Raw genomic sequence first — 55,333 nt, forward strand, 5'->3', positions numbered from 1 at the left:
ATATATATTATACCGCATAGGCCTTTCCATCACGCCTTTTAGTCCACTTTGTAAATCTGGAGAGCATTTGGGCAGGGACCACCTGCCTCTATGTGGGGCCCTTCATGGACACACTGAGTCCTCAAGATATTGGGAAGCAAGAGAACTTTTAAGGCGATGACTTCGGTCTTCTTTCCTTGTTATCCTACGTACATTTGTATTCGTTATTTATTTCATCTTTCTATTTGTATACTTTGCGTTGCCATTGGAAATTTTTAAAAAAAATATGTATATATCTCTCTCATAGAGAGAGAGATATATACATATTTTTTTAAAAAAAAATATATATATTTATAATTTAAGTGGTGTTGTTAAATCAATAAAGTGTTTTCAGTTCCGTTGGTAAATAATGTGCTAGCACTTGAATATTTTTAGTGNTCGTTATTTATTTCATCTTTCTATTTGTATCCTTTGCGTTGCCATTGGAAATTTTTAAAAAAATTATGTATATATCTCTCTCTCTCTCTATATATATATTTATAATTTAAGTGGTGTTGTTAAATCAATAAAGTGTTTTCAGTTCCGTTGGTAAATAATGTGCTAGCACTTGAATATTTTTAGTGGACCTCTGGAAGCCGTAATAGAGACTGCATAATAAGATGTTTTATGCTATGAAGTTACAAAGCTGTAATTTGGAACATGTGCTCTTTATGCGATAGGTAGAAATCTACAAAAAATTTCATTTCGATGTTTTTTTAAATATCGGGGTAATTAGCCTCATTGACTGTAATGCTAAATAATACGTTTTTACCAAGATAGATGTCTCAAATATGAACCACATGTTCTTATTGAAATAATATAAAAGCTGAATAAATATTTTATTATTATCGGGGTAATTAACTGCAATGATAAATGACTCATTTTAACCAAAATAGAAAGCTCGAACGAACCTGGTGATCTTTAAGTAATAAAATAAAAACTAAAAAGGAATTAATTTCGATATTTTGTATAATATTCAGAATATTGGTTGGTTGGTTCTAATGCCTCTTGCCACACGGGCAAGCCTGCTTGGTGAAACCGAACAAATTTAAGGCAGAGAGTGCGATTCTTGTTTTTCAGTAGCGCCATCTATGGCCCAGAATTCGACCTCTGCCACACCAAACATCACATTTTTTTAATATTTAAATTTCAAGATTTAAAACGCTAATGTTACTACCACTAAAAATATTTCTCAAGCGTTCACAAGTTGACAGCTATGTCAACTGAAAAAAATATGCCAGAAAAATTTGTTAATTTAAATCTCTTTTAATAGATTTTTGATTTTCATCAATCACCATAGTTTACATTTTTATTAGCATGTGGCATCTTGGATAAACTTTAACTCATGTTTTTATGCACTAATTTTTCCTCCTCATTCTTAACTGCAGTTGGGAAAATGAAATTTTTAGAAATGTTGTAAAACATTTATTCGTAGATTAAATTGATACTTATAGTGTTGACTTTAATTTTAAATTATTGTTAAACTCAGTTGTAAATCAAAGTTCTCAAATCCTATTATTAATATTATATGGTAAGCAATGAATTGATTCTAGAAGATAAATTTCCAGAATGACACAAGTGAGTTACCAGTCTTTTGAAAAAAGTTCATAGGAATAATGCTCCTTATCGATTAAAGGAGAGATCGTTCTTAGGTATAAAAAATTTTGTTAAGATTTTCTTTTATCTTTCCCTAGTATCACAATCAATATTTTTCTTTTTTTCTCTCATAGTATAGCTATTGTATGATATCCATCACTTATTTTATTTATGTATTCATTAAGAAAAGAAGAAAAAAAAGCAGGCGTTTATTGTGCAAATTACAATGCTCTTCTCTTGAATAAAATTGCGCAATTTCCATTGCTTCTAGTTTCTGTGGCATAAGAGACGGCACGTGCCGTTTTATCGTTTAAAGTAATCAAAGCTAATGATGATCATGGGTAAGTAAAGATACTCCCCCCCCCCGCTCCTAAACGGAGGCTTTTTAACTTCTGTTTTGTCACGTTTCTCTACCCGCACAGTTAATTTTATAAAATCATATTTTTTTATTGAAATTTGTTTATTGATAATTATACTGCTATTACAATCGTTTGCTTTATTTTTTCTTAATTATTCTTAGCTCCGAATGACATGCAAATTAATGCTAATAGTAGTTTATCATGAGTTATGTAAATTTGAAGCAGCAAAATTAAGCAAACATCGATACTTTAACTCGAGGTTCTTTCTACATCTAAAAAAAGAACCCTACCACTAAGAATTTAGAACACAAAACCGATAATTGTGAAATTATCATTTAACTCATAGAAATGTTGTTATGATTCAATTCTTTGATGTTATTTACTATTACGGTTCAACTACAAATTGTTGTAAAAATATTCTCATTGCAAAAATTATTTCAACTTATAATTTATCAAGCAAATGTGCTTGACCTATGTATAGCTACCATAATGTTGCTAATTTAAAAAATGCTTTTATTCACTGTTATCTAATATTTTCATGATGTATGGGTTAGGGGCCGGTGCGCGGCCCAGGAACCCAATTTTTGGCAAATAAAGAAAAGAAAAGATAAAACTCATGGAAATAATTAAACTTTAAAATTGTTCGGGTTACTTTGTACCAGCCCTGGTTGGCTCTCACTGATTCATCGGTCATAGTAGTGCTCTGGAATTGAGCACTTGGGCCGCATAGCGGCCCTTACCCCACCCCTCATGATTTTGTTTTAAAGTTTGTTTTAACACTACGAGGTCAGCTATCAGTGTGGTTGCATTAAAACGTTACCTAATATTTTTAAGTTAACACTCTGGGGCTCGAATCCCCGTGACATGAGAATGACAGATTTGCCTTCTCGGCTATAATATATGCATAAACTAATTCATTGAATCTGACATGCAGGAATGTTACAGGTTACTAAAAGTGTAAGAAAAATGAGTTGCATTGAAAATTATTTACATTTGAAACGAAATCCTACAAAACGAAAACTTTACTGATGTTAGATATCGCAAAGGCTTTTGACCGAGTTTGGCATCAGGGTCTCATCTTTAAGCTTATACAACTGAAATTCCCATCTGGTGTCATTAAAATTATACAGGCCTACTTACATAATAGAACCTTTCAGGTAAATTTTAAGAACATGAAATCAACAAACAGAAAAATAACAGCAGGAGTGCTTCAAGGAAGCATCCTTGGGCCTATACTATTCATATTATTTACCTACGTCTTTCCCATCGATAGACAAGACTTTAATAGCAGCACAGCACTTTTCGCAGATGATATAGGAATAGTCGTGAAGTCCAAAAATCCCAGCATTGCCCTACAGAAACTCCAAGAAAAGCTTACGGAAATAGAAACCTGGTGTCTAGACTGGAAGTTTAAAGTTAAGGGCCAAAAATCGAAACTACTAATCATCCAACATAAAAGAAAAGCTATCCTCCCAAAAAATCAAGTTGTTCTCTTCAACGAAACACTACCCATAGTCAAAAGCACAAAATATCTTGGTCTTGTTAGAAACAGCAAATTTAATTGGAAAGATCACGTCAAAGCAGTTATCAACAAAGCACAAGCATACTTGCCAACTTTTACGCATTTGGCGTAAAATTTTAATTNACTGTTCAAAAATTCCAGATGAATGGGATAGGGGCCGCTTCGCGGCCCAGGTGCCCAGTAAAATCTAAACACTAGGACTAGGACATAACGAAAACTTTACTGATGTTAGATATCGCAAAGGTTTTTGACCGAGTTTGGCATCAGGGTCAGCTTAAGTTTTTTCAAACACAACTTATTTTTTTGCTTAAAATTGAAATTTTAATTCCATTTTAATACCAGTGGGAAAAATGATAATGGAAGGGATTAAAAGTTGACAGGTATGCACAAGCAGCCTGTCACAGATTACAAATCCTTCTTCAGAACCCCAAAATGGAACTCAGAATTAAACGTTTACTCTTCAACTCGATGATCCGTCCCATCCTAACTTATGCTTCACCAGCTTGGAGCAACATCTCCACATCACTCCTTAAAAAATAAAAAATATGCCAGAATAAAATCCTTAGGAAAATAACAAAAGCAAGATGGTTTTTCCGCAATAAAAACATACATCGCGACCTCAACATAGATTTTTTAGATCACCATATTGCAAAGTTAAATTTCAGATTTTTCGAAAAGACCATAAATCGTGACACCGCAGGATTCAACGAAATTTTTACTTTTGAAAACTTAAGAGAAGACATACACCTCAGACCGATGGCAGCTCATTTTTGTAGTGACGTAATTTTAACTAAAATACAAAATATTTAATTTCATTTATTCCGATTACCAGAAAGAACCACCTTAAAGACCACAATACAAGACGAATGAGAAAAAGGCCGCTAACGGCCCCAGGCGCCCAGATATATTTCGATGATGATGATGAAGACATAACGAAAACTTTCTAGTATACATTTTCAATAGTAAACTTAAAAGAAATATTCAAGAAAAATGCTTTAATTTCAATCACATTTAATGGATTTTTTAGTCACCACTTTTTACAGTGTTAGTGACCTGTGGTTGGTTTGGAAATTTCTCAAAGAGATAAGATGACAACATGGCAAGGCATATAGTCTAGTATTTGAACAGTTCGAACAGTAACACAGAAATAAACATTAAAAAGATCGGTTTTCTTATATGTTTCATTCTTACAATGTATCTCTTAAACTTGGTAAGGTGTATTAAATGCGATTGTTTGAATTTTGAGCAGTTGTAAGTTTAGGATAACACATTGAAAGCACGCCACGTAAAAATAAGTTTTTGAAATTTGTGCAATCCACACAAAAGTTTAAAAAGTGCTAGCAAAACTACTTCGTTTCCGCGCTGTTTTTCACTGAAATAATCCATTTGTTGTTGTTGTTACTAATTCCCACCATCGATAAATCCGTTGACATTTAGGAAGTTCCAAACTAAAAGGGGAAAAGAATGAATGTCGTTCCAGTGTTTAGCCCTAAACAGTTCAAGATATGCTCAGGTGATGCCTGGTTTTGTTGACATTTAGGGCAAAGAGGAAAGATCTTTTGATTGGCAGAAAATGTGAGACTTCTCAGGTGTCCACTGGTCAGTCGGGATAAGCAAGTGTTAGTCTGCCTGTCACCAGGAAGAGATAGAGTCCTGGTCCATTTGTGATTGCCACAAACATAAGAAATTTTTAAGTATTGACCATTTTTTGGAAAAGTTGCCCGCATGCAATGGGCCAATATTTATAGGATATTCTGCCTCAACTATGTTATACTCTAGTTTATGAATATATTACTGTGGACTTATTTTTCATTTTGTTTTGCTTCAAATATTATTTAAACGTGTTATTTATAGATTTCTTTAAATTTCGAGGAACTAACTTTTTTATGTAATAATGAATACTAATTTTAATGAATGCGCATTAATGAAATCATTGTGCAATTACATTTATTGTACAAAAATTACATGATTTCATTATTGCGCATTTATATTATATTACAAACTGAGTTTCATAACAGATCCTCGTGTCACGTGGTCACGCTGCATTGATGATTTTGGGTTGAAGATAAAAAGGTTTGTAACCCTTTGTTTAGATATTGCATTATCATTAAATTGAAAAAGCGTGTAAAGCATTTGCAGTTTAAATGTGGTTAAGTTAAATGTTCTGATAATATTCAGATTCAAACGTTTGTTTCATAATTTGCCTATAAGAATCGTATTTTTATTTCAAAAACACTTACTAAATTTTCGCCATCATATTCAATGCAAAGTTGCGGTGCAATAATTAAACCAATTTAATTTTGCAAAAGATTTTTATTAAAAGAATTGCACTGCAGTCTTAGATGATCTTCTAATTTTAAATAGTCAAATAGTTTACAGAGAGAAGAACAGCAAGGAATAAAGTCACATAGCTTTCAAAAATTTTTTTTGAAGCACAGTGAGTAAATGAGGGCGTGCGCCGTCTTATCAGTAAAAGAAGAGAAAAGTTAACAGTGGATATCGATAAGAAAAGATATTAAAATTTTTTTCCTAAGATTACGAAGCAACAACGTCACGTTTCCCTACATGTGGAAATTTTTTTTTGAAATTATTAATTGGATTTAATTTGTTTATATTGTTAAAACTTGTTTAATAATTTCAGTTAATTGTTAATTCATAATTGTTGTATTAATTTCATAATAATGGGCTCACAATTTACAATCCAGCGGCTTTTAACAACTCATTCTATTTTTTGGAGATTTTTCTCTAGGTTGTAGTTAGTCGCAATTATAATGCAAGCTTTAAACTAAGAAAACTAAACTAACTTGAACTAAACTTGCGTTACTTAAACTGGAATAAAAAGTCGATAGTCAAGTTTTTTATTATTATTTAAAACAATGCCAAACAGGATAGCGGGCCCTTAACCCTTTCGCGCCGACTGTCACAAATACGTGCCTGCATTAAACCGTATCTACCAGGGTAAAAAGATAAAACTGGTAATCGAAGTATTTCTTTAGCAGTTTATTTGTGGGCGGAGTTATAACTGTTTGATTTATTTAATTCACCATTACTTAGTTCAAAATAAAACTATTTAGTTATACTTTGAATTAACATTGATTATATATATGATTAAACTGACAATAATTAAAGTAAAATAAGTCTGTCAAATTAGCAACGACTACATTTAAGTTACCGTTTTTCATTTAATTACAGCTTGATTCTGATTTTGTACGAATGCTTTTCTGAATGACGCGTCCCCAAGGAGTTAAACACGCCTGGCTTGGAAACCGGATGCATTTTCCTGGAGTGCTTTTGTCCAGACTCAAATACAAACATTTATATCATCAATACAGTGTGTGTCATAATACTCTCTCGGGTTTGGAAGACTCATAACAAAAAATATTACCATTAAATCAACAAATATTACTTTACATGATAAGGAAACAGCACTAGTTTTTTTTTTTCTTTCACTAATATTCAATAAGTAACCCTTAGGGGATGCTGTAGGCTTCAAGTGTAATGTTAAATTCTTACCACTCTCAATACAACGTGTCCCGATCAATGGTAATGAATGCGGTTTGATCCTTCGGCGTAATTCTGTTAAATCACGTTGCATAGGAGGTACGACCACGCAACCCTTGATCTAACCCAATAAAAATCACATAATTTTTCAAAAGCCTAAACCCCTAATGGAATTGGGACACGGTCTTTTACGAAATAAATTCCATTAGCAAAACATTTATGCCATCACTTTTTTCGTTTGTAGAGAGAAACCGTTGTTTTTTTATTCATATGGATTCAAGACTACCTTGAGATTGACCGTTCCAATTATCACTTTCACAAATTGAATTGAAACTTCTTTGACAAAGCGTTGAACTGCGATGCTGCAAACTTTTGACTCGATTTTTGACTTTGAGAACCTCATAGAGCAGGGGTGGCGAACCTTTATACACCAACTTGCCATTTTCTCTAATAAATTGCTTAATGAGGTCATAGACGTGCCATCAAATAATTTTGACTTCGTGATTATTGGGAAAATAATAATACTAAATACTATCAACTCAAAACTCTTTATTTACATTGAAAAAAAAATATATTTTGCAATGTCTCAGTTATCCACGTAATTCAACTTAAAGTAACATCAGTGTGACTTCTGTTGTTGCAGATTAGATGACCAATAACTTATATTAGGTAGTAAAATGTTAGTTTAAGCAGGACTGTTGATTTTTTTGCTAGTTATTTATTGTTAGCTTGGCTTTTACGGTTATTAATTGTTTTATTAATATTAATTTTTTTATTAATAATTGTTTATTATTTTGTTTGTTTTTTGAGAATTTTAATTTAATTGTTGCATATGCTTCAGAGCGTAATAACATTTGTGTAATAACAATTCATAGTGTAACAACAATAGTGATCGGTGGAGTGCCCAAAATATTGTGTCGCTTGCCATTGGTTCACCATCCCTGTCATAGAGGATGCCTCCTGAGGCCTGTTTCACACTTTTTTTGTAAGCGATGCAACAATGACCATATTATTTTTAACTCAATGGAGCGTATATAGTGAAAATAATTTTATTATATGGCAATAATGTGACGATATTCGATATGAAAATAGGGAAAAATAAATGTATATAATGCTTTGACTGAAATCAATTTGATTTGAGTGGCACTGAAAACAGACTAAGCTTTCTTTGATAGATAAATAAAGCGTTATATGTTGCATGATGATGTGATATTAGCATATATGGCAGTACTTTTATTTTCGTTACTTGTACCGCCGGTACAAGTAAAAAGTACGTACTTTTACTTGTACTTCGTTACTTTTTAAATTTAGTACTTTTACTTGTACTTTCGTTACTTTTTTAGGGAAAAAGTACAAGTATTTGTAACGGAAATGTCGAATGAAATCGTTACTTTTTTCTAAAACTCGGTAAGCTTTCTAAAAAAAAAAAAAAAATTAAATTAAAAAAAAAAATGCTTATGTTTTTTTAGTTTATAAAATTAATGTGCAATATATATGCATTCACAGCTAACTTCGTGTTTAAATACCTTCTGTTTCAACTTATACTGCACATTCAATTATTTTTTACTAGCTCAAAGATCACAAAGCTATCTGAAACCCCGTGTTTGCTTTGTTTATGTTTGTGCTTTTAAAACGCGTTTCTAAAGAGTAAAACAATTTTAAATCAATGGTAATTTAAATAAATAAAAATAATAAACTAAAAATTAAAATCAATAGATAAAATTTCTTTTTCGTGCAAATCCATAAAAAGTTTGATATTAAAATTATATTTGATTTTAAAATTATATTATACGATTATATTATAAAATTATATTATAATATTCTTCCGAATTTAAAAATAAATTAATATCCATAACTTTCAAAATTAAAAATAATTAAATAAATAACAACAATTTTGCAAAAACATTAAAGAACATAAGAATATTATTCAATAAAATTTTAGGTTACTTTGAATTTTCGATTTCCTAGAAATGTACTTTTAAATCGTTACTTTTTTTGTTTAGTACTTGTACTTTTACTTGTACTTTTTACTCGTTACTTTTTAAAATACAAGATATTTACTTTTTACTCGTTACTTTTTTTAAAAATACTTGTACTTTTACTCGTTACTTTTTAAAAGTAACGTTGCCATATATGGATATTAGATGTGATTTGATGTTTATGCGTTGTGATGTGTAGTTGAAACGTGCAAGTGTTCCCAGAAAGCATGTAACCTTAAAGCAACCTTGTGTCGGAATTTTCTTTTTATTGTCATGAAAATGTTTGTACTAAAAACCTTTTTTAATAAAACAAAAATATTGCGGTTTTAAGCCTTTCATCCAAAAAGGATTAAAAAATATTTTTTAAAGCTTTTTTTAAAAGTATTGTCTCTTAGGTAAAATGGTCACTTAGGTCCATAATGACGTTTTACATGACGTCACCATAGAGTTGAACCTACTATTTCAACTCTATGGTGACGTCACACTAGCGATAGGATTAAATTGCACTGTACATTAAAATTTCAAGACCAGGTGGATTTCAGCTCAGCATACAAGACTTTGCGAAAAGAAACCTTATAATTACCTAGATTTAAGACGATTTTCACCTTGGGACAAGCTTAATTAAAGGATTTTCTCATGCTTGAAAACCTTAAATCAACTACGATTTAAGGTTTTTATATAGAAGGTTTGTTTTTCAAGGTTTTGGATTAGGGTAATGTGCGTATAATAGAGCAGATTGTCGCAGATCTTTATTTTTGACTAGAAGGTTTACACGTAAACCACAAAACAAACTTTTTTAGGTTTACAATAAAAGCTTTTTGCTGAGTTAAAATAAACCTTATTTTGCTATCTGGGTTGTCTTGTAATATTGACAAACTTCGTACGGGAAGTTTAATTTTTGATTATTTTTGACTATTTCTATATCTATATATTATGTATTCTTATTTTTTTTATCTTTATTTATGTAATAGTTGCTATATTTATATATTTTCAATGTTCATCTCACATAAGGATAATTACTCGGGTAATGTGCCAATTATCAATTCCCACTTTAATTTTTAGGCAACAAAGACCAGAAGCTTTCCACATCAACGAACCTCACCTGATGATGAAGGAGTAAAGGGCCACTCCTGCCTCAGGCAGTTCGGCCAACCGATACCACTGCTGGTTCAACCCTTTCGACACGGCAGTCCGCTTCAATGAAGTGACGCCACTGAGCAGTGCATATCGGTAATCTGATGTTCAGATTTTCTTATTTAAATGTTGCATATTTAGAGATTTTCGAAGTTTTATAAATAAAGATGCACTCGACTTAAAAACATATTTTAAGAACATTCAAAATATGGTTTTAGTTGTTTTAATGGTTATGATTCAGTAGCACGTGCATGCCGATTAAATATAGCGATCGTACTCACAGGTCGTCGCGTAAATGCTGGCTAAATAGGGCGTTTGTAACGAAAGGGTTAAAAGGATGATTGCCAAATATATTAACATTTTTCTTTATTAATTCTAAATTAATTGGTTTTGAAATCAAAATATTAACTTTGCTTTCAACGTTTATTCCTTCACTGCATTAATTAAAATTTACCGCAACAATTGAGTATTATGTTATCCTTCTGTAAACTCAACAGCTTACTCTCTGCAAAAAACAATGTAAATAAAAGAAGCAACGGCTTCCTTCTCGGCAAATTAGCTTATATCTTTGATCATTGATACTTCGTTTCAACATTGTTACTGTGGAAGAGGATATTGTTTCCCAGAGAAATCATATCGTTTTCTAAAAATGATCAGTCCTTATCAGTATGATTACTCATTTTAATTGCTGAGAAGGGATCATTGACAAATTCCTAATTTTCATTTGTTCTGCAAATTGCTGAGTCTTTAAATGATGTAAGGAAGGACTGATTTCAGATTAATATTTCGAAGGGAGTTTTGTCAATTTTTGGTACTTTTTTCTTTAGGGGAAATTTTTTAATTAAATATTTAATTTTATAACCGCAGTTGAACAGTCGATTCAATTTTCAGGTTTACAACTACTAATGTTCAACTCCGTAGTCTTGTAATTTTGAATCCAATCCAGAAGAGCTCCTGGATCAAGTGTTGGGAGAAATTTGCCTTCGAGGAAAACTTTTTGATGGAACCAACCCGCATTTGCGTTACGTGGAGAGGAAAACCACGAGAACCTCCCACGGTCAGCCTGACCGCAAGGGGACCTGATATGTCTACCACTGAGGATATTTTACGTCAGCACTGTGGTCAGTGCAAGCCTGATGCGGAATTCGTATCGACCAGCCATCGCTACGATTCGAACCCGGTTTACTTTATTGGAAGGCGAAAGCTCTATCCCGTGAGCCATCACGGCTCTTTGAGGAACATTATCCAAAATAATATTTAGTAACTGCAGAGACCTGTTTGTCTGCCTGCAAGAACTCATTACTTCACGATTCCACATTGTGATTCATCTGCACGAACTAACCACTTCGCGGTTAAACTCTTGTTCGTGCTGCTTTCAGCTGTATTGTTTTGAACCCTCGCATAAGTAAGTATATTAAGGGCAATTTGGTCAATAATGAGTTCAAAACTCTTTTTCGAACTTACCTGCGGTTTCCAATTGGTCCGTTTGAAATTCAACTCCTCACGGTTCCACGTACAACAGTTTTACGGTATGAATTAGCATTAGGCAAATCACGTGTTGGTAATTGGTTTCAATCTATTTTAAAAATTGACACAAAATGTGTACGTCAGCATTTTTATTTTTGTTTAACAAAGTTTGTTTTGTGATTTTCCTCACCACTGAGCATAAATAGTTAAAATAATTGCTGAAATATACTAGCAATTATTTATACAATTAAAATAATCTCCATTTACAATTGTAAAATCAGTTACAATGTTTCTATCACTACAAAGAATTTTGATCAAAAAGTGTGAAAATAAACAATAATAATATATGAAACAATGCGCAATTTGAAGTTTTATAATTACCACAATTAATATTAAATTTTAATTAATAATAAAATTCAAATATTGAAGATAATTAATAAAAATCAGAATTATATTAATCAATTATTCAATAACAGCGTGTTACTGGTACATGCTGAGATTAAGAAAAATAAGCAGAAATAAATCCATGTGCATGTCTCACTCTAAACCAGCGGTGTCAAAATCAAACTTGGGCCAAATAAACAATGCTTAACTTTAGGTGGGCCGCAAAAGAAAATCAATGTTCATAGTAACAAATATTTTTATTTTGAATAGAACATTGTAATAAACATATATAAAGTTAAATTATTGTTTGATACTTGACATCTCTTCTTTGCTACTATCTTTTCTAATTCGGGAGAAATTTTATTGGTCGAGACTACTTTCAAAATTGACCCAACATGAGCGTTATTATTACGGTTTCGGACAGGAGATTTATTTCCATTCATAACGGAAAATAATTGCTCTCACTGATAAGTACTTCCAAACATGGAAATAACTTCATATGCGAGTTTTCGCGTATTTTCAAACCTTACCGGTAAATATTCGTAAAATTCAGGCACACCCACTTCAATGAATTTTGTCTTCAAATTTGAGTCGCACTGAATCTCAATCACTTCCATTTGCATATAACTGAGTATTGAGTCTATATTTATTGCGAAAATCGAAGAAAACAAACAAAATTTGTCTTCCAAAGAATTATAATCTTTAAACCTTGTTTCGAATTCTGTTCTAAGATCTGAATTTTTTTTTCTACGTATTTTTTATACGATGCAGTATCATTTAAACTAGATTTGTTCTTGTTGCGAATTGGGAAGTGCGTTAAATCTTCATTTTTCAGTTGCCTTTCCCAAAGAAATAGTTTACATTTGAATACATTAATTATGCCAAACATGTTCGTAGTTATCTGATCCTTGCCTTGTAATAATAAATTTAAATCGGATAAGTATTTGGTTACATCAACCATAAAAGATAAACCTTGCAACCATATTTGATCGGAGAACAAGCTTGTATCTTGATTTTTAGTTTGTAAAGACTTACATATTTCTTCTTTCGCATCCCAAAATTGTTTGAGAACCTTGGAGCAAGATAACCAACGTACCTCGCTATAGTAGGATAAACCTGAATATGTACTATCTAACTGATAGCTTAGTGTGAAACGGACTCCATTTCGGCCAATTAGAATTTTACATTTTCGCGCGTACAATTTAAAATGATCCGTATAGTTTGTAAATAAAGTATATTATAGTTTTATATAGTGGTTTCGTTTCTAATTCACATTTCCGTTTCATTTTTACTTTGTTTCGGATATATTGACTGGACCACAAAAATGTTCATCTCGGGCCGCGAGTTTGACATCCCTGCTCTAAACTGTTTCAATGCACTCACTGTAATGTTTGTACAATTAAAATAATCCGCATTTACAATTGTAAAATCAGTTACTCTGTTTCTATCATCATCACTGCAAAGAATTTTAATCAAAAAGTGTGAAAATAAACAGTAATGATTTTTGAAACAATGTGTAATTTAAAATTTTATAGCTACCACATTTAATATTAAATTTAGTTAATAAGTAAAAAATTCAATTTCTCTATTGAAGCAGTATACTTGAAGGTAATCAATGTTTTAATAACAGCGTGAACTGGTAAAAATATTACTAGTACATGCTGGGATGAAGAAATATGAGCTGTAACAATTCCACATTAATGTCTCACTGTAAACCGTCTATACGCCCCGCCCCTTTTGGGGAGGTTTTCCGTTAGCATTTTTTAAATGCTAAGTATAAATTAGAAATCTTTTATTGTTTTTTTATTTATGGTTTATAAATTTACATATTTACTGCTACTGAACTAAAGTCTTACACGTCTCTATCTAGAGATAATCGACCAAGTCTGCAAATTCTCTTAATTTCTTACACCAGTGTATTTAATTTGAATTAGTACTTGTATGTAGAAACTAAATGTTGAAATAATGAAATGTTGTACTTGTATGTAGAAATAAATAATGGTGAATGAAAAAGTAAAAGTATACCGTCCATAAATAAATTGGTGAAAATATAGCTTGACTGACGCAATTTGATTGCTGAAAATATGAAAAAAATTTAACTTTACAAAACACCTGGAATTATAAACTTCGTTGATATATATCTTTCAACTTTACGCATGGTATCGTAATGTTGATAAAGAACGATTTATTGATTAATTACTTCAGTAAAAATACGAAATACCGGTACGAAAGATAGATATTCAGCTAATATAAAGCATATAGTTTTTTACTAATGTACAATCAAATATTTATTAAAAGGGAAGACTTCACGAACTTAAATATTTTAAATTTTAACGAAAACGAACATTAATATTTTAAATGTATGAAATGTATATAATATTCATAATTCTTCTGTTTTTCAAATATCTTTCTAAATTTTTTTTTGTACACCAAAAATTTTCTTTTATAGAACAGAAAAAAAAACGATTTCAATTTCACTCGCAAAGCAGTAGAATAACGAAAGATTTGTATTATAACTTTTTTTTTATATCTGGACTTCCGGAAAATTTTAGCGATAGTGTTTGATTAGATTATTCTCAACGCACCTTAGGCATATTTTTTTTCATCATTTAAAGATATTATCTTTACTAAACAGGCGATTCTTAATAATTTTGCTTATTGTAAAGGAATGTACTTGGTGATTTCCCAATTTCCATGGAACAACACGAATTTAAAGTAGGACATTTATTAAATATATAATTTCGTCAGATAATTATTCATGAGCTATAAGTAACTCATTATGAATTAATAAAAATAAATTAAGTTTCCTTGCTTTTATATTTTAGCAAGTAAAAATATAATATTTCATGCGAAAATTTTTCTTTTGTGCTTGTATATTCCATAGGATCAAAAACATTACAATAATGTGTTTTTTATTATTTTTATATAAATCATAAAATTTTATTTTTCGCCTTTTCAATAAGATGCCCCTAGGAAGGGCCCGACTTAGCCTAATCGGGGCCTGGGGCTAAACTTCTTTTGGAGCCCCCCTCTGCTTCACTACTTGAGTAGCTAATTAAGAACCAAACTTTATGGAGATATATAAATTTTGCGATATTTAAAAATACAGGCTTTTCATTGGCCAAATTTGTAAATCGTAATTGCGAAAATTTAGCTGAATTCCACCCTAGAAAGCCATGCATTTACGAAATATAGATTTTTTGTGTTCATAAGATAGGTTAATGAAGAAGTTAACATAAAGCTTACAAATTTAAAACTGTACTGATAATGAGTTTAAAGAAGTTCAATAAAGAAAGAAACGTAAAATAAACTTTCTATTGGATTTGGAGGCCCCCTCTGATGCGTAAGCCCGGTGCAATTGCCTCGTATGTCCCTGCATTAGTCAGGCTCGGCCCCCAGGTGGTTCACTAATCGAAGAGACCCGCAGTGTTATGATCGTAACGAAAGAAATCACTGGCTGTGATCAGTAAGCGGGTGGGTGACCACTTTATTCTACCTACATATGAACCGAGAGAATCGCGGTATTGGTCCTCATTAAACTGTTCGTAAATTGCCCAACTATGGCCGCAGGTCTTCGGGCTACCAAAGTGGGGGACTCACCCACTCTTCAGCGGATCAAAATTGTGATGGCATGTCTTGGGATCGTCCTCAAGGATGTTTCCCAGATCTAGTGCGACGTAAGTAAAGTACCTACATACCTAAGCGGGTGGGTGACCACTTTATTCAACCTGCATATGAACCGAGAGAAGCGTGGTATTGGTCCTTATTAAACTGTTCGTAAATTGCTCAACTTCGGCAGCAGGTCTTCGGGCTACCAAAGAGGGGGACTCAAACGGCTCTGCAGCGGAACAAAATTGTGATGGCATGTCTTCGGAACATCCTCAAGGATGTTTACCAGATCTAGTGCGACGTAAATAAAGTACCTATGTACCTAATGGAGGATCCAGATTTGCTTGTCTGTCTTCCGAAAAATAAAAAAAACGTGATATTTATTTGCCTTTTCGCTATTAAAGTGACTTTCCGAACCTATGAACTTCTGTTAAAAATAAATCTCCCTTTCTTCTACTTTGCCCATTTGTGTGGTAAGTTCAGCCCTCGTCAGCCAAGACTTTAACAAGTTCGATTCTGCTCTGATTGAGTGCTTGAATTGATTGTACTTTTACTGACAGTTTTTCTCATTGACGGTTCGGAATTAACATAAATATAAAATCTCCGGTGGTGTCAAAGATCCGGTGGTGAGATCCTTGCTTTCACTCCGAACCAAATCGAACCCAATTATCACATAAATGAAGCGCTTTAAACTGGATTATTCAATACTTCAGTTCAGCTTGAACGGATGCAAAGATTAATATACCTTCTAATGTTCCAATAAGATTGCACGACATATTATGTAGTTAACTGTTGAACCAATATTTCAGGAACCGTAGAACGACGTTTGGAATCGAATCAAATCTTTTCTTTCACATGCTTCGAGTCCCGTAGTGGACTGATCATTAAGACGTGGTTTCCAGCAGATCACCGAAGTTAAGCATCACTGGCTGCGGTCAGTGTGCGGGTGGGTGACCACTTGGATCAGTCTGCGTAGGGTCCAAAGGTGTGCTGTATGGGTCCTCGTTAAACTGTTCTACCGTAAAGTGCTTGATTACGAGCTCAGGTCATCGGTATACCGAAGAGGGGTTGCCATCCCCCCAGCAGAGGCTCACAGTTGTGATGGCATGTCTTCGGATCATCCTCAGGGATGTTTCCCAGACGGTCACCAATAGCTTATAGTGCAGCTCTAGTGTGACGTAAATGAACTACGACAATAACAGCCTTTCGAACTTGTTATTTCACACTATTGGCACTTAGGCTACCGTGCCCTAATTTGCACACCCCAGAAAACAACAGATTGTGTAGTTGGATGGGTTACCAAACTCAAAATTTGCATACACAATATTACGAAAGAAATGCATGAAAATTGCATTAAAAATGCATTAACTTTCACGAATGTATACAATTTGCTTCAAAATTGATTTCTTTGCAAAATAGAATGTTAAATTACTCTTCCGTGTGCATAGTGAAGTTATATTAATATTAAAAATACAGAGGGATTTGAGCCAATAACTTTTTATAGTCCGAATTAACTTCGGGATATCCCTCGTTTTCTGGGTTGGTTTCATAACTACAAAGCCATGGAGTTAAACATCGATATATAAAGATTGGCTGTTCAACTATGGTTTTAAATTAAAATAACTTAGTAATCATGTTTCACGACCCACCCCAATTTAAAAGCAAAGAAATTAGATAACATTTTACTAAATGTACCTTAGAGGAGTAAAAGTAGGTCGCATAACTTCTTCCCTTCCACTTTCTATAGAGAAAGTAATTTTTCGATCCTTAACTTTTAACACAAGTGCACTTAGATAACGGTCCCCGAAATGCGTACCTGGGAATCAATTATTCAGTTTTTAAAGTGGACTTTGGATTTTGATTTCTTTTGTGAGGTAGAAAGGAAAAATGATTTTGTTACTACACGTGCTTCCTTTTGCCTGAGGTCACCTATAGTGACACTATCTCGAAGATTCGTGCGCACAAACAAGTCCTGCTCCGTTTCAAAGGTTGATAATGAAAACGACAATTAAAAACAAAACGAAAACATCTTCGATTAATCGATATATAAAAGCTGATAACCTGACGATCGAGGTATTGCATTCTTAATTGATTGAGGGAGTGAGTGGAACGTTTATTTCTGCAGAAATAGAACAATAACTTGTTTTAACTTCAATTTATAGGAATTCGTAAGAATCGTTTGCAGAGCAACCATGTTGTGTTTATATTTTTTTCAATTTGGCAAAATGGCAACAATGCCAGAAGAAAGAAATAGTATAAATTATAAATACGACCGGCGGCGTTCATCTATATTAGGTTAGTATTTTTGTTAATGATGGTTTAGTTCTTGACTGATGATTTTAAAATTTTTAATTTGTGGTTTTAAGTGCCGCTGTGTGTGGTGATAAAACTATTTTAATTTTATAAAGCATGAGTAAGTTCATTTGTCTTAAACATTTAAGTCATTGTGATATTTTAAATTTTTATGTATATATTTTTCAAATTCTGCTCAGTTATATTTTTGATCAATTTCGTATTTTATTGAAAGTAAAATGATAATTTTAGCGGTTACTTTTCATGGAGACGAATAATTACTTTGTTTTACTTTTATGTCTATTACTATTCATTCTATTAAAATAAATAATTTTGTGTGAAAATATTTTTTTTTATCATGCATTTATTTAAACTTGTTTTTTTTTAAATCAATGATTACTTTTTTAGTAAATGCTGTACAATCAGTTTTGATATTTAAAAAGAAGCTCTACCCAATTTAAGGATTAAGTTTTATTGTTAAAACCTGTAACATTTTAAAGGAAAAATCATATTTTTCAATGTTCGATTTTTTTTTTTAAATTACGTGTATTACGTTTGTGATATATTTTAATTGCACGTATTTCTCAGTATTGATGATTATTTTTTTTCTTCATTTCTTTTAAAGTTAATTTGACAAGTCATATCACCATGATTATATTGATCGCAAATAGCTGTTGATATTTTCCTATATTTTTGATGAGCCAAATCTTTGTATAACTTTTAATTTTCATCATTACTGATTTAACGTAGAAAGGATATTTGGAAATGCCAATTATTGGAGAGTTGCGTACTCATAAAAAATGTGTACTTAAGTATTAGAAAAATGCTAAGAATGTTAGATTGATAAAATAAAATCTGATTTCAGACTGTTTTTACTTTCTTGTTAAAATACAGAATTTGTCTAGATTTTCATTATCTTAGATTAACTTTAGTATCTAGATTTAAACCAGGAGATTCTCCGAATTCTCAAATGCAAAATATTTGTATTAGATGTTCGAAATGTTAAGTTTTCATTTAAATTAAAAGTATGCTATTTATTGATTCTGTCAAACTGCTCAGTACAAAGTAAATAATTAATTTTTCAAGAAAGTGTTTTCAATAAAAAACTTTAAAAAATTGATTTATTCTTAAACAGCATAATAATCAAAATTGCACGTGAATTTGAATATAGTGCAAGTATATTAAATCAATTGACGATATATGTGGATTTGCACTTTTTGGATTCGGATTTTACTAAACCTTTATGTGTGCATTGAAATTTTTTTTAAAGATTTTTATCCAATTCTAAATTTATCAATTAAGCTACCCCATATGATGACGATGATGAAAATTGTCTTCCGTGTGATATTATCATCTTAAAATTGTTGTATTTGAATGCAAGTAGCTTAGATGAAACTTAGGAATTGTGATGTCAAACTTATATGCAAAATTTTGATAAAAATTGAATTTAAAGATTGCTAAGGTTTAAAAATAAAAGTAAAGATATAAACACGAGAGTGTGTTTATATTTGAATTTGAGATAGTGGGATTTTTAAAAAATGTCGCCGACGCTGCTGATTTGAGTGTTCAACTTAGCGTTAAATTTTGCTTTGCTTCCTAAAAACTATACAATTTAGAAACTTGAATTTACTAAAGTATGTAGACACGTGAACAGGAATAACGATGGAATAAAAAATGCTACATTTGATAATTTATACGTGAAAACTGCTGATTTTTTTTAAATATATGCCACGCGAATGCAACTGCAGGGTGAAAGGGACGCATTTGTTTATGAGCTTAATATTTTCAAAATTCCAATTTGCTCGAAAGTAATTACAAAATTAAGTATTTTTTGGAATTTTTGTTTTTTTGCTTTAAATATTGACTTTCCATTGATGTAGAAAAGCCATTGCTTTTCTCATAAGATCTTTATTTTATTCGCTCATACTTGAGTAGATGTCATCAATCAAACGTTGCAAAAATAGAGATTACGTGTTTTCAGTTATAAATCTCAACATTTATGGTGAAATTTTTAAAAATTAGATTTAAAAACGAACCTAATAAAAAGGAGAACAGTTTCCTACTTGACTTGTTCTAGTCTTGTCTCATTTCTTATTGAAACAGATTTTTGCCTGTGTTAGGGTTTTTTTCAAGTTCAGATTGTTCTTCAAATCCAAGTAATTGTCCATTTCGTTAAGAATAACGTGATTTAACAAAATGTTCTTATATAAAGCTAATATAATTGCGTATTTTGAAACCAAAATGTTCCCTGTTTTTGTGCAAAATATTGACGTTTAAGAAGAAATAAAAAATTATGAATGAGTATCTATTACAAAGGGTTAGCGGACGAAACGAGGGGGTGGAGCCTCTTAGTCCGTTTAAAAATTTGAAATAATTCATGTTAAGAATATATTACAAGAGTGTTTTTCAAAGGCAATGGAAATAAAAGTTTAAGGAGTCGGGAATTAGAGCACTACTATCCAATGAGGTAACCCGGGTTCGAATCCCAGCAATGGCTGGTCGATACAGACCTCACCCGCCTTGCACCGACCACAGTGCTGACAAAAAATATCCTCAGTTGTAAGTGGATCATGGGTTAGTCCCCTTGCAGGCAGGCTGACAGTGAGAGGTTTCCTTTTCATATGTAACACAATTGCGGGTTAGTTTCATCAAAAAGTCCACCACGAAGCAAATTTCTCCACATTCTCGATCCAGGAGTTCCCTTGTCTTTTAGATTGGGTTCAAAATTACAAGGCTACACAATTGAACATTGGTAATCGTGAACACAAAAAAATTTAGACTGCTGTTCAACGACTGTGATGAAATGAAATTAAAAGTTTAGGAGTGGGGGTGGCTTTGAATATTTAAATTCATTCTAATATATTGTTACGCGATCGAAATTTGCTAACGGTTATTAAGAATCGCTATCTTCGTCGTTAACGTTGCTCAAACTTTAAATTCAGCTCTAAAATAATTAAGTCATTAAAATTCTCGTCTTCATGAAGTTCCGATGATTCAGCAAAAGCGATAACTCTCGGTCAATTTGCCTTTGGCGGTAAGGCAAAGTTTACCTTGAATTATACTCATAAACTGTTTCAAAATTGTTACATAAAAGGTAGTATCTTGTTATGCTTAAAGCGGTATTATATAAACTGAAATGATTAATTAAAGAAAATGTGAATGCTAGACGTAGGATAGCCTTAAACCTTTTGTTCAAAAATAGCGTTATAGGTTGAGGCAATCCGGATTCTCTTCGCAAGGTTGAGGTAACGTGGTTGTTTTGCGATTGCTTGAAGTTTCGTATTTTGAGAATTAGATTAAGGTTTAAAATGAAGTATAAAAATGTTTATCTTAAATTTCAAATTTTTTTCGGCCGATATTAAATAAAAATAATGAGAAATAATTAATTTCTCTAGCATTAGAATAAATAAAATTTTAAATGTGTGCAAAAATGTTTCGATTCAATTACGAAATACTGAAAATTCGAAGTTAGTGTTAAGGTGACCAAACTTCCGTAACCGTTGTGACCATATTGCTGTAAACACCCATATTTTGATAGTCAAAAAAATCAAAGTCCGCCGTAAAAAAAAATTTAGTCAGAGCCAGTACGCTGTGTTTAAGTAACTTAATAGTTAGAGCATTAATTAACATATTTAAAGTCCCCTCTCTAAAGCATTAAAATTACCACTTTGTTTCTGAAAATTTGATCATTAGCATTAAAAAAATTTTGATTACCTCTTGGAGCAATTTGTCAAAATATGAATAGCCAATTTTCGCCTCAATTTTAAGTTAAATGAACAACAATAATAATTGATAAGCTACATGGTTTACCACAAAATATAAACTTATTGATCTATCCTTTATAATCCTCCAATACATTGGCGCAAACACTGTTTAAACATCCTTGCCAAGGTGCTTAAGTTATGATTAATGCGGATTCTTTTTTATTTTGTTTCACTTCGCATTATATTTTATTACTTTCGTTTCATCGAGTAATTAACATTTATTTTTGATGCAATATAGTAGCTTTCAGCTTTTTTTGTGAATAAACTATAACATTCAATTAACTACTGGGATCAGTGGCGTATATAGGCTTGGGTGCATCCCCTGCAAGATTTAAGTGCGCCCTATATGAGATTTAACACTATTTTTTTTTTCAAATTATAATGTGAAACAAGAACACAATGAAGAGACATTCGGGTATTTATATCATTAATTTATATTTTATATATTTTAATTTACTATTTATTTATTAATATTTATATTAATATTTAATTATATTAATATTTATTTTGACATTAATTAATAAGGAATGTATAATTGAAGAGACTGAATTTAGAAAATGTTCTAAATTGGAACATTGTATATACTTACCGACTTATTACATTGAAATGTAATTAATCCTAAAAATATGAGGAAATAACTCGCTATCTTACAATAACTATATTCAAATTTTAGTTAAGAGTTATTTTTATTTGTAAAGTTAATTAAAAAATACCTAATGAAAAGAAAAATATTTTTATTGTAATTTATACATAGGGGTGCACAACCTATTTGAATGAAGGTCTGCATGCCATGTTGAAAGCAATTATGATGATTTTTATGTAAACTTTAATGCTTCAGACTAAATTCTTTTTCTCAGTTAACTTTGCTATATTTGCATTAAATTACACTATTTCAAATATTAAAATTTATTCAAAACTGATACTTATCAAAATTTTCTTTTTCATCAAAAATAGTTAGATCGAAAAAATATATATTAAGATTAGGAAAAAGTTGTGGCTTTTTATCACATCACGTAACATAAAACTGCATTTTAAAATAAATTAACTGAAGTGTTCTGGAATTGAAGTAAGAAATAAAAAAAATTGCAAATATTTTACTGAGCAACATAAATGCAAAATAAATATTTTAATTAAAGAAACTGTATTTCGGTTTAAAATGATTTAAAATAAGCCGTACACAAACGCATTATAGCTCAAAACAAGATTCAACAGTTGGGATTCAGTTCAGTGTAGTTTTAATTTTAGAAAATTTATATTTAGTGAATTATGAGAGATTTTATGAATGTTACATCTTAAAATCGTTTTTTAAATTAGTTTTTTTTTTAAAGCTACAAAATATTAGAAACGAAGTTCATTAACAGTAAGCAATTTAAAAACCCGCATTCAAGTATAACATTTTGTAATTTATTAAAAGTATCGATTTTTTTAAAAATTAACTATTGAAAATGAACATGGATTGAGGATGAAAATCGACACAAAGCTCGATAAAGGTGATTATTAAAATGCCTGATTTTGAAATCGCAATTTGTTATGGAGGACCAGATTAAAAATATCAGGATTTTTGAAACTCCGTGGAAAAGCGTAGTTATAATTGTTTAAAGAACAAAAAAAATCGTAATAAAATCTTAATTTATTAAAAGTATCGATTTTTAAAAAATAATTAACTATTGAAAATTAACATGGATTGAGGATGAAAATCGACACAAAGCACGATAAAGGTGATTATTAAAATGCCTGATTTTGAAATCGCAATTTGTTATGGAGGACCAGATTAAAAATATCAGGATTTTTGAAACTCCGTGGAAAGCGTAGTTATAATTGTTTAAAGAACAAAAAAAATCGTAATCGTAATTTATTAAAAGTATCGATTTTTTTAAAAATAATTAACTATTGAAAATTAACATGGATTGAGGATGAAAATCGACACTAAGCTCGATAAAGGTGATTATTAAAATGCCTGATTTTGAAATCGCAATTTGTTTTGGAGGACCAGATTAAAAATATCAAAATTTTTGAAACTCCGTAGAAAAGTGTAGTTATAATTGTTTAAAAAACAAAAAAAAACGTAATAAAATGAGACCAAAAAAAATTTCACATTGAAATGCATGATTTCAGTCATATATACATATGATAAATGTCGTATATATGTCGCATATTAAAAATAGTGAGATTATTAAAACCATGTGGAAATATGTATTCCCGAATAAACTATAGAAAAATAGCTTGGACTTACGATAAGATTGACTCAAAGACTATTAAAAAGTCACTAAGGATTAAGTGGACACAAAGAGCTTCAAAAGTGATTACTAAAATTCGAAATTCACGCCTCATTACTTTTTCGTATAAAAAATATAAAGATTTTTAAATTTATGGAAATTTGCAGTGATATGCACCTAAAAAAAAACTATCAAGTATATTTTTGGCTCTTCCAAAGCTTAAAAGCGTAGTTTGAAATTTAAGATTTTATTTTTCAAAAAAAAAATATTATAGTTTTATTACTATTATGCTCTGGGACCGGGATAGTCTGGCTGTTAGGGCGCTGGACTCGTGTTTATGAGAACGAGAGTCCAGCCTGCCAAAGAATCCCCGTGTATTAAATGGCGACTAGTGCACGTTAAATCTGTCGGGGCCACAAAGTCCTTCAAGTTCCCATAACAAATCAATAGCTCTGGTGGTACTGATCCAGGAGCTACCTTGTCTTCTGATTTTGGATTAAAATTACAAGGATGCTGAGTTGAACATTCAAATGTTCAAATTTGACGTAAATCTTCAAATTGAACTTCCTCTCTAATTTCTGTCATTTATTTCACAACTTAATGAAATTCCTGAGATTGATCCAATTCTTGTTATATGTGGTTCGTTTTTTTTCTTCTCCATAATCATGTTGTTTAGCAGTATAGCAACAAAAATAGTTCGTCTTAAACTTTTGCCAAAACGAAGAATAAAATTTAGCTACTAATAAATTGATTTTATTTTGCAAATTATCTGTCAAACACCTCTAGCGTTTGACCTACTTTCTCTCCAGTTGGAAAGGTTATCGCGCACCTTTCACTTGCGGTTAAAACTCTCATTTGCGTATACGATAACCTTGAAGTTTTTAAAAACAAATTATATTCTTATTTGTGTTTATTACATATTTTTGTAGCCAAGAAAGGTTAAAAACTGCTTGGTAAAAAGTTATTTGCTTAGATTACTTATTGAGTACTTTAAAATGTGCTGATCATTTTCTAATCTTGCGTTTTTTTGTACGAAATATGGAGAATAAACCTATACATCAAATTTAGGCAGATGTCAGTGTACAATATAATGCAAAGGGGTGTTTATGCCCCTAGAAAAAATATTATAAAGAACATAAATACAGTAGAGGGAAAATAACCTTGTTTTAATAATAAAAAATATAATTCAAATAATACAGATCTTTAAAAATGCAAATTAACTTTTTTAAATTTGTATTTTAAGTTAATATAAGTGTAAGAACATATGGGTCGATGTAAAAACTGCAAATAATATAGGCGTAAGTATATTATTCTGAGAAAGAAGTTAATTATTTTCAGTAAAATATACTTAATTTTCACATTAAAAATTATTGAAACATGATGGCTAATCAATCGGTTTAGTGTATTGTTGACCTAAAATTTAATTATTAAAAAGTTTGCTAGAAAATCATCATTTTCTGAGCCAATTTTTTTAAAAAAAAAAATAATAAGAACTGTTGAAAGCTAAAGACCTATAATAAATCTTAATTTATTACTTAAACGATAGCATCATAATTTTTTTTTGTCCATTGATTAGGTACTTTCTTTGGCCAGATGCCTGGTAAAATTTTTGAAATACTTAATATTTTCCTACAAATTTTATACTATCATTTATATTTTATCTATTATCGTATTTGTGGCCCTTAGAAATGAGAAATTTTGCGTTTAATGGCACGTTGAAATTTTCGAAATTTAAAATTTTAAACTTTTTAAAAAAATCGAATAAGTTGAACTGAATTCGGGTATTTTGCCCTCTTTTTTCCTCTACGCCGTTGCATTTATTATGAAACATGCTTCATACCTGCCAACTCTTCCGGATTTTGCGGAAGATTTTATTTTCATATTTAAAATGGTAGCAATTCTCAGGTTATTCCCAATTAACTTTTTGAATTATAATGATAATTATAAATGAGTTTGACCACCACTACATATAAATAATTACAATAAATATATCGAAGCATAAATATACTTGCGCAAGCGAATTTCAACGGGATCAAAATATAAATACATTTTTGAGTCAGATTGTTTTTCCTTTATTGTTTTACAACCACTCTGAAAATTCATTCTCGGAAAGAGTGAAAGTTGGCAGGTATGATGCTTTCTTCATCGCTTTTATCTTCTCTGATATTAATACTAATAATAGAAACTTTAATAAAATATATAACTGCTAATAATATAAATAATAATATAAATAATAAGAATATAAGTAGCAAAAGTAAAAATAATAGAAATACTTATAATAGAAATAATACCAGAATACTAATAATAAAAATACTAATAGAATATTAGATTTGAAATAATGAAAATACTAATGTAAATAATAATGGAAATATGAGTAATAGAAATATTATATTATAAAAACATTAATTCTGTAACGTTAGTAGTAGATATATTAAGAATATAAAATGTTATAGATATATTAATATTTATGTAACATTTTAATAGTAATAATAATACACTAAAAAATTTCTATAACATTTAATAATCGAAATTTTAATAAACAATTTGCGTCAGTGAGTGCGTAAGAAATGTTTGACGTCATAATAGTATATCTCAAGATTTTATTTTTAAAAATTCGTTTTATATTTGAACTTCTTTATAAAACTAAAAAGAAAAAAACTAAGATTTTTATGCAGAGCAATTGTTTTCCCTGTCCTTTTCAAGTGTGTATCTGGATAAACAATATCTTGTAAGAATAATTTGCTTTGATAAGATAAAAGTATCTCTTTTGTCTTAAGAAATTTGTAGAACTGATGCAATTTTTTGTTCTTCAAGTAGTATTCTTAAGATTCTAGAAAAACAATTTGTGGTAATTTCTTTATCTGTTCGATTATTATTTTATTTATTGCACGTAATGAAATCTTCTAGAATAAATATAAGAACTTCTGAATCTTGAAAGTCAGTCACGTCTTCAAAATGCATTTTCAATGCTCGGAGAATAGTTCATTGTGAGAGTTGAATATTCTACTTTTTGAAAAAATTCTTTGAACTTTCAAAAAATCTTTGGAATACTTGAAGTTGTTTGGTTGTGGTTTCTTTTAAAAACGTTCTTGTATTTACAAAATATTTAGGATGAAAATTAGAAGTGGATCATATAAAAAGATAGGTAAATAACTTAGAATAATTGTAATTTTTTAAAAATTTTCATATTTTCTTTGGTCATGCATGCTTATGCACATTTTACTGTCTTGTATAGTCTTTCATTTCATTAGAAGACTCATTTCAGAATTTTATTATAAAATGAATGGTAAATATTACATTTAAATTACGTTTATTACAAGTGCTAATAAGTAGTATTAGATTAATTTGAAATTTTTTAAAATTTCTTTGTTTGGATATGTCTACGATGACAAAAATAGTATACTTGCATATCTTGTTTCATATGTTTCAATTGATAAAAATCTTAGTTTCTGTAATTTATTAAAAGATTTTAAAATGAATCGAAAATATTACTTCTTAATAATGTAGTGTAAATAACAAGTGCTAACATTTAATATTAGAATTTTTTTTAATCATTTGTATTTATCAAAGTGTTTCATAATGTCATGTATAGTTTGATATATGTGCCTGAGACGCAGCGTCCAATATATTAGACATCATTTTATTTTATAACCGTCGTTGAACAGCAGACCCAATTTTTGGGTTTACGAATACTAATGTTCAACTCCGTAGTCTTGCAATTTTGAACACAATTCAGAAGAAAATAGAACTCCTGGATCAAGTATTGGGAGAAATTTCCCTTGTAGGACTTTTTGATGGAACTAACCCGCATTCACATTACATGGAGAGGAAGACAACGAAAACCTCCCTCTGTTAGCCTAACGGTCAGGGGATTCGAACCCATGATCCGTTTACCACTGAGGATATTTTAAGTCAACATTGTGGACGGTGCGAGTTGGTTTCGGAATTCGTATCGACCATCCACCGCTGAGATTCGGACTCATTTCTCCTCATTGGAGAGCGAAACTATATATGCGCAAATAATTGAATTTATCTTCGCTGATTGGATATTTTTATTACAAAAAAAAGTACGAAGAACAAGTAATGTAAAAAAAAAATTAGTGAATTCCTACTTAGGTGAACAAAGAAATTTTTTTATTTTAGTTACTTTTTAATTAAATATCTAAAATTTTTTCTCTAGATTTAATTTTAAATCTAATCAAAAATTAATTAAATGTAATTAATGAATTAGTATTTGAAAAAACTGTATTAACATCAATTGTCATCAGGTACAAGTATTAAAAAATGTATTTGAATTTGAGTGGATGAATAAAAAGTATTTTACGAACGATTGGAAATTTGAACAAGGTATAGGGAGAGTGTGAACTAATAGTAAAAAATTGAAAAAATGAAAAAAATTTAAAACTTCTAGACAGCCTCAGTTTTCATAAATATCATTTTTATTTGCGTCCAGTAAAATTTGTTTCACGATCAAATTTTTTAAAAAATAGACTATAAAAATACCTTACAATATGCAAAAAAATTCTTTCGATGTTATAATCTAAAAATAAGTTTAGTTGAATGAATTTTTAAACAAAAGTTTTTATAGCGTGTATGAGTTTTTTGTTGAAAGTTGTATTTTCTATCATTTTAGCTTGGGTCTCGATGAATATATTCTGTAGATGCACAACTTAATGTTCTGTAGTCTTTTTCTTCATATATTCTAAGTTTGAAATCTCATTTCAAACTTATATTTAAAATGAAATGTAAGCTTTCGGATCTCGCTTTTTTTCAGACTTATATTTTGTTTAAACTTAAATTTAAAATAACATGTGTTGTATCTTTAAAAATTTCTATCAACAGTCTATGAATCATAAAGCATGTTTTTAAATAAAATATTCATGTCTGAATTATTGGAAATTTTTAGCGAATCAGAATTTGAGAAAAAAATTATTTAATTGAAATTTTATTTTCACAAGTTCTAATCAATGTAATCTTCCGATAATCATTTATTGATAGTTTTTAGAATCTCAAACAAACATTAATCCTAAGCAAATTAAATGATTTTTAAGAAATGTAAATAAATGCGTTAAAAACGGCCTAATATCAATAAAATGTAAAAATGATTCCTTGTTTTTTTTTTCGTAAAATAGGGACCAACCCCCCCCCCTCCTTATTTCAAAACTTGCTATAATTTTTTCTATGTTTTTAAAAATATATTTTGTAACTTATTTTTACAGTAATACTTGATAACTAATTTCTTAATCATCTTCACAATAAATTATATATAATGTGATCTAAACTAAAAATGTATTTATATGTATTTTTTTAAAAAACAATTGAGGCATTTTAACTTTCACAAACCGCAAAGTAAACTTCCGAGGCAGAAGTATTTAATCATTGAATTGTTTTTCATTGTTCTTCAAATGCAAGAGATAAAAAATAGTGAAAGTGAGTTCTAGAACTAATGGAATCACAGGTGGTTGATAAGTTTCGAGAGGTATTTTTTTTTACTTATTTTTATTTTATCATTCCCCAACAGTGCAGAACACCCAAAGAGTTTAAGTGCCGTGAAGTCAAGGATTTCCTGTTTTGTTTAATTAGATATGGAATAGAAAAAATATTTGCCCAAATCTTCTTTGCAAGGCAAATATTTTTTTCATAAACCTCATAGTAACGTAGAAATAAAATGCTTAATCGTTTTGTTATATTGGGTTTGCTTATGTTATACATATGCGGTTTACTTTCCATTTTATAAATCTGAGGTAAATTGTTTCGTTAATATTTAATGTGATTTTTATCGCGTAATAAATTTGTTTAATTCCCTCTCGGTTCAGTATAAATTCATTAGAACTACGATTAAATTTCTAAACATATTACGTAAGAAGTGCCTAAATACCATATAACATACCTTCCAACAACTGCGGAATTTCCATAGTTTCAGAAAATAATTTTGCAAATGGTCGTAAATTGATATTTAAATAAATGAAAAATGTGAAGAATTTAATCCACCACTACATTTAAATAACTTACAAGAATATATAAATTAAATTACAAAATTTAAATAATTTATTAAAAAAAATCAAGCATTAGATAGAAAGAGTGTATAAGAAGTCGTAGGTTTATTTTGTCAGGAAAAAAATGAAAACTTTATTAATAAACACCATATCAGTTTAAGTTTATTGTAGAAACAAATAGTGTGTACACTGTCTTATTAACATTACAAAGATACTAATTTGGATCAGTTAACATCACAATGATTTTTCTTAGAAGGGCAGAAAAATTTGAACCCAAATTTTAGTTGAAAAGAATCATTGCATCAAAATCCTTAATGTAAAGACCTCATTTATATTTTTGAAATTGAAAGTGGTTTGTTAAGAACAGTCATTTAAAGACTGACAATTTTATGACTTTTACTGAGAAATGACAATTTTAGCGATTTATAATGTCAAATAAGTGGGAGCGTTTTTATCTTGCTACTTCGTATAAAGTTTAAGAAACAGCTAACATAAAAATAATTTACTAAATTAAAACATTAATACGCAACCATTTTTTTCATACTATTGCTTTAACGTTGTTATAAAACCTAGAAAATTTACTAACACATTTTCATTTTGGAACTTTTTTTTTTATTGGAAGCTTTTAAATTTTTTTATAATAACGTTGGAAATATTAGCTTTTAGGGCATTTCATAAATTAAAATTTTTTTAAATATAGTAATTCTAACTCAAATATATAAAATACAATAAATTAAGACTCGAAAACCATCTGATATTTAAGAATAATTTTTTAATGAATACAATTTTTCTATTAGTATATGTTTTACTTTTTCAGACCATTTAATCAATTGATAATATTTGAGATGAAAAATAAACGTATTAAAGTTTCTACAACTTAAATAAAGGAAAATATCTTAATTAAAGACACTAAAATTAAACTTAAGCATTAAATGCATTAAGAAAGTTTCTATGTAAATATTAAAAACATAATACAAAAATAGCTTTTGCGTAGACTACTTTTTAAGTAAACAATAAATAAAAACTTAGAATTAAATTTTTTAGATAATTTACTAAATTATTAACTGCGTTATTCTATCTCTAAAGCGTTAAAACAATTTGTTAAACAACATTTGAAAATTAAAAGTGAGTCCCATATAAAGAATTTCAATTTTCTAAAATCTTAATTGATGTACAAAATATATTAACTCTTCAATAGCACATGTTTTTTAAATAATTTCCAAAACCAAATCAGTAAAATAGTGGTAACTTTTTTCTTTACTTATCTTTAAAAAAAATAAAACTACTTTTTTTTAAAATTGCACAAAATAAAATATTTAGATCAAGTAACAAACACTTAAAAATTATGAAAAACTTTAAAATTAGAATTTAATATTATGAACCACTAAACAATCTACAAGATCCATCCATATCTACAAGAACGCGATCTTAAAGATATCGCGCAATCCAAGTTTAATTTCTTCTTAATCATAACATTCTACTGCACACAAATTGAGTAACTATTTGCAACGAAGTATTTCCAAATAGTTCTAGGTTTTTATCTCTTTTCTAACTAACCTTAATCTTATATAAATCCTGATGAGGACACATTCTTTTGAAATTTTCAAGAAATTTGAAATTTTCAGTATCTCTTCTTATCATTGAAGATAAGTATTTTCAATGGGTCAACGATTCATAGTGGAATAGTTTCTAACATTTAAGATAATGTCTTATCACTATGACGGTCTTTGAATCGTTAATAGAAAAGATCTCTTAAAATCGTATCTCCTAATTTTAAACTAAGCACTTTTTTGATTTACTAAGTCAAAGTAGGATATGATATGTGACTTAAGAAGTAAAAGATAACTAGTATTATAGTTTATATATTGTCTTAGCTGCCTGTTTTTCATCTGTGGAAAGTTACGCCTCTAATACTTATCTTGAAAATATTGAGAAATTATGTTACCATAATTTTTATATAAAATTATTAATTATATAAATATTTTGTAAGTTTGATTCTGATGTTGATGACTTTATCAGAGTAATTAAAATTAATCTTAGCAAGGCTAGGATAGCATATGCACATGAAATGAAATGTAATGGAAGGAGCTGTCGTATCGAAGGAAAAGGGATTCGAGAAAATTTTCTCATCTCTATAATCGTCACATAAACTTAAGCTTCAGAGCTATTTAAAACAAATTAAGTTAAGTTACTTGTCAAATAGTGCTTGGTCCCTGAGCCAAACATGGCTTTTGCTCAATCATCATTCCCGTAAGAGTTAGTGGGAGTGTGCAGGAAAGGGTATTTATTTTCTTTTTGGTTAGTTTTTAAGGCTGAGTAATGATTTGAACTTATAATTTTTAAATCTGATGTCATTTCACTTAAAAAAGTTTAACAATCTGTCTGATGTATTGATCTTTTAGATTCTGCTATAATAAAATTTCTTTTAACTTTGTTTTGCAGTATTAAGTTTCAGAGCTTTGGCAAATAGCTTCCGGTTTAAATTATCGATGTGTTTGTCAAATATTTTAGTTTTAAGATCTTTATCGAGGTCTTGTGTTTCGTATGAACTATTTATCATTTTTTATTTTTCTGAGAACTTAATTTCGGAAAGTGATTAATCTCATTAATTGCGTTGGTGAAATGTTGCACCATGTTACAAAATGTTTTTTTTTTTTTTTTTTTTTTTTTTTTTTTACTGTCCATGTTAACAAAATTTTATTAACCCGCTGTATTATATATCTTTGCATAACATGGTCTATTCATGAGTTTTTATCAAACCATTAAGGCCTACCTCTATTAAAATTTGCAGTTTTTGTTTTTCTGGTTTCACATTTTTACGATTACGTTTACTTAGTTCTGATTTGTATTGTTAATTTCTTAAAAATTTAATATTAAGCTTTTTATGCGACACGTTTTTTTTAAAGAAACTATTTTCACAAAATAATTATACTATCTCCTGTACTAGGCTGATGCTTTGCTCTTACTGCACTATAGCCACAGTTGGCACATTTTGACTTTTATTTGATGGAAACTATCGAATTTAAAGTCGTGAGTGTTTTTTAAGAATATAAACTGATGAGATATTGAACTGAAATATTTTTGTACACACTTTTTGATTATAAATACCTGTTAGATATCAATTTTAGTGAACAATGACTGAAGAATCTTGAAATCTTTATATAAATTATAATTTTTTGGCGACACTTTAGCGCCGATTAGTTAATAGTATGTATATAAATATTGAAACATCGCTATAAATATCGCATTTTGGCAAGGAAAAATTAAAAAAAAAAAATTGCTTTATATTTTTTCTCTGGCATAATAGCATGAGAATTAAAGATTTGGCATGATTTTAACACTTGAGGAATTTATTCGGACAATTTTTTTATAAATCTAAATTTTAAGAAAACGGTCATGACCATTTTGATACAAGAATCTAAATTTTGTGTGTGCCAGCCATACAAATGTTTTTATTGCAGGCACTATGCACCAATTGGATTATAGTATGGTTATAATTGGCTGAGCAAATCAAAGTTTTGGCATACTATAGTTTTTAAAAAAATATCGCTTTAGAAATTTTTTATACAAATTATTTATAAGCTTAAATTTGCAGGAGGCATTCACGAACTTTTGAAGACTTAAAAAGTATTTACTTTTGATATTAAAATCGCTATATTGTGATAACCATACAGATACAAAATACTTTATTTTTCGAGCTTCATAATGAAGATTGAAGAGTTATGGAGACTTGAATCAGATTTTTTTATGCACTCTATAAATTCCCCATATGCTAAAATGTTTTGTTAAAAAAATTAAATTTTTTGTATATTGAATTTCGATTAAATACAATTTTGGATTAATGAAACAAATGTTTTTTTTTTAAAGTCTTGACTGAGCTATTTTTTGGGACTAGGTTAATATATAGGGTGTCCGGCGAGGTTTGATTTAAATATTAAAAATTTCGAAAACAAAGGACGTTAGATGAACAAAACAAATGTCTTATTTATTATGACAGTTGTAAAAAAATTTTTACTGAAATTTTGTAACAAAACTTGCCAACAGATGGCACTAGCAGTAATCTGTTACACAGCGATCAGTTCTAGCGTTGAAACATGAAATGAGGTTTAACCGGATTACCAGGTTTAACCTTTTCCCATTCCTAGTATTTTAATATTCTGTTGGAACTAATGCATACACTAAGTAATTTAAACCACTTAGTGTAATATTTTTATGTAATTTCTGAAATTCATTAAAAGTGGTTACTAAATTCTGAGATACATACACTTTTAGTTCTAAGAGTGGTAAGTTTCAATGTCTACTCTGATGGTTTGTTTCGTGTCATGGACAGAAAATAATTTTAAATGTGATCAAAGGTCCTATATACAACATCTGCAATTTGAAGGCAATTTTCTTCATTTAAGTCAGCCCTCGGATTATCACTTATTTGCTGCATTTGCGCCAGTATAGCGGGACAGTTGAAAAGATGTATGGGGGTTAGTTCTATGCCGTTAGCACTGATGTGATGTTAGAGTGAAGTACAAAAGGTTGAACGCTGTATTCAATTGAACAACGTATTACTGAAACCGGAACATCAAAGGTTTGATTAGTTTAACGGCATATATATTTTTTTATAGATTATGGTGCCATCTACTGTCATTCTTTGTAACTGAATTAAAAAATGTGTATAAATTTTACTATTCATAATAAACATACCTTCTTCGTTTTTGAAATTTTTAATTTTGAGATCAATCTACTGGACACGCTGTAACTTCAATCGCAGAGTCCCCCCCCTCCCGTATAGGTAAAAACTTTGTGTATACATATTATTTTTATTAAGGCCACACTGTAGCAGCAGTCGCTGGTAGATAAAGAGTTGAAACATTTATTTATTAAGAAGTTAATAGATTTTCATAAAAAAAAAATCAGAATTTTAGATATCATGTATTTTTTCTTCTTAAAGATAGCATGTTGCATGGCGATTGAGTGTTTCATACAATTCATACGTATTTAAATGTCTGATGTTGTCATTGCAGATGGGGTGTCGGTGACTTTGAAGGAAATGTCCATGCAGATGGAAAATGAAGACGAGCGACATCGATTGTACGCTCTTCTCACCTGCATCGTAACAGTCATTTTCGATGTCTTCCTCGGGACTGCAGCATTTGGTGAGTATCTTGTGAAAGATTTAAAAAGGGTGTTTCGTAATTACCGCTCTTAACTCTTCCAGAACCGTGAACACATATACGTGATCACGCGATTTTCCCTTTACGGCTTATGCTGTCATATGAAACGAGCTTTTCTAACTCCACCAACCCAATATTACACTGACGTGACCTAAATTCCACATTCTTATGTGGCTTAACTACCACTACGATTATTAAACATTAATTTATTAATATATATGCTAATTTGATCTTACCTATTAGACTGGATTAATAAAAAGTAGCATCGACTAATGATCTTTCTCTTAATCTTATATTACGTGTAGTATTGGAATGTATACTTTTAGAGCTTGTGGACCTGAGGAAGCTCTTTTTTCTCGTATCACCGGTCCAGAAGAAGTTAACACACATTTATTTAGAATCCTTGTCAACATTGCAGCGGCATGGTAGAAAAATGTGTAACATTTGTTTAAATTATGCAAACAAAAGGGAATCTTTAGTACCGTTATTAAAGTGCCATTGTTAATATTTTCGAGAAATACAATTATGACTGACGAAATATTGATTCGTACAATTGTTCTCAAAGCTCAAAAACACGAGAGCTACGTAAATTCAGAAAATTTAAAGCGTTGCAAAAAAAAGTTATTTGCAATACCGCATTGCTTTAAGTAAAAATGATTATTAAATAGTAAAATTATAAGCACTTTTTTGCCAGAATTTGATTTAAAAAAAAGCGCCTGTAATTTTTTTTTTAAAAAAGAAGACTGGAGCACAGTCAGGTAAAGTTATTAGTAGCACTAACAAAATGAATTGCTTATTATTAAATTAGTTAATCAGAATTAAAATAATTATATTATAACAAGTAAATTATAATAATTAAATTTAAATTAATTTTTAAGTATTGTTTGATCGTTAAGAGGTGGATTCTGTCTCCATTTATAAAAAAGTATTAACTAATATTTAAAAATACTGAGCTGAAAAGCACACGAAATCGTAAATAGCGCAAAGCTACTCTTTCGTATGTTCAGGGAATATGTTATAAGACAATTTTTATTTTTTTGATTGGAAATTAATAGAATTTATGGTAATTAACCAGCACTCATAATGTTCATGAGATTACAAATTTTTAACTTATTATTGAAATGTTAAGTATTTAGATTTTCTAGAATTAACTACTTAAAATAATTGCACAATTCAATAAACATATATTAGTTACATATTACGGCGTTGTACTTATTATTTTTCTCTACATCAACCCAATTAGGAGTTCGTAAAGCAAATCGATTGAACTCAAACTTCCTCAAAAATAAAAGCAATAAAAGCATCTTGATATGCTATCCTATCAAACTTCTATTCATTCGATTTGTCTAAATTTTCGTAAGAATAGTTTCTGTTCTACATGCACTTTATATTTAATGGTTTGAAACAAAAACCGATAAATCTAAATTGGTTTTTGTCCAGAGTTTGTTAGGGTGAAAATATTAAAAATTGTTTTTATCTTGTAAAATAAAAATACTATTTAGTGCTATTGTAAAAATTTGCTTTTCTTGTTTCAGTATGCGCTGCCATTACAGACAGCTCAGCAGGATATGCATTTGCAGTAAGTATACTTAAAATTTATTGTATTTTCTTTCCTTGTGAAATAAAAAATTGAAGAGAAACTAAAATTTTAGAAAATTTTAATTTTCTGCGAGTCCGTTTCTCTAATAATAACCCGATCTCGCTATTATTTTCTACATGGGTTTATGCAAAACGAGAGTAATTTGTTGTTGAAAAAAGTGGAATAAGAAAAATGTATGAAAAGTTATTCAGATATGGCACAACTCAGTGGGCCTTGGCCTTTTTTTAAGGAATATTTTTCCATGTTTTGTTCCCAGATCTTGCCTGTTCAATACCCTGATTGTTTTAATATCTCCGTTATTGGAAACCAGCTTTAGAAGTTTTGGATGTTTTTTAGCTCTGCAACCAATTGGTTTGTGTTCGAATAAAAACATTTATTACGTTAGACAAGTTGCATCATTGTACCATTCGATGCAATGATTCAACATTTAAACTTTTATTTCAATTTGGCTCTAAATACTATATGCATATATCTGAGGAATTTTACTCCTAGTTTCCAATCCCAAATCAGTTAAAAGAATTCCGGTTGAGCATTTTCCAGTGCTTGGAAGAGATATTCACATAGATGTAGCTATACAAACTAGATAAATGATTGCTTTTCTAAGATTTGTTAATGATTGCTTATCTGTCAAGAATTTTCCAATTGAACTATTACAAGTGCTTGCGAATTCATTGGGCTGAATGACTTTACCAACCTATTTCTTAGTCAATGCGCAATCTTTGACTTTGTCCACTACTGCATGAGTTGATGTAAAAGTATATAAAGCTGCCACACTATCTTGCTCGGTATTATCAGTGAAATACGATAACATAATTGGCTACAAAAACACTAATTCGTTCTACTTTTTGACATGAACTAGGTACATTTTGGCATAAATGTGATAATTTTATGGCAGGATTACTATTAAATTTTTAATCTTTCTTTTGAATGGGGTGTTATTTTCGTTATTTATCACACCAGTTAAGATAGCATTGAGCTAGTCAAAGGAAGATATCAAGTCTTTATAAATCAGGCGAGCATGGGGGCCACATATCTGTTCTTGAAGTATTTCCAGATGCTAGTATCACTAACTCAGAGTAATGCAAAGCGAAACAAAGGGCCGTACAGAGAAATCTCCTGTCTCTGGTTATTATGCAATTTTTTTATCCTTATGAAGTGTCCCAACTCCATTAAAAATTTGTTGCTGTTTGCCGGGTTATTTAACATAATGAATTCAATACTGATAACAATTATCTAGAAATACAAGTCGTAACTGAAAACATCAGGGAAAAATACTTCGTAAAAACGTGAGTAAAAATGGTATGTATGACTTGAGGTTTAATTGAATAGCATGTTTTTGTTTTCTTAAGTGTGATTTGTTTTTAACGGTTGTGGTTGTTCGAAATTATTAATTTGGCTGGAGTTTGGTTAAAAAATGACAATTTGAGCGAAATTCCAACAGGTCTACATGAAGATAAAGAACACATATCCTAAGCTCGCAGAGAGGCTGTCTAATACGATCATATTGGAATCTACTTTTGAAGATTTCTCTACTGGTCACCAGGTGGCAGTGTCTCTCGGTAAACTATAATGCAAAAACAACTGGTACGTAAATATTTTCAGAATTTCTTTTATTAGACAAAAACTGTAGGGAGTTCGGTGATTGGGAATGAAAAGCTTATGCTAGGCTGTGTGAAGGTTAGGTAACAAAAAAAGGTACTGTAAAAATGAGGTACTGACATAAGCAATTTTATATTTATACATTTTATTTATGATTTTGTTAAATTCTTTTAACTAATTTTTTTATTGTTTTCTTATTAGTTGGACTGTATACTAGATATCATTGCTGCTTCATTTGTCATCTGGCGATTTTACGGGTCAGCCTCAACGTATTCAGATGCAAAAGAAAAAATGTAAGTGATCAATAAATGAAAACTATGTTTTAGTAGTCATTATGTATTAGCAGTATCTTATTTTTAACACTCTGCGCGTTAATACTTGCTTTAAACTTTGCTGCATCTTATTTTCCTGCAAAAAATATTTTTCTGCATCTTATTTTCCTGCAAAAAATATTTTTCTGCATCTTATTTTCCTGCATCATAAAAACGGTTTTCCTCATATAATTAAAATTAAAGTAGCGCGTGGTAAGAGATATTTCAGTTTAACTCTGCCTGTGTCTCAACGCTTGGAGGAAAAATTTCATAAGGAATGAAAACTTAGATCGATTCAAGCAGGATTTTTTGTTAAAAAATGTATGGTTATTAAATTTGTTTTATAAATATGTTTTTCATGGATAAACGGTTTTTTAGTTTTCATTTTAAACAGCATTTTTGTTTCAACACGTTAAAGTATGACCCATTTTCGTCTGTTTCCAAATTTTCATAATTTAATTTTGAGGCATTTATGTTTCAAGCATAACATGGCTAACTTCAACTTTTGACTACCGAACTTTGCCTTGCAGTGTAATCATTTTAAATAAAAAGTTAAAAATTGCCATATTAAAATATAAATCTTTCGTCGAAATAACAAAGATTGATAGACTCAGTAAACCACTCTTATAACGCTATGTTTCAAAAATGAGCAACTTTTCACGACGGTCGTAACATTATATCAATTAGTAAGGATTTAATGCATTATGTGGTCTAAAAGATACAAATAAGTAATTAAATAATAATTTTCATACATAAACTAAAGCAATTAGCCTTTTTATGAATTTAAGATGATAAATACTCAAATTTTTTTTTAAAAATTATGTTTAATTTTTCATCAGGTGGTTTAGAACAAATCTTTACTTTGTTTCTTGAATTCTTAAAAATTGGATATAATGTTGTAAAACGATTTGATTTTGTGCACCTTAACCAATCGTTTTAAGACCTGCGATTCCTTGTGTATAATGCATTTTAAAAAAAATTAAAAAAAATAGCAGATAGTAATTTTCGCACTTAGATTATTTGCGTTCAAAAGCGTTTTATTTTTTAAAAGTTAAAACAATGTGCAATTTAATTTGAAAAAAAATTAGATTTTGAATTATTAAAAACAAACAGAAAATAATTAGAGCTTGAGGCGATGTAGTGATGTCAGTATTTTTCCAATAGTGACAGTCAGTAGTTCTTTATGCTTCCTGGATAGGTGTTTAACGAGCAAAATACCATTACTGATAGGGTTACTGAGACGGCTTTGGCCTGTATTAAGCTGTAGTGCATTTAAAGAATAGCAAAGTACACGATTCATGGTGATTTCTACCAAAAACATTCTCTTGTAAAATTTGAAAATGTGGCTTATGTTGACCGAAGCCATTTAGTTTTACTTTTATGTATAATGTAAACACTGAAGCTTCTATAAAAAAGCAAAAATTGAAAGAACAAAATTATTTGTTTTCTTCACGATATTTTTTTATTTTATTTTTAAATATGTTGTGGCTTCTAATTTTTTTTAAATTTTGTTTCAGAGCCTGTGTTTGTTTAGGAGTTTTATTTTGTTTAGCATCAGTGGGCATTGTTACAAAGTCTGTATATGATTTAGCTTCTCATCATGTACCTGCACAGGTAAATTTTTTAGTGTCAAATAATGTAGATAAATAATTACTCATTACATTCTGACTTCATTAACATTAAAAATACAAACACTTAACAATACATGCCATAACCGGACTAAAGGCCTTTTATTGTTAAGTGTTGTATGTTAAGTGTTAAATATCGGGTTCAGGTATTAAAAACCAGCTATTCTGTTTAGAAATTTTTTTTATAACTTAAGACTTTAGCTTTAAATTTGAAAAGTCCCGCATTGGACTGATCGTAAAGACATGACGTAAAGACATTAAGTAAAGCATTAACTCAAGCATCACTGGCTGCGGTCAGTAAGCGGGTGTTTGACCACTTTGATCAGTCTACGAAGGACCGAGGGTGTGTAGTATCGGTCCTCGTTAAACTGTTCTACCGTAAAGTGCTAAACTTCACGCGCAGGTAGTTAGCCTACCAAAGCTGAGAAACATCCCCTCGGCTGAGTATCAAAATTTCGATGGCTTGTCTTCAGGTCATCCTCAGGGATGTTTCCCAGACCGTCGCCAATAGCTCATTGTGCTGCTTTAGTACGACGTAAATAAAATACCTTCCTATTTTTTTAAAAAAAAAAAGAACGTTACAATTTTTACTTACGAATCTGTAATCTTCATAGCTAAAGAAGATATCCTTCAATATGCTCATTAATTTTTGCGTACCACATTTTTAAGTTCATCCAAAGAGAATTTCATGTAAATTATGAATTTTAAGATAAATTTTTTTTTAATTTCCTGTTAGTCTTAAAACTTTTTGAATTGGGACCAACTATTCGCCCTCTTATCTTGAAGCTCTAAATTTTAAAACAGTCTAAAAAAGTTTAAGTTGAGAAAATACGTTTTTTTGTGTCTGATTTCATAACTTAAAAATGTTGTATGTTATTCCTTTAAGTAATTAAAATTTCAAGAAAACAAGACCTTTTTTTTATAGGAAAAGTTTTTAAGATTTAACTCTGCACACTTACATATTATGAAAAAAATACTTAGACATTTCTATTTTGAAGTAATTTGATTTAAATGGTAAAAGGCACTTTTATTTTGGTAAAAATGCATGAACTGAAGTTTTTTTAATGCCTCTCTTTGAAATTAACTGCAACAGCCGAAATAATGGTCTAACCCATTAAGAGGACGCTAAAGCGTGGGAGGAGGACGCTTCTTGGCAAGCTCTGTTTTACCTACATTAGTAATTTAAAATTAAAAGTATAGAAAAAGTGAGATTAAGTAATCCCAAAAGATGAAGTTTTAAAAGCTGAAATATGTTCAAGATATCAAAATGCCAAACCAATTATGGCAAAATGATTAAGGTTTACGCAGTGCGAGAGAAATTCTGCCATAATACGTTTGTATTTTGATATTTGGAAGAAAAAAAAATTCCGCAAATAAAACTTAATAGATTTTAAAATTGTAGAAACTAGTTTTCTTTCTATGCTTTATTAAATTACCAGTGAAAGTGAAACAAAATTTTTCAGAAAAAAAATTCTCCCGTCTTATAGCGTTTTTTTATGGACCAAAGTTGCTATCAAAAAGACAAAAAATGGCAACTCAGTTATGTTATTCCTTAAACCCATCTTGAATTAACACAAAATATTAATGTTCATAATTGATATTGGAGGACAAAGTTGCCAGATGTTGATAACCGTTTACCCCCAGATGGCATTGTAAAATCCCCTAAAAATTTTTAAAAAACCCCAAAATTTTTAACTTAATGTATTAAAAAATTAATAGTATTAAAAAATTAATAGAATTAAAAAATAGTACAAAAGTTAAATAATGTATAGAAAACGTTGCTTTAATACTTTTTAATATTTTATTATCAACAAATTAACCTTTTTTACATTTCAATCGTTATCTTTAATTTCTACTAAAATATTTAAGATATTTTTTTTCTATACTTTTTGACTTGGAAATTTTTTCATAAATATTTTATCGTCAACGATGTAGTCTTTTTTAATATTTTAATTCTAACATTATGCTTAAATTTTTGATAAAATATCCAACATATTTTCGTCAATACTTTCTGATTTGTATATCTTTTCGTTGTTAAACATTTTTAACATAGAAGAAGTAGATACAAAATTCTTTACCCTTAAACCTTTAAACTGCTTTTGGTGTTCGCAATCTTTCTTGTACTTTTGTACGTACTTCTTTTTTTCTTTATCCTTTGGCATTACATACACATTAACCATACCATAAACCATACATTAAAAATTTTAAATAACTTGAATTCAAATTCTCCAAACGTACTGATTGATCGAGCCAAGTAATAACCTACTACATTCAACAAAGGGGTAAAGGTCTAAAATTATATCTTAATCTTTTTGTTTTGGTTTATCTTATTGATTTTCATATTACCATCTCACACATTCAGTTTGACATTAGAAGGTAACCAAAATGAAACTAGTAAAATTCACAAATAACCGTAAAAGAAACCCCTAAAAACCGATTCCCCTAAAATACCCACTGAAGATAAAAAATCCCCCTAAATTTGGGGGGAAAACCCCTAATCTGGCAACACTGTTGGAGGAAATATAGTTGATCATTTCTTTAACATCTTATTTAATTTGAAATTAGTAATTTTTAATAGTTTTACTTTAACGTTCTATTAAACATTAATAAATATCTAAATTAAATGCTTCGTCACACTTTTTATACATATGCATATACAGTGCGAAAAATAATAAAGATCACCCTGAATAACGTTTGATCTAAAGATAGGATCTTCACGTACTAGGACACAATGAGTCAAAAGTAGTATAGTAAAGTTTGCGCACTATACATTACAACTGGATGTTGAATTCAGGTTGTGTTATTTAGATTTTATTTATTAATAAAACGCAACAGTTGTCCAAAATGAGTTAATAATGTGTTTTTAATAAAAATTTTACAACAAATAAGATTTCAAAATAAAAGGTTGAATTTTTTCTAATTTTTATAACTTAATTTCAATGAAATTTCCATTTTCTGATAGCAATGTTATTTTTTTCCCTAGTTGTTCTATGTGTTTGTATTGGCAGCTGTTGGAGGGATTATGAATTCAGTTTTAGGATGCGTGAAATACATGCTGGGCAAGAAAATGAAGAGCCAGTCTCTTGTTTTAGAAGGTAATGGTCACTTTTATTTTATTTTTTGTTACTTGCAGACCGAAAAACTCTATTTTTGGAAGAAAATAAAAACTTTATTTTTTATATTAAAAAAACCTAACATTTCAGTATTAGCGATTTCTGCAGAATTATTTATGCCTTGCAGTCAAAATAAAACTCCAATTATATTTTACAGACAAAACAAAATTTAACTAAATTGATTGTCTTTGCTACATTCTTGCTACATTCTTTTTGTGTTCATGAAAATTTAAGTATTCCTTGAAAAACTACATTAGTCGCGGGAAATGAAAAATTTCTTAGGGTTTCCTTACGTTATACTTTTTAGGACATCGTTTCAGAGGCAAAATTATTTCAGTTGGAGCTCTTAATTCTTACCCAATTATTTCTGCAGTTTTAAACTTCATTTGCTTGCATTATTTATTTAGTTTACCCCATGTTTAATTTATTATTATTTTTCGTAGATTTTTGTTTTTAATTCTGTTACAAATTAAAAAATAATGATCCACAGAAATTTTTTTATTTTACCGTTACAAATTTTTTCTTTTCACTTAATGAAGTTTAAATTTAATTTATGGTGAGTCGGTAGGGCATACACTAATAATGCTGAAACTTACTTTTTTCGATGTACCTTTTCTCAACATCTGGACAAGATACTGCTTAAGTTTTTTTTCCACGCAATATTTATATGCATATTTACACTGTGATAACTGTTAATACATATCTTTGGCAGAAAATTTTATAAAAATTAGGAGTTTAGAACTTTTAAAAATTTCATCCAAAAAAAATAGTGCGTGGAGTCCCTGCGCGCGGAAGAAGTTAAACTTCGCAACCTGCGACGTAAATTGCAGAAGAATCAGCAGTCGTAGAAGGATTACTAGTTCTATTCAACGACTCTTTTTCCTGCTCCGCTCGCTTCCGTGCTCTGTAATCACGGTAATATTGTGCATTTTTCCCTCGTGGACCTCTTGAACCAGTGGAAGTGCTTGTGGTTAACTCATCGTCTTGCCCTGAAAAATTTATTTGTATTAATAATGTATGCGTCATAGTGTAATTTCAGAAGAGAAAACCTAACAATCAATTGATATTCACAAGAGACGTACCTTGACATGACCTCAAATCCGTGGCATTGTCCGTGGGATTGTTTTCACTCATTTTTTACAATTGTTATCCACTAAGTTTGAAAATAAAAAATACTACCCTATTAAATTATGTGTGTATCAAACCAAACTAAAAAAATATATACTGAAAAACAAAACTTTTATGACTTTTATTATTGTTATGCTAGTGAGAACCAAAACAATATAGAAATGAATGAGGGAAAACTGGATCCTACCACGTGATTTCCCGACCAATAAAAATGTAGCGTTAAACGTTTAACGCAACCTTGTTGGAAGTCGCATAAGAAGTATAACTTCAAAAATCTTTAACTCAAAGTATTCCTGTTAACGCTGAAACATTATCACAGCTTACAACTGATATACTTTCCACTCAAATATCCCCAAAAACTTTCAAAGTGATAAGTAGTTTCTTTGAAAGGGTACATCAAAAAGCTCAGTTTTAGTATTAATCATATGCCCTACAGACTTAAATACTTCCTTGTAGTAGAATAGCTGTAATATTAGACAGTCTTGTATTTTAAAACTCACGAACCAACAAAGTATAACATTTGGATACAACTATTTTAACACTTTCTGGTGATAAATTTTATTTCTCCATGATGCAAATAGATAATTTCTGCGTGGCTACATTAAAATTGTATTGGTACAGATTTACTTTTTTTTGTACTCAATAAAATTATATACTAATTCTTTATAGTACAAAAAAAACTTACTCATTAACTTATGAATTCAGTTTTTTATAATTTTTAATGCACTTTTCATCGATTCTATTTGAGTGACCCTCCATTTTGTTTTTTGGAAAGTAAAATAAAATTTTGGTAAAACACAATTTTTAATTTCTCACTTGATTTTAGGATGACTTTTAATATAAAATAAGTTATACATCACGCATCTTAAAAAAAACTTATTTTAATATTATGTACTTTAAATTACAATGTTTGAAATTTAAACAATTTTTTTTATATAATTTTCTATTAAATTTACAATGTTTGTCATTAATTTACCTGTAGGATGAACGTAAAAAAAATCTAATATTTTATAGTGATAGTTCGAAGCTTTCTTTAGAAGTAAACAAATAATCTTCAATCTATATGATTATGAACAAATAATGGATTTTAAAATGTACTATCTACTGAGTTTTCTACAGAATAAATATATGTAACTAAGCAAACTCCAAGTGCTTAAAATTTTTGAAAAATAAGTTTTTTTTATGAACAGTTTTGAATTAATGCATGTTTCACAAAGTATAAAAAGTATCACAGAAAATATGTATATGAAATATTATAAATGATACAAGACGTTATGTGTAAAACCTTTGGCTTAATTTTATGACAGAAATTCATTCTAGAAATTTCTATATTTTTCCAGCAATTAACACATCACTGAGCGCCGTGTTGGCAATGATGTTGGCAGTGAGTGATATTTTGTACTTCTATCATCCGTCTGCCTGGACCTTGGATCCAATAACTAGTCTAGTGGTAGCAGCTATTCTCTTTGGTGGAGGCATCAAGTAAGTTCACAAATGAAATCTATAGTTAAAAGTTTTAACTGAGCAGTTATTTTGGAAAGTGAATTTGAAACTAAGTCTTATTTAAAATTTTAATAATCATTATTGCATTTAATTTTTTCGTATTACGCATGATTATTCAACCACGACAAATTCGCCCGGTGGCAGGTAAGCTTAGCAGAAGACTTCCTAGTTGGAGAAATAAATCGCGCTAAACATGAGCGGATATTTATTTTTCGGAAATTCCAAACTTAATGCAATTTAGATTTTTTAGTTCTTCAATATAGAAAGCTCTTTAGACTAGTTAAATTTTTATTCATTTATTTTTTACCATATGCAAATAAGAAGTCTAAGAGCCATGGTTGCTCAGGGGACAGAGGGTTCGCCTTCCAGTGAGGTACCCAAACCTTGAAACCCTCGAGAAGTTTTCGTGGATTTCTTCGCCATCTAAAGTAAATGCAGCGATAGTTCGATCAAATAGCCCTCCACGAAGGCAAGTTGGTCCCAAAGCTTAATCAAAAAGTTGCCTTGTCTTCTGGGTTTTATTCAAAATTCTAGGTTACGGAGTTGAGCATTGATAGTCTTAAACGTCGCAATGGATTGGTTGTTAATGTCGATTTTAAAATTAAAAAATAAGGAGTCTGTATTGATTTTCCTCCGTTTATCTTTCGCTTCGACTTTACCTTTCCCCCTGAATTATTGGAATAAACTACTGCTACGCTCAACTCTCACTTTTCGCACGCCAACTCGTGATTGGATACCTATGCCGAATATGATTTACTTTTACCAATATATTTAAATTCATTCAGACACTAACGTTTAGAAGCCTCGGGCTCACCACACTTTCCAATCATAATTAGTTCATAAATTAAGTTTAGATTTCAAAAGTATTTATTCTCTCAGAAACGGTTGGTCCAGTTCACTCTAATATATTTAAGGGGTGAACTGAGCACCCCTAAATTTATGCTTTTAATACGCTGTAATCTCTAAATCAATTTTCGTCCCGCAGTGGACTGATCGTTAAGACACGGTTACCAGCAGGAAGTCAAACTTCACTGGCTGCCGTCAGTTTGCGGTTGGGTGACCACTTGGATCAGTCTGCGTAGGTACCGAGGGTGTGCGGTATTGGTCCTCGTTAAACTGTTCTACCGTAAAGTGCTCGACTTCGCGTGCAGGTCGCCGGGCTACCGAAGCGGGGAAGCCATCCTCTCTGCTGAGGATCAAAATTGTGATGGCATGTCTTCGGATCATCCTCAGGGATGTTTCCCAGACAGTCGCCAATAGCCCATTGTGCAGCTCTAGTGCGACGTAAATGAACAAACAAAAACAAACTATATCAATTTTCCACATGCTGCACTTCTCTTGTAATTTTTTGTAGCTTTATGATCCCAAGAAATAGTGTTAATTTTAAAACATTTTATGTTCCATTCAAACGGTACAGCATTACGAACGCTATTTTTCTGACGTTATCTAGACCAGAGGTTGTCAAACTCGTGAACCTTGACCATACCGTTTTTAAATCATACTGTGAGCTACTAACCAAGAGAACAAATATCATTTGTTTAAAAACATTTATTTGGTTTATGGCCTATAAGCTTAGTTTTCAAGTAAATATGAAATAAATTTAACGCGATATACCGAAATTATCCCAGAGAGCTACTGATAGCTCGATCTGCTAGCTACTGATACAGATAGCTACTGATAGATCAAGGGTTTGACGATCACTGATATTTTGTAAGAGCGCCATGACCAAATATTCTTGCTATTGTTTAATTCTTTGGAAGAGAGATTGACACGTTGAATTGTTTAATGTCTATGAATTTTTTCTATGTTGTGGTTATTGTTACAATTTGAATTTTTTTTATTACAGAGTGCTATGTCAACGAAAAAAGTCACCAGAGGCTACGCCCCTCTTGGTGGGGGTTGCAGTGTGAGCGGCACGCCCCCCATCTTTTTTTGAATGCTCACAATAACTCAGAGTTTGTCCGTTGCAGTTTTCTGCATCAGGCATTTCTGCAATGCGTTGCAAAATTTCTCATTCAATGCGGAACGTAAGCTGCGCATTTGTTGGTCAACTTTGCTGCAGGCCGGTCGAAGACGGACCAATTAGAAGACATCTGGCCCCGGATTAGCAGGACAACGACTTGTGGTTCGAAGTCCGGTTTTACCAGTTCCCTGTTCCTGTAGTTTTTTAGCATGTTTATTATTCTCAAATTTTTAGCAGTTAAACCTCGTTTAGATTGAGATTTTAGCTTGATATACGTGCTATGTAAATTTTAATTCTCTGTTCACTTCTGTACATAAATTTTTATTGTTGATAAATAAATATATTTTGGTGCCATGCAGATATTTTATTTCTGAGAGAGCTTGTTATTGATTTCCAAATGAAGATTTTCTCAAAGATCATGCGATATATTTTGTGCTTTAAAAAATAAAGCAAAAAAAACCTAAATAAGTACAAATAAAAGAACAAAAATTAGCGGTATGTAAATTAGGCTGTACAGACAAAAACTTTCCTCAGTGACTTAAGCACCGAAGCAATTAATATTTAAGAGAACGCTGTACCGCTGAAGAAAATTATTGTCGCAATATTTCTTTCTTCATTACTAATTTAAAATTTGAAGTGTAGAAAAAGTGAGTTCACACAAGCCTTGAGTAATTCATGAAGTTGCAAATACTGAAAATAAAATTTTAAAATATACAAATGAAAATAAATTATGAGGTGATAACTTAGGATAATGCAACGGGGAAGTTCTCTTCGAATAATTTCCGATCGTAAGAGCGTTTTGAACCAGTTAGAAAATTTTCGCAGCGATACTCACCCAATCTTATGCTTCATTAATCATTTATTAATCGCTCTTCACAAGAAAGGATCTGATATTTCATTTTGCTGGATACCGAGTCACGTCGGTATCCCAGGGAATGAGTTGGCTGATTCTGCAGCACGATCTGCAACTACTGAAATAACAATATCTGTACCATTCTCAGACATCAAACTACATTTTCGACAGCTCATCTCGCCCTTTGGCAACAGCATTGGGACCTTCAAACTCGAAATAAACTTCATAACATCAAACCATATATAGAACCCTTACCTGTATTACGTTTACGTAATGCAGATGTAAAGCTTAATCGTCTCAGAATCGGCCACACTCAACTCACGCATCTTAATCTGTTTGGAGAATCTCCTCCCAAATGAGACTCTTGCAATACTTTACTTACGGTTCATCACATTTTAACCATATGTCCTTGTTTTAACCAACATCGTCTTACCTTTTTCAATAGCACGATTTTATGTATGAAGGATTTGTTAGATGATATTCATCATCCTAACATTTTCGCATTTCGGCGAGCTATTGGTATTATATTTTGTATATAACTGTTTTATCTGATTTTATTCACTCTTATTTCCTACCCATGAATGGTTTTACCTTTTCTGTGTATTTTATAGAATTACGCTTTTTATTGATTCTTATGAACTTTTAAAAACACTTGTCTTGAGATAAACAATTTTATTAGTTTCATTTATTTTATGACAATGAAACTATTGTGTGCAATTTACCATTAGATCTAACTCAACAAATTGTTTGGCGCAGTATATCCTCCTTTGGATCTTGTGCCATAAAACTTCTACATCCAATCCTCTTCTAATAATTTTTTTGCATTTTAATACTTTGGAATTATTTTTTTCAGTATTTGAAACTTTATGGCTTACTTTAGGTTTGCCAGAATTCATTTTTTCTGCACTTTAAATTAGTAATGAAGAAGAAAGAATTTTCCTCGAAAAATTTTTTTTCCTTGGTTTGGCGTCCTCTTAAGACACTGAAAGAAGTTTTTGCTTATTAAATTGAAACTCTACTATTTCTTTTGCTGTATCTTTTAATTGTCCTTTATTCACATTGTTTTTTGCTTTATAAAGATTTATTGTTTGATAAGGAGAGATATATTAAGAAAGAAAGATAAACCTAACTTTAAGCGGTTACAAATTATTATTTTTTTTTGTGAAAATCTGAAATTCTCCCCCAAAATTGTTTTGAACAAAAAAAAATAGTGATCGTATTTTTAAGTCTGCAAAGAATATATAACTTTAAATATGCAGATTAAATTAGGTGAGAGATAAAGCAATGGTGGCAAAATTTCTTCTATTGACAAATCTTCTGAGGTCTTTCTGACAAATTTCCTTTCATACGCTTTTAGCGAAATTGGTGGGTAAATATTTCACAGTATTGAGGAAGGAGAAAAGAAGCTGGAATATCAAATGAATTTAAAAAAATTGTTTTGATTTTCCATTTCAGGCAAGTCTGAATTCTTGCTTCATCTGTTCCTATTTTAGAACTTTTCACTTTCTTGGCAGGTCATAAAAAATTTAATAGTTCAAATAATCCATTCCCACCTCGGATAGGTCCCGAAGCTTTTACAAGAAAGTATGAATAATTCCCTGTAAGAAGGGGTTTCTGATGCTCTTCCTTTCACCAGTTTTTCAGCCTAAATTTAAAAAAAAAATTTAATTTCTTCCCCCTTTAAATGCCTTGAACAAAAAATGCAATTAAGTATACAATAAGAATTTAACCCGATAAGTAGCTCGGGTAAACCCATGAGGTAAAACCGGCACTACCTCTTCTTGATGTATGTCTATGCTGAGTTTGACAAATTCTCTGCCATATTTTTAAAAAAAAAATGTTAAGCACTATAGGTCCTTGTACAAAATTTTGTAAAAAGCCTTAGGCCCAGTGATAAATGTCCATCTCTTTCTCTTCATCCCTTGAGTGCGGTCTTGAAATCATAAATAAATTAAATGCATAATTTTGTTGTCTATAGTTATATCTGCAACTTTTCAACTAAATCTGATATTTTTTAGGTTTTACATAGAATTTGATTAGATATAATTTTATATAAATTGATTTTATATATAAATTTCCCATATACTTAACATGTGTATCCGGTTTTACCCCACTAATGATGTAAAGCTGGTTGGTTTGACTTTTTCTAGAAAAAAAAAATCTATAAAAAAATGTTGTACTTCTATGACGCTTCAAGAATTATATATTGTATTCAACTAAACAATGAATATCTTAGTTGTATCAGACAGTTTCTAGGTCGAACAGATTGGTTCCAACAAGCCTTCTAATCTTAGTTGCCTAGAATTACCCCACATTCCTCAATATTTTTTATCAATAACTATATCTCTTCAAATTATTCATTTTTTTGTTGTATTTTTTGCAAAAGGATGCAGCTTTTTAGGGGACATGCATCATTTCAATGTTTTGACATTTAAAAAAAAAATTGTTCTTGAAGCATAATTTTTTTTTATCTGTGAAAAATATATGCAATAAAATAAGTTGAATTATCGTTCCCACCGAAATACAAACTTAAAACTCTGTAGCGGCAAGGTCCACTGAATATAGTAACCAGTACTGTCAAATTTTACCCATTTACTATTATTAAATACAACTTTTACTAGCTATTATTCATTCAGAAGTAGTGTAAAATGTACCTTTATCATAGCTGCCAACATTTGCACATTTTGAGGAATGTTATTTTTTGAGTGGGATGGGGAATGTTTTTCTTGAAAATAGTAAAATAGCATTTGAATTGATAAGAAGTTATTTTAATTTCGCCAATATGTGAAATCTCTCCGAATCAAATTTTAAAAGGATATGTATTTGTATATTTATATAAGTACTCATAACAAAAATTAATAAATTAGAGAGATGAAGTCCATATTATGTTAAAAATATAAACGCATTTTTGTATTTTTTCGCTCCATCCTAAGTGGTAATTTGAAAATATTCACCAACAATTTCGAAATATTTGATATTTAGTTGAGGGTAATTTTTTATATCGTGCTTGTTTCCAGATATAAATATTTATCTTTAACGCGCCTGCTTTTTCTTTTACTGCAATAAATATGTAACGAAATTAACTTGAAAGACATATACATAAAAAAGAAGTCAGTCAAATAAATATTCATTTCGATTAGGAGATGGCAATTATGTGGCGGGATCATGCTAGGAAAATGGCTGAAGTAAAATATACCTTCAGATATAATCATTTTCCTCAAGAAAATTCAATCAGTAAATGGGAAAAGAATTATAGGCTTTGAAGGTTAAACAGTATGCAGATGTTTGTATGGGAGTAAATAGTAATCATTAAAAGAAGGGAAGAATAAATGGTTAAATTAGACTAAAGGAACATAAGTATTTCTTTCAGAATTTATAAAACGTTTACTTTTGCGATATAAAACTTGTACTGTACATTGTGCCCAAGAAATGATCGATGATTTGATGCAACAGAAGAAGATATAACTATATGATTTGCTACCTTTTGCTTAGGAGATTAGTTATTTATTCCTACCTAACTTCAATTCTAATTACAAAATCATCTACAGATGGCGCCACTAGCTAAAATGCTCGCTACTTTTGACGGCGATCTCACTACTTTTTGAAGAACTTGCTGCCATCGGAAGACGAAATAAATGTTCAGACAAATATCTCATGAATTCGCAAATATCAAATGATTTGACACGAAGTACTCGTATAAAACGTTGTTTTATAGTTTTTCCTGTCATCATTGCCATTTATCTTTGAGCACTGTAATGTATTAAAAATGTCCGGCAAAAATTATCTTGTTTTCTATGCAGGACGCAGTAAACCATAATTTCTTAATTCCTACATTTTTTAAAATTTACTTTTTCAACACATTTACTTGGATGTATTATAAAAAATAGTAATCGTGTAGTAATTATTGAAATTAAATTCGAAACATTTGTCTCCGATTACTTTAGTTTAGTTCTTTGGAAAGGGTAAAATAATATTATCAGAATCAAACTGAAGCCATGACGGATATTTTTTTTTCTGTGTGTGTCTGTTCCTGAGGGTTTACGAAAAATTTGACTCCTTGAAAACTAATCCTTTTCATAAGCATAAGTTACGTTTCTTATCCTATTTCAAAATGTATCAATATTCGTGAAAAAATTTAAATGATTATAAAGTTTTATTCATAAGAAGACAAAGAATCAATTTCAAAGAAGGAAAAATACAAAGCTTTATATACTAAATATGCATGTATATTACTGAACATGGAAGATATACAGAATTAAATATTCTGTTGCAAAGTTCTCCATGAGGTGTAGAATTTTACAACGAAACGTTACTTTTCTGCAATAGGCAGATGCTACCATAATCTCTTTTATTGCTTAAATTGTCTAAAGTTATACCACTTTTCAATTAATTGTCTAAAGTTATATTATAGTTTTTACCACTTTTTCCGTCCCAAAGAAGTTGAAGGGCTCACATAACCCCAAACTTGAACAGTTCTCTAAGTTTACTGAAAAAAAAAGATGAAAAATGAAAAGTTATGGTATAGTTGAAGATGGTTATGGGTAAATATTTTTATTATTCATCGGGAATATTTTTTAACAGGAACTAGAATATTTAGAGAATAAGTTAAAAACTCTAGGGGATGAAAATCGAAAAATTCTGTATGATTTGTTTTTAATTTAAGGAAGAAAATTTTCACTAAAACTTCCTTTCTTGCTTCACGTTACTCCAAATTTAATAGTTATAATTATACCCTAACTAAAATTTAATGCCATACAATTTTCAAAAAGCGATAACTATAAGTTTCCAATGAAGCATTTCCAAAGAAGGGTGAATAATTGAGGAAAAGGGATATTATATTATGTTTGAACATTACATAAAACTAGTAGGAATGTAGTCAGGATTTCATATTGTTTTCTAAAGTTCTCGCTCATGAAACAATAAAAAATGTAAGTTTTTCTCAGTGCATTGGAGAAATTTGAGAAGAATGTGAAAAAACAATCGGTGAATAATATCTAAATTATGATTGATGCTTAAGTTACCGTGGGATTTATGTATTTTCTTAATTTTGAAATTCAGGCAAAATGATTACATAAGTTTCACGAGTAAAAAATCTTCACTTGTCGACTTCACTTTCAACACTTGTCGCTCAGAAGGCACTGTAAAAATTTTGAAGCTTAAAAATTAAATTCCTCCATGCTCATATTGCTCAGTCAAAATCAAAATGTGGTTTTTTAGTTTTTCTTCTGCTGAATGATTTTTGTAACAAAAAATAAATCATTGTTTTAATAAATAAACCAAAATTTTCTTTCGTTTTTTTTTAAACAAAAAAAAAGCAATTTGTAAAAGATATAATATAAAAAATTTTTGTCTCTAATGTCACATGCCAATACCACCAACCCTGCTTGGTAAAATCAAGCAAATTTAAGGCAGACAGTGCGTTTCTTGTTTTTTAGTGGCGCCATTTGTGGCCAAAAGTACGGCTCCTGCCATACATACGTCACAGCCCGCTTATGGGGCAAACCCATTCATACATCCATTCATTCATCCACAGTTCGTAATTTTGATCTGAACCAGAGAATGGTCAATCTCTAATTCAGTACCACAGAGGAACATGGCACAACCCCACACCAACCAGGTTATTCCAGCCAATATAATATAAATAAATAATCTAAAAGAAATGGCGTTAAATATTTAGAGACAGTTATAGACAATGTTGAAATGGTATAATTGATAAATAAAGGATATACTAAATTTGACTGACTGTTTTCGAAACTTCATAACAACAAAACGGTTAACGGTAACAAGCAATTCTTTCAGCAAAATGCGAGAAGGCATAAATTTTCCCACAGAATTTATGATTTTAGTTTTAAAAATTCAATTTATCAAATTTATAAATTTAAACTTATTAAAAAATTCGAAATCTTTCATATTAATAGAAACCATATTCAAAACTTCTTGAAATGTCTGCCATCAGCCGTAAGCGAAACAACCCAGAATAGTGACACACAATTGCTTGAACCCCACTAACACTTGATCAATATTCAAACACACTATCTTAAATATTCATGTAGCTTAAAGACAATCTTGTACATGTTTTAAAACGCAATGAAAAGTACAGTTAAAGGGATTTACAACACCATCTGTTAAAAAGAGAAAAAAAATAGTGCGTGGAGTCCCTCCGCGCGTAAGAAGTGAAGCTTCGTAATGTGGAAATGAAAATAGGAAGGGGTAGAAATTGATTTTTAGTGTAATCATATTGTTTCTTTAAGACAAACTTAATTAACAATGCTTACAATTCACAATTGATAGCATCTTTTAATTATCATTTTCGAGTGGAGAAATATCCAAATCTATAACATTTGCAATGGGATTATGATAACTAAAGTAAGATACGAAATGTTTGAGTTCTATTTTTTCAATATTTCTTGCAAAAATTTTATCAATGGTAGTTATCCCTTTGGTTGTTGGATCATTCCTACCATTTATCATTTCCAATCCAAATTTGTCTTTAAGGAAGGTTAATAATGTTTCAGCTTCAGGTAACGAGAAATTCACATTAAAATCTCCTGCAAGGATCACAGGCCGCTCACAATAATCAATTTCTTCACCAGTAACGTCTGCCAGAGCTTGTGAACCTGCAGTGGATAGTGG

The 55,333-nt window shown here is 30.2% G+C and overlaps 1 protein-coding gene across 3 annotated transcripts; it reads left to right on the forward strand.

Annotated features, from left to right (window-relative positions):
• Positions 1-17,430: 17,430 nt before the first annotated feature.
• On the forward strand, positions 17,431-48,201 carry LOC107451546 (transmembrane protein 163a). Of its 3 annotated transcripts, none has more exons than XM_016067680.3 (8): positions 17,431-17,864; positions 34,853-34,984; positions 36,538-36,581; positions 38,403-38,494; positions 40,030-40,126; positions 43,124-43,235; positions 45,722-45,863; positions 47,731-48,201. In XM_016067680.3, the coding sequence occupies exons 1-8, from the start codon at positions 17,762-17,764 to the stop codon at positions 47,792-47,794; spliced, it is 786 nt and encodes a 261-aa protein (XP_015923166.1). In that variant the 5' UTR covers positions 17,431-17,761; the 3' UTR covers positions 47,795-48,201. The 3 variants fall into 3 exon arrangements, with proteins under 3 accessions (XP_015923166.1, XP_015923168.1, XP_015923167.1); XM_016067682.3 differs by having other exon boundaries at positions 17,642-17,982; XM_016067681.4 differs by lacking the exon at positions 17,431-17,864 and adding an exon at positions 26,628-26,986.
• Positions 48,202-55,333: the final 7,132 nt, after the last annotated feature.

This window comes from Parasteatoda tepidariorum, chromosome 10 (genome assembly GCF_043381705.1).
Source record: "Parasteatoda tepidariorum isolate YZ-2023 chromosome 10, CAS_Ptep_4.0, whole genome shotgun sequence".
Lineage (NCBI taxonomy): Eukaryota > Metazoa > Arthropoda > Arachnida > Araneae > Theridiidae > Parasteatoda > Parasteatoda tepidariorum.

What these genes read in the sequence shown, in the direction of transcription:
- LOC107451546 (XM_016067680.3), top strand. Translation starts at nt 17,762, where the DNA reads ATGTTGTGTTTATATTTTTTTCAATTTGGCAAAATGGCAACAATGCCA. An exon ending in TCAGATGCAAAAGAAAAAAT is followed by an intron (nt 38,495 to 40,029) that starts GTAAGTGATCAA and finishes ATTTTGTTTCAG; the next exon opens with AGCCTGTGTTTGTTTAGGAG. An exon ending in CTCTTTGGTGGAGGCATCAA is followed by an intron (nt 45,864 to 47,730) that starts GTAAGTTCACAA and finishes TTTTTATTACAG; the next exon opens with AGTGCTATGTCAACGAAAAA.